The 72,089-nt window shown below is 44.0% G+C and overlaps 1 protein-coding gene across 3 annotated transcripts; it reads right to left on the minus strand.

The window, feature by feature from the left end:
• On the minus strand, nucleotides 13,887–32,224 carry GDNF (glial cell derived neurotrophic factor). Of its 3 annotated transcripts, XM_021381221.1 has the most exons (3): nucleotides 32,137–32,224; nucleotides 30,701–30,898; nucleotides 13,887–15,393 (listed from the first exon to the last, which is right to left on the minus strand). In XM_021381221.1, exons 2-3 carry the CDS (start codon nucleotides 30,870–30,872, stop codon nucleotides 14,909–14,911), a joined length of 657 nt encoding a protein of 218 aa, XP_021236896.1. In that variant the 5' UTR covers nucleotides 30,873–30,898; nucleotides 32,137–32,224; the 3' UTR covers nucleotides 13,887–14,908. The 3 variants fall into 3 exon arrangements, with proteins under 3 accessions (XP_021236896.1, XP_021236895.1, XP_021236894.1); XM_021381220.1 differs by lacking the exon at nucleotides 32,137–32,224 and having other exon boundaries at nucleotides 30,800–31,348; XM_021381219.1 differs by lacking the exon at nucleotides 32,137–32,224 and having other exon boundaries at nucleotides 30,701–31,348.

The raw sequence follows: 72,089 nt of genomic DNA on the forward strand, positions 1-72,089 counted from the left end.
AGAACATTGATGGTAACCCTCTGCGGGATGGAGCAAGGCACTGGAATTCCCTAGAGAGTGACAACATGAAAACAAAGGAAAAAAAAGAAGAGGAGAAAGCCTGACTGACATACTGATACAGTGCTGAAAATTACCTCCTTGGTGAAAATGGTGAATTGGGTGCCTGAAGCACCCATTTTTAGTTATCCTCAGCTCTGAAGTTCAGACTTGCAGTGCCCTGTTGCAATGGCAGTTTTGGGGAAATCTTCCCTTGTGCAGTGGGACTGGCAGATGGGCTCCCTGCACTCTTGATGGATGAAGCTGAGTGTCCAGTTGAGATGCCTGTGTGTCACAGTCTGTAGTCATGAAGGAATTAATGAATAAACTTTCAAAGTTTCCATAATGCTTTCTAAACATCCATAATGCTTCTAAGCATAAAATCATGCTGTAATACAAGAAAGATTACAGAAGAAGGTTTTCAGTGAAGACGATAGCTGTTGCATTCCCAAATGCAGGGAGAGATTCTGCTCTTCACAAGGTGACAGCCTTTTTGTTTGAGACCCCATAAAATGTCCATTTGTAGGATTCTTTTCTTAATTTTTTACTAGCTTTTAACTTCATGTTTACACTTAGGAAAAGAAAAAGGAAAGCTTTATGTCTGGAAGTGAGATAAGTATCAAAGGGGAACATATTCTGCTTGTTTCTTCTGTTCTGCAGTCCTGCATACTGCCCTCCTCTAGTATACAACTGAGCTTTAAATGGTTTTGTAAGTTGTTAAATGCTTTTCCTTTGGAGGAAATAAAAGTAATACAATCAAATCCTACCAAGTATCCCTTCATTGCTTCCTGCCTTTCCTTTTTGCTGTTCTGCAAGAATCCTTGTCCATGTCTGGAATGTTTAGGTTCTTTTATAATTCTCTCTAGGATCTTCTCAGAACAGAGATGGTATCTGCTCTAAGCATCTAAATGGGAAAAACATCTATTGCTATGGGATTGAAGAAACAGAAATACAAGATGGAGAGAGTTAATCAAAGTCAGCTTAGTGGCAGATCATGAATACAGTTCAGCTATTTCAGCATCCCTTTGGTGTCCTTACTGAGCTGTGCAGCTGGGAAATCTGTTAACACAAATTTCTGAATGAAGGAAATACTCCTATCTCATGGTTGTAAACCAACTTCTGTGGTTTTGTGTTAGAGCTGCGGAGCTGCGTAACTGCATCTTCAGCTGTTTGCTTGTCACAGTAATCTGCACACCGCAGAGGGTGGGCATGTCGCGCTGCAGCTCCGGGTGAAATTGCTCCCTGGAGGTGCGTCCTGAGCTGCATGCTGTCTAATGCATCATGTACTTGTCCAGTGGCATCACAGCTCTGCTCTGTCCTGGTGCTCAGATCTGCATGCAGGAGAACTGCCTTCAGGACCTGGCTCCCTGCCACCCCGGCTCACTGTTGGTACTGTTCATTACTGAGCAGATAGTCCTTTTAAATTAAAAACTTGGAATATAAAATGGAGGGCCCTCTGCCTTCAAGAATGAATGTGGAGGTGGCAATCCCACAGGGTCCCTGTTGCTATTGCTTTGCTGCAGCAATGCCTTGCTGTTTCCCTTGTGCCATTCAGTACATGCCTGGGAGGGCAGCAGCTCTGCTGGGCTGCCTCCCGTCCCCAGGCATGATCAGCATTCTCGCTGTGTCACTCAGCATTCCTGGGCAGCTGGGCTTCGATTTCATTTTTAATCTATAGGTTAAGTGAAATTTTTCACAGGGAGTTTTACAGTCAGTTTTTACCACGTGAAGAGATTTCATTGTTTATTGCCACAATACCATTAGGAATAGGGTAGATGCTTCTGGGGGGAAGCTGCACCCTGCAAGATGCACACACTCAGCTCCAGTGCCACGTGGTCTGTATAACTCCTGCCAACAACATGATCAAAAGTGCCAGCGGCACAGGGCGAAACGGAGCTCAGGAGCCAGCACCTCTGCTAACGGGAATGAGCACTAAGGAGCTGCATTGACTTTGGCCAGTGGTGGATGTTGCCTCAGGTTTTAGCTTGTTTGTTTTTCCAGAAATTGTCACAAAGACACTAGTTTTATTTCAATCAGGAAGAAATCTGGGCCAGGGTTCTGTCTGCAGGTTGTAGCACTGCAAAGTGGAAGAAGTGAATCTGTGCCAGCACGATGTGAGCATATCTCCGAGGTGAGCTTGTTGACTACACAAGGGACCGGGACTGATTGCCAGCTCTCCTTGCTGCACAGTGATGAAGAAGAGTGTGCAGGGAGAGTAAGCCAAATGTCCAGCATGAGGGCGGGAATTATCAAGGCTGGGGAGAGTAAAAGTGGAGCTGGGTTTTCAGCTCCTCCTGCATCCTCCTTAATAAAGTGCCTAGGTTCAAGCCTTGCAGATAGTCTCGAATCTTTTCTGTAATTGCAAATAAATCCACCAAACTCTTTTCAATATATTCCTGCAGGCACAGGGACTTTTGAGTAATACATGGAGATTCAGTTCCTTAAGTGGTTTAGATGAAAGACACCATCAGGCATTTAAAGATAGGCTTCTCACTGCCAGAGCACACTTATGTGAAGATACCAGACACGAGGCTTGAGAAAGGCTAAGGCAGACCGAGTGGGATCATGAGGCTGGCTTTGTGTGGAACGGCAGTGCTGGGTGCATGGGGTGCATGGGGCGCCTGCCCTGCGCCTGCCTGCATGTCGCGCTCATCTTAGGGATGCCCTAAACAGGAGCATTGCTCATTTCCTTCTTTCTCAAAAGTGGAGGATCCATTTGAGGGACACTGCAATGCTACAGCTAGCACTTTTAAGCCACACATTTATCTTTAATCTGGAATTCGCATCTACAAATGTCATCAAACATGCCTGTGTTTGTGTGGCCGGGAATGGGCTACGATGCTTTTGCTGAAGCACATATCAAAGCAAGTTCTTGCCCCTAAATTTTTCTGCTTAAACAGTGTACTTGTCAGTATTTTCTCAAACTATAAGAATCAGAGACTTTTAACAAACCAGGTGCCTTTACTTGAGCACAAGCGTGTCTGGAGCTTGAATTGTGCCTTTTATCACTTACTGCTTTCTTAGGACTTACTTGCAGCTATTAAAAAATCCCAAGGCCCTGTGTGGTACATGAGAGCTGTGAGCACTGTTACAGCTCTGATGGCCAGCTAATGATGAATCAAGATGATCAGGAGCGGCAGAAGCCTTTGACATATTTTGAAAAGAGGGTTTGCTGGAGGAAAAATCACACCTTGAGATTTGTGTAAGGAAATAATTTTAAACCAGGAAAACAGAATAACCTTGAAAAAAGCATCTGGATATTTGACAGTTATTCAGAGCTCATAATACATTGTGGTACTGTATGTTGTTCACTCAGCAGCTAAAATTAGGTGGTTATGTAAGGAGACCACGGTGTGTATCTGAATAGTTACTGTATTGGGTTAATGATGTCACTCATCTTTATTGAGTCATTAACTATTCTATGGGCTGGCCGGGGGCAGTGTGAATTCAGTAGCCATGAAATCATAGCCAAGTTAAACTTTAGTGAAGTAAACACAACAGAGCTTTTACAAGGGAAAGCAAAACAGCTGCCAGCCAAAGGTCTGCCACCCAGGCTAGGCCCAGATGACACTGCACCAACTGTTACTCCACGCAAAGTTTCAGGAAAGCACCTTATAGCTCTTTGACCATAGGCAATGGAGATGTTATAATGGATCTGTTGGTTTGGAGATCAGATTAGCTATTGATTTTAGCCTTTTGAAATGTGTTACATTTGCACTGAGGTTCTGTCGTCAAGACAAGTCATGAACTTTCTTGAACTGTGTAAATAAATACATGTACGCCAAAGCTAAAATGGGAATTAAATTATTATCCACACATAATAGTGTCCCTTAGCTTTCAAACCAGACATAATCCATATTGAAGATCCTATCATACTTTTCATAAGTTTTTATTTGCTCACTTACATGATGTGCTCTATCTTCTTCACTCTTAGCAGTGGTATAAATGCCATACATTTCTCCACCTGGTTTGCTGAGCCTTTTCCTTGAGCAGCTGCCAATTTTGTGTTGGAAGGACAGAGGAGGACGTAAGGGGGAGGCCTGGGTGTACAGACACAGGTTGAGTTCCTCAGGCAGAGTGCAGCCATGCAGCTTGAAGCCACTGGCTGCTGCCTGTGCTCAGGATTCCGGTGTCCAGAACTGAAACATCACTGCTCAGGTGAATCCTGGGCCCTGCCAGCACATCCACCGCAGGTACTGCTTCAGTCTGAACACTACCACTTTGTACCAATGGCCTTGAGGGCTGGTATTGTGGGCCCTAATGGACAAAGCTTGCAAAAGGAGGAAGCCTGGAGCAGAAGCAAATGAAAGCCTGGCTGATTCTCAGAAGGCTCCCGGCCCTGCAGTATCACCAGGCCTTTAAATGCCAGAAACGAACACTTTGAGTAACTTGGCCCCCATGCTGGCCCTTGCTGCATCCCTATGAGGTCTGTGCTGATCATGGGCACAGCTTTGCTCCTCTCAACAAAAAGCAAAAGCTGTGCTTGGGAACTTGCTCTTTTCCGGAGCATCTCTCTCCTCTTTGAAGTAACAGTTCCCATGCGTTTCCTGTCAAGGCCTCCAGGCCCCCTCACTCCCTTTTCACTCATTTTTCACCCTTTTTTTTTTTTTAATCCAGAAGGTTGCTTCCTTCAGGAAAGCTTGCCTGGGATTGCACTGTACCCATTTGTTTGCAATGAATGAGAGGCATTTTTCATTTTCTCTGTATTATTATTGCCAGATATTATGTGTACACTTTACAGCCATCTTGCAGAGGGAGCTGGCAAGTCCACAGAGCTGATGTGCATGGTGTCAGCAGCTGAAATGGGCTGCTCACTGCCAGGCCCCTGCTGGGGTCAGGAAATGTGCAGTTATTGCTCTCTGTAAGTTCTTAAAAAGATGGTTTTCTTTAGTTGGATGGAAGTAGTGATACTGCAGCCCAGCCTCCCAGACCCAAGCACCTTTCTGTCTGTGAAGTGATTTTGGCAGCTTTGGACAGTGCAGGGAGCCTGGAGCAAGCAAGGCTTTTGGGAAACCATCACGCATTTATCTTACATCTACAAAGTGGATAACAGTGAGATCAAAACTGTACAACAACACAGTATTAGGATTTTGTTTTCAAGTTATATTCATAGAATCATAGAATCATTAAGGTTGGAAAAACCTCTAAGATCATCTAGTCCAACCACCAACCCATCCACACCATGCCCACTAACCACGTCCCTCAGTGCCACACCTACTCGGTGCTTGAACACCTCCAGGGACAGTGACTCCACCACCTCCTTGTGCAGCCCGTGCCAATGTATCACCACTCTTCCTGAGAATAAATTTTTCCTAATATCTAACCTGAACCTCCTTCAGTGCAACTTGAGTCCATTTCCTCTTGTCCTATCCAACCTGAACCTCCCTTAGCGCAACTCCAGGCCATTCCCTCTTGTCCTATCACCTGGATCACTACAACTTTCCTTCAGGTAGTTTTAGAGAGCAATAAGGATTCCTCTGGAGTTCCTCTTCTCTAGACTGAACAATGCCAGTTCCCTCAGATGCTCATGATAAGACTTGTGCTTCAGACTCTTCACAACTTTGCTGCCCTTCTCTGGATGCACAGTGACGATGTGGAGGTTACTTTCCTTCATCCTCAGCAGGACTGTTCTGTCATGGTGTGCTTTGAGAAAGCAGTAGCTTTCTTCCACTTTATTTCATCTTGTTACAGAAAATGTGAATACACATGCACCAGATAGCATCCACTGTTGAACAGAACCTACTTGTGGACCAACATAGGACTAAAAGATGGCATTTTTTACTAGTAGAAGTGACTCCAAACCCTTTACATCTTTCAGCATTATATCAGAAGATATCACAGTGTGGCCACTGCAAGGCCAGGCATCTTGCTATCCTCTCCTCCTATGGCACTGCATCAGCCATACGAGTCACTAGCCTGGAGAAATATGAATTTGGTGGACAGAGCTTGCTCTGGAGGTGTCTGTAAGCAGAAGTGAGGGTACACTGCCTGTACAATACACAGAAACTGATCTGCATCCTCTGGCAGTATTCCTCTAGTGCTGCCAGAAGGATGTGGGCCAGCTGCTGGCAGCCCAGGAGCGACTGTGGCCCACAGTGTTCTGGACATGGTGTGTGGGCAGAAGGTATGGCTGAGGCTCTCTTCCTAAACCTGCAGGGACATTTCATCTCTGCAGAGCAGTAGCGCTCTGCCTCTGCTTTGCCACTAATACTGATGTGCTGCACGGCTCTAGGAGAATGGGGCTGCAGTTCCCAACCACCATAGCAGTTGGAAGTCAGGTTTTCCTGATGGAGAAGCAAGCTGCCGAGCCTGAAAGCACATCAGCTGGGCCATTTCCAGTGTGTGAGACATTATAGAGCCAAAGCACTAAAAAGTGAAAAAGAGGCTCTGTTTAAAAAAAACAACACACTATTTCTTGGGAAAAAAACAGCCATAAATGTCATCAACAGCCTAGAAAAAGAAAGGCAATAGTACCAAATGATGAGTGGGACTTGGGGGGATGTGTGTTACAGAAAGCAGGTCTCTCTTTCATAAGGAACAACGTTTGACAGTTTGAGAAGAGCTGACAATAAAACACATGATTAAATGAGCACCAGAGAGCGGACTTAGCCATAAAACTATACATTTAGTGGCTGTCCCAGCTAAGCCATAGCGGTATTTATTGAGTTATAACACTGGAAGAGATGAATAAACATGACGGAGACCATGCGGGCTCACAGGGATTACCTTTGTTTTTAAGAGAGGCTTTACCATATTTGCTCAAAAATCTTCACATGGTGTAATTTTAACATACACTTCTGAACCCATAGTTAGACAGTGTCAAAGAAGATAAAGGAGATTTATGATTTATCACAAGATGGGTAAACCAAACCAATACACAAGACTTTCAAAGAACTTTCTTGTCCTAGATGCAGTAGAATTGCTGTGGACTGTGTTCTGGGTGCTCCTGCTGTCTTCTGGTTATCCTTCAGGTGACGAGGAAAAAAATTTAGGCTTTTCATTACTTTACCTTATGCAAAAACAAACAAACAAACAAACATCACTGATGTCACATAGGGGAAATCTATGAGGGAATTGTTTGTAATGAGCATAGTCACTATCACATCTCTTTCAAAGAATAAATTTAATGGGATTGGCTGGGATAAAGTCATTTCCCCAGTGCAGCTAGCCAAAGAGATATCAGGACACAGAGATGCTTCACTGGTTCATAAGAGCACATAATGTACAGGCTCACAGTCAAATATAAAGTGTAGAACTCCTACTGAAACGTATGCTCATTGTCCTATAATAACCACATATTACCAACACTAAGAAATCAGCCTAACGTATTATCAATAATTTCTCAATAGACTAATGGAACAGATTCCAATTTTTTGGAGTTATTTTTTAAGTATTCCAAATTTTGTTCCACCAGTTGTCAGAATGAGAAAGGGAGGTTTTCATACTCCTTGCAAAAATACCTTCTTATCGCTGACTTGCTGTGGGTTTTTAAATGAGATTCCCACTTGCAGCCAAAATGAAACCAGATATCTCTGATAGGAAGAGGTTTGCTGTTAACAGAATTTGAGCTCTAGTATAAACACCAAAAAATACTGCTGGGGCACATTCTTCAGATCTTCCCAGACACCTGCCCCTTAGGTAGTCTCTATTACTTTACAGTGGTAGGCACCCAGTCCATGTGGGATCCTCAAGAACTTTCTTTCCTGGGTACATTTCTGCAGTTACCCTCTTGATACCTGGCCTGGCAGAAACACTTTCACAGGTCATCACAGACAGGAGAGATGGCCGCATTTGTGGGGTCCCTGAACCAGTATTTGGATACTGTTGCCTGGCCTTGGCTACTGCCCTGTCCTTTCCTCCAGTCACTGCTGTTTTCAGGAAGAGCCATTTCTTTGCCAATGATCCTTTTTGTTTTAAGGCAGCCCTCCTGGTAGCTCTCAGAAGAGAAAATCCCTTTAATTAACTTTCTGTGAGCAACGAGACGCAAGATATTTCCTTAAGTCATATAGTTGCTTCAAACCTGGAGACTTGAAGTCTTCATACATGTGCAGCTCTGGGCAGTGGGTGTCGTGTAGCAGCACAGCCCTGGGGCAATGCCTTCTGCTTCTCCACAGCTACTGCGCACAATGATTTCACAGAAGTAGGATGAGATCTTGTTTCAGCTGCTGGAGGGTATCATATATCAACTGACACAACTGGAGTTAGGTTCAGACTTGACAAAATGTTAGGTGTTAAATGAAGGAGATTCCCAAAAGTATGCAAAAAGCTCTCTCTGAAGTCATGTACCCGATGACTTCCCCATCCGGCACCCGAACGGAATTATCAGAAAAAGAATGGAAAACAGAAAAGAAAATACCAGGGTGCCTTTGTGGATATCCAGGGTTTGCTACCATGCAGAATACTGATGGGATCATCCCCTCGCTCCCCCCAGGAGGCACATGGACTAATTGCAAGAGGGAAGGTAGAAGTGCTCCTTGGACTGAAGACCATGAAGGTGGAGGAAGATTGGTGACTCATCAGGACACAGGAACAAGTGGGAAAACAGTGAAAGAGAGCTTTGACATCAGCAGGGAAGAGCTTGCTCACATTGCACAGAATTAAATTGCCCCGAAGAGTAAATTCACCAAAGAAAATATTGCGTGTCTTTCCAGTAAAAGATGGACCTGCTGAGGACTGTTAGGCATTGATAAAACATCTGGCTCAGGATGTTTCTGACCTGCAAATTTTTTGAAGCAGGGTGGGTTTTCCACGGAAAAAAGGGCTCTGAATCCACATTTTTGTTCTGTTCTTTCCTTTCCCAGCTGAGCGACACAGCAAGAGACTGGGTACTAGGAGATTTCAGCATTGCCCTGGCTGCACAGCCACTCACCAAAGGACCACTCTGGTCCTGCAGGAAAGGAACCTCTGAATCTTTTGATATTCGGAGTTATCCAAAGTTAGTTAAACTCTAAGTTGTGGTGGGTTCTTTTTTTGTTTGTTTTTTAAGGAAAAAGTTCAGCTCCACAGTAAAACTACTATTAAAAATAATACCAAATTCTAGCAAGGAGTGCCTGTTTACCCTTGCTCTATCTCAGACGAGAATGATTTTAACCTGAAATAAGGGAATATTTGGACATGTTTACAGCACCTGTGGGGCCAGAGATTAATGTGGGAGAGAGGAGACAGCAAAGCAAGAGAAAGCTGTAGGAGAACAGCAACGAAGAGGGAATTTGCAGCACAGTAAGAGCACAGTGAGAGGTCTTGAAGCTATGGAAATCCCAGTGTGCACGAAACAAGTTGAGTACGCAATTAGTAAACAAAACAGGGTGGAACGGAAACAAAAAGATTACGGGTATTATATACAGATACAATCTTGTATCATTATGTGAATGCTGACAGCAAATGCAGCAGCTTTGATGCATTTATTTACATTCCTGTGAAACACAAGTAATTCTGTGGCAGCCAGTGAAGCAGCTCTGAGGCAGTTGTCAGTGGCTTTAGCCCTCCCAGAGCACTCAGGGATGAGGTGTGCAGGACAGCTGCAAAGCAGAAGAGCTTCCATGCTGGTGAGGGAGAAGGGAATGAAATGCTGCATATTTCAGTGAAAAATCAAGTGATGACACCTTGAGAGCTGGATGTGGTGCAGGGTCAGGGTTGTTCCTTGGCCTGGCTTTGCTGAGCTCTGGGTTTCTTGATCTGGCTGCTGCTGTCTCTCTTCTACAAGCTGGTGGTATTAATACTGCTGAAATATACAGTTTGTTTAGCTATCTTTGTTGACTTGTGCATATACCTACTGTATAATTTATGGTACCATTAGTAGTTCAGTCCTGCAACATTTGCTATAGAAAATCTCCACTGAAGCCAGTGGGAGATTTTGCTAGGGTGAGGAGTGCAGGCCTGGCCTCTGTTTAGCCTTTTTTCTTTCCATTGCAACACAATTAACCTTTTCATTAGAAGAGAACTGTTCCAAATAAGCAAACCTCTCAATGTGTATTACTGAGCCATCTGAAGCTGTCTCTTGCCCTGGAACAAAACATCTTTGTTCCAGCCACACATGACATTTGAAGACCTATTTATACAATGTGTCAGCTTCATTTGTTTTCTTCATCCTGATATTTTCCTCTGTGTTTTTGCCTAGCCATCCAGATCGCAAGGATTGAGGTTGCTGCTAGTTCCCTCCTGCCCTGCCTTTGGCCTGTCTCCCCTTTTGTGGACAGAGGTGAAACAATCCCAACTGAAACAGAGCTTTGCCTACCTCATCCTGTCTGCACTGAGATCCGAGCTACTAGGCATCTTGGGTGGAGAGCACTGAGAGCATTCAGCAGGACCTGATGTGATTACAGTTTCTCTCATACCATCCTGCCCATGGGTGGCTTATGGAGACACTGCTCCTGCTGCTGGAGGGACCAGCATCTATCTATCGTTCATACATGCCATCCTCCAAAGTACCTGCATTTCCCATTCGGTTCATGTATGTCCAAAACCTCTAGTAAGTCCTTCATGTGTGACAGCTCAATGTTAACTGATGCAGAAAAAAAAACCCAAAAACCAAACCAAATCAAAACAAAACAAAAACAACAACAACAAAAAAAAAAACACCCAGTCAAATCAAAACTGAAATAAAATCCTTATCAGGACACTGAGAAATAAAATTTGTGGCCTTAAGTTACGGAGTTTTGGCCTGGATGCAGTAAATGGAGCACTGGTGCTTCCTCTCCCCTGAAGTAAACAATTTCTAACTCAAGACCTCTCTCCTCTTTGCAGAACAGAACAGAGGTAGTGCCTTCCCCACTTTAAAAGCAGCAAAATAACATCTATTCTTGTGCTGGCACTACCTAGTGACAAATGATAGCTTAAGTCCTTTTTGCAATCCTTTACACAACCTGATGGCTGACGGTTTCAGGCTGCTTCAGTGCACGCAGGGTGCCAGGGAAATACAGCAATCCCTTACATAAACCAGAAAAAGAAGCTGGTGGTGCCAGCGCTGGCAAGCTTGGGGCTGCAATGGCAAAACGTCATCTGCACTCACTGGTATTATCCTCACTGGAAAGTTTGGGGAAGGAGAATGAAACAGCTCCATGCAAGCAAGCCTGCTCCTGCCAGCTATTGCACAGCCTGTTAAAGCCTTTGATGAGGCCGAGCAGGACTTTATGGTTCATCTCATGCTTTCCTATCCTCATGAGAAGAGATGGGAATTTTGGGCTACAAGGTCAGAGATTCATCATCAGAGCATCTCACCATTGTGTTTTCCATGGACACTCCCTCCGGATCTTGGGAACACACAATCTCCACAAAACATGAAGCTGCAGGTCATTTCCATGTCAAACGCATCGTGTGAGCCACATTCAGCCAGACTGCAGTCAGCAGCCTTTGTGCACGGTGCACAGGGTTTTGCTGCAAGGCATAGAGGCATGTAAGGAGCAGTGCTCTTAGTTCTGTGTGTTTCAAGTGCCCGTGCAATGCTTGTGAGCTTGGCTTTGCATTCCAGCGGCTGGGCTGGAGCTGCGTGCACAGCTCCACTCAGCACAAATAAAACCAAGGCATCCATATGCTGTGCATTAAGCGAGCGTTTGATCTGCAGTGAGCCCTGGAAGCCTCCTGCTCACTGGCTCACTGCTTGGATACTCCCTCTTCCTCTCCTCAGCAGTTTCGAGGAGTGCATAGAGCCTGGTGTCAAAACCTGTAACTGCATGTGTTTATTGACTCTGTGATGAGAACTACAGCACTTAAAACAGCTGAGAAAGTGTTGCTGGCCACAGCCACAAAACCTTTCCTCATCTTTTCCATGATGGTGGCGGAAAAGTAAAAATCAAGTGGTATTTTCCTATTTAAAGAAGGAAAAATGACTGCCAAAGTGGATGGAACTTAATCCAACTGATGCACTGCCTAGGTTAGAAAAGCAAAATGCGTATTTCCCTAGTGCAGGAACTGCAGCTGCACATTGCCAAGGACATTGTGAAGATACCACAGCCTGGCATGGGCAAGGGACAGCATGGGTAATACCAGGCTTCAAGCCTGCTAGCCTGTATTATTATGCCATATGTTTTGGAGTCACTGCAGTCGCATCATCCATTAGTGCTATGTTTTACAATGAATCATAGAATCATTTGAATTGGAAGGGACCCTTAAAGGCCATCTAATCCAACTGCCCTGCAATGAACAGGGACATCCACAGCCAGACCAGGTGCTCAGAGCCTGGTCCAGTCTGACCTTGAACGTCTCCAGGGATGAGGCATCCAGCACATCTCAGGGTAACCTGTTCCAGAAGCTACAGCCAGCCAGCTCTGACCCACACTAAAAGTGGAAGCTCCCCTGCAGGAAGAACTTGATGTTTCTCCAGTGCTGCCCTACACAGGCTGGCGACTTGCAGTACTGTAACCTGGAAGTGGTACAATGGGGAAGAAGTGCAAGCAACAACTAAATAACAATAGAAATGAGTTTATTTTGTAAAAAGTTATAAAATGAATATTGTACAAAAATAAAGTCTGTAGAGAACTTTGGTTGATTAACACAAATGACTGAGACATAAATCGCAGGTGAAGTAAAAAACTCCAGAGAAGCACACTCCTGTTTTCAATAAGGTCTAAAAAAAAAACAAAAACAAAAAAAAAAATCACAAACTTTACCCTTTTCTATTTTGAACATAGTGATTTGCTGCTCAGAAAATGCGCTGGGAGCAAGTGCTGAGCAACGGAGCTGTGCATGCCCCGAGCACTGCGTCCAGCTCTCCGCCAGCAGCGAGCGCCCCTTGGCTCGCAGATGCTTCTGGCGGCATCTCAGCTGTGCCCTGCCCTGCACAGGGTGAGGTGTCCCCAAGGCCTTGCAAAAAGAGCCCGCAGGTGGGCTCCGCGCAGCCAACCTCAGCCCGAGGAAGCAGTGGCAGTCGGTGCTGAGTTTCATTTTGTACACGTGGTACAAATTTCTAGGTGTGTTCTAGACTTTTCTGACCGCTAGACCCTTCTTTTGGGTGCTCCGAGGTGTCCCCGTGGCCTTGCAAAAGCCCGCAGGTGGGCTCTGCATGGCCGACCTCAGCCCAGGGAAGCAGCAGCGGTCGGTGCCGAGTTTTGCTCCATACACGTGGTACAACTTTCTACGTGTGTTCTGGACTTTTTTGACCGCTAGACCCTTCTTTTGTGGTGCTCTGAGGGGCCCAGGGCAAAACAAGTGAGGAGAGTCATTGCATGTGTGAGATAAAAGGTTGGACCATCACTTCTGTTTTTCAATAGGGATTTTTTTCTTCCTGTTGTTTTTTCTTTTTTTTTGCGGGAGTTGATGCTTCACCGATTGTCGGGTATGTCTAGAGACCTGCACTGCGGCTCCTTCAGGAAAACAGTCTCCAGAACGGGAGGGCGGCAGGTAAGAACGCCCTTGCTGTACAGCCTCCCTCGCTATAAGGAAACTCAGACTGCTCTGCTGCGTGGGTATGATCCTGTAACATTTCAGCAAATTATACAAAACTCTTTGGTTATTTAACACAATCGTTTACCTGAAGGCTATATTAAATCCAGGGCTAACTAGTAAGAGGGATTTAACCTTTTCTACATGGAAGTATGGAAGGAAAAGCTTAAATAACTACAAGAAATTATAAGGCTAAATGTGATTAATTTCCATTTGTCAATAGTTATATGAGGTCAGTTGGCAAAAAGTGTGAGAAAAAAATTGTGGCTACATTTTAAATATGACTAGAATTAGTTTGTCTAACAAATGTCTAATGCTGAGCCAAGTGCTGTGACCCTCACTCATGTCGAGCTGTGTTTGCTCCTACACAGGTATGACCACAGTAATTTCCAGAAGTATTACCAAACATGAGGAAAGGCTGCAGACTTTGGCACTACATTTTGTGAACATAATCGGGTTTTTGTTTAAAAGCAAAAAAGGTAAAGTAAGTGATTTTTTGCATTCAAGTTAACACCTTCAACAGCATGGACCGTTGTTCCCAACTTATTTGTCTCTCCGTATCTTCCAAGCACCTTCTACTTTGGCACCTTTGAAAAGAAACTTTAATAAATAAGGAAAGGAGACTCATTACTGAACTGTAATAAATAACAATAACTTAATCTTAATAAATATCTTCTGTATATTTATGTCTCTGAACGGATGCATTGCATCAAGTAGTCTCTGCTCACTCACAATGACCAAATATAAACGTAGCTACGCAAGTGACATTAGTCCTTTGTAAACCAAAAGAAACACATTTTGTGTATGCCAGGCTTATTTCACTTACTATACTAGGAAGAAGTGCTTAAAAACTCCATTTGTTTTCATAGGTAGCAGAATAATGAAATCCTACACTTATTTTGAAGAAACGTGAGATGGAAATAACCAAACTTAGCCAGTAAGTAGAACTGATTTGCTTTGTACTGACACTGGTCCTACAGAACTTGAGCCTGGGAATTTTGACTTTTGCCTGATACCATCTTACATTGGATATTAACCTCATTACAGTTTAGAAGTTGTCTTAAGCGCTGAAGAACCAACCTTCAATGACCAACAGCACAACATGTCTTTGGGTAGAGCTGAGGGCACAGGCTCAGCTTCCTGGTGCAAGTGGGGATGACCCCATAGCAACGCAGTACTGCAGGGCTGTGTTTTTAAGCACGTTCCTCATGGATGCAAGTCTCACTGGTGGTGGACCGTGTCAAGTGGAAAAGGGAGCACATATGCCATCCAGCTGTTGGCATGTCCACCTAAGCTTTTATTTACTTTCCTGTAGGACATCAAAAATCTCCATCTCTTAAGCCATTTCACACACCCCAGGCTCCCCGCCCCTCGTTCCGCATTCTTGGTCCTTTTTTTTTTTCTGTTCTGAGCAGACACATCCCCGGGAACCTTGGTCCCTCTCTTTTCATCATCGCAGGAATGCAAAACTGGAGCCACCTCCAGTGCACAAGAGTCAGACACATCCACACCTTTTTGCGGAATGTTTTTTCAGTATGTGGTAAACCAGGTTATCATCCAAAAAGGACAGGTCATCATCAAAGGCTGTGGGTCTGCAGCAGGCTTGCCTCACTTTGTCATTGACTAGTTTTTTCTTTCTGGTTAAGTTTTTCAGAATTTTGTCATACGTGGTCTCAACTGCATCACAAGATCCACTGCAATACCGGAAGATGAGTTCTTCTTTGGTTTCATATCCCAAATCCAAGTCAGTTACGTTTAAATGTATTTCTGTTAAGACACATCCCCGATTTTTGCCCTTTTGATTCCTCCTTCCCTTTCTGCTGGAATTCTCTACATTTGTGGCTGCACTTTGCCGGTTCCTCTCCCGCCTAGAAAAAATTGGAGTCTGTTTATCTGGCGATCTCCTCAGTCTCTTAATAGTGGCTTGAATAAAGTCCACTACCTCATCGAACTGATCTGGGTAATCCTCTGGCATATTAGCTGTTTAAGGAAGAGAGAAAATGCTTTGTAACATCTCAGTTGTCATGAAGTTTGTAGCTCAAAAACACGAGACACATGCAAGCTGCCCTGCCCATGACTTCAGACACACTGAAACCAGGAAAATTAGGAATCATAACTGAAACTCATCTGGGGGAAAATAAATGAGATTTGTATGTATCTCTGTAGGTGTCTGCTTATGCTTGGTAGCACTCCAGCAGATCTTTCAGTACTGAATGAACCCAGTCAAAATTGAGGGAAAGAAAAGCACATAATGATAAAAGTATTAGTTAATGGGTGGATGAAGCTACATTAGGGAGGTTACACAGCCTCTTCCCAGCACAGCAGAACAGGGATGAGGTTTCTTTGATGTGGTTTTGTGACAGCAATCATTAAGTGTTGTCTTTTCACATCAGCAATGGTTTGTATTGTCACAGCCACCTATCAATAAGGTTTTCGAGCAGGACAGAAGGAGGAATTTCCTGGGGTGCCAAGCTGAGCTGTTATTCTTGGCTGAATGCCTGCTTTTTAATGCTTTTAGGCGATAATTATTGTCAGAGCTTTTGAAAATCATCTCCTAGAACTATTTTGCATCACAAAATACTTATTAGACTGGGTAAAAATAGGTCAGAATACAAGTATTATATTAATTTTCAAGGTAAATTTTATTAATGCATTTTCTTCTTATAAAGTTAAAATAGCTATTGCATTTTTCACTTGATATGTACTTTATTAGAGCTAAGTTATTCAACTAAATTAAATGTTAAAGTCAATGAAATATTTTGACACTGATAGAATGAACCTCTTCAAGGGAGGTGAAATTCAATGTGTTATTCTGAAATGTTCTGAGAATTCAGTTTTTCATCACAATTTGAAATAACATCACATTTTGAAATCATTATGCTTCCCATGTACTAAAACCCTCAGTGCAATTTACGTTAGTGAAAGCAGTGATTTAATGACAGGTCAAGCTGACAGAAGTCCTTGTCTAGATGCCTTTATCTTATATTACTAACAACTGTATATTAAATACATAAATAAAGTTGCAGTATTTAGATTGTTTTTCTCATTCATTGTGCCAAAAATTGAGTCTTTGAGGATTCTCTTCCTTTGCAGGGAGACGTAAGAGGATGCTTCCTTCTGTAAGTAACTTCTAAGTGTTCACCTGCACAGCAGACTGGTGTCACGTATCCAGCCCTGTATTGAAAGGGGCTTCATCTCCAAAGGACACCTAAAAATCTCCCAGGAATTTTCAAATACTTGGAAAAGTGATGCAGTGTGCCTGGCCAGGTTTTGATGCCTGCATTAAGCCACCACACGGCTCTCACCCAGATAGGTACTGAGACAGGAACGGATAAGTGGCCACAAGTCAGGGCCACGTTTCCCTACTGAGCACTACAACAGATAGGAGTTCTGATGGGAGACTGTGCAGCAGAAGTCCCCAGACCATATGTGATGGCATCAATTCTTTTAAAAGGAGAGGCAAAAGTCTCCCAGACCAGTGGGAGTTTCCCAGTGACTATGAAAAAAACAGGAGGGGGTACAATTGTTTACATGGGTGGATAGTGATAGGACAAGAAGGAATGGTTTTAAGCTAAGACAGAGGAGGTTTAGGTTAGATGTTAGGAGGAAGTTTTTCACGCAGAGGGTGGTGATGCACTGGAACAGGGTGTCCAAGGAGGTTGTGGATGCCCCATTTCTGGAGGCATTCAGGGCCAGGCTGGATGTGGCTCTGGGCAGCCTGGTCTAGTGGTTGGCGACCCTGCATGCAGCAGGGGGGTTGAAGCTAGATGATCACTATGGTCCTTTTCAACCCAAGCCATTCTATGATTCTATGACTCTATACAGCTATACAGGACCTGAACAAGGCAGGATCCTGCACCAAGCCCCATATTCTTGTAGACCGATGGTAAGCACACATTTCTGGCTCTCCTCTGGCTTTACCTCTCTATAGCAAACCAAAACAACCACTATAAGAAGTCATACCTACTAGGTGGGCAGGTAGCACTGGATGCCCCACTTGGTTCTGTTGCAGCATGGGATGGTCTGTCTACACCAAAGAATTCTGCCCTTCTAAGCAAGGTCTGGGTCAAGGTGGTAAATGGGATATGTTCCATAAAAGCAGGAAGAGATATACTCCATGCTCAGTCAAGTAAGATGACCCACTTGGCACTGTCCCAGCATCCACTGCTGAAGTACAGGCTTGGCGCTGGCATAGATATGGATGGAAAGGGGCAGGAGGCACTCGCTCTTGTTTATGTGGGACAGTGGACAGCCACGAAGAAGAGGATGGGAGATTGCTACCGGGAAACTCAACCTATGCCTGGAGACTCATGTCTGATACTTCCAGCTTTAAACTTATCTACTAGCACAGCATGGGAAGTAAGTTTTCCGCTACCCAAGGAGGTAGAAGGAAAACTTTGGATTTCCTGAAGAAATAACAACCCAACTAGACATACTTTTTTAAAACAGCTTGCAGTTCAGCTACAAAAATGTCACCCACCCATGTGATAGTGGGTGACAATACAGGAGTATACTTGAATTACTAATATTAATCTGACAGCTATAGTGTCCCACTGTCCTGCTCAAACCAGTGAAGTACGGCCTAGAGAGCAGACAAAGGGGAAAAGGCCCAAGCAGTGGTCTTTATCCCCGTTTGGAGCCCATGCTGATATCCATTCTGGCTCATGTGTGAGATCACTATCCCAATTGCACCAAGGGAGCTAATGTCACTGAGAACTTTCTGTGCTGCAAAGAAGCCTGTGATACTAAGATGGAGTAAACACACTGTGGAACAGACATGAACAGACACCACTAATGCAGGCATGGAATGCCAGCATAGGAGAAGGTGGAAGCAGAGGGGCAAAACTAGATCAACTATCAAGACAACAGGATATCAACTAGAGGAGCCTATGGACTTGTTGCAACTAGAACCTGGGGTAATTAGCAGCATGACTGACTCACTAATCTCACTAGGGCTCTAACACAAATCACACAGGAAGGACTCCAAGCTGTAATCTGGGATGAAGCATGCATGGCCAATACAGCTAAAGAAGGTGGAGATCCTTGCTCAGCTCATCCCCTCTTGCAACATCAGGCCACTTAGGAGACTCACTGGGAGAGCTGCCAGCACTATGAGTGTGATGAATGCCAATTTTCTGTCTCCAGGGTGGATTTCCTCTTCAGCACAGGGAATTGGAAAATATCCCAAGCAGATATCCAAATCATTACAGAGGAGTGCAGTGACCCTCAGTAATTTGGGGATTACATCACTGGAAGAAACACAAGGCACAGAGGTGATATTTGGGGATATTTGGGAATTTGTGAGAATGGTGGTCACAAAGTCCCACTTGAGGAAATGTCCTGGACCTATCAGCCCTGGACAGCGAGTGCCTACTCACCTACAACTGCTTGTGTTGTATGAGACCATGTCTGTACATAATTTTAAACACAATGGTAGCTGTGTTACTGGGCTACTCAGTGAATCCTTGTAAGTTTTCATAAGCAATAATACTCCTCTACCCAAACTAGTCACTATCAACACAGCAATACACTTTTTGACACCTTCCAACTGGACTGCAGATATGCCCCAGGTTTCCTCATGTAGTTTAGTACTATTTGAGGAACAAATCCAACACCTGCAGTCAGCCAGACTCTGGTTGGCACAGCTGGATACAGTCCTACAAGGCTGAGCTTTATCATGCTCAGCAGCAAGGACCCGAGTTGTTAGTACAGCATCAAGTGCAGCTGGACCCAGCATTCGCTAAATCATTGATCCAAGCTATGGGATGTACCCAGAGTGGCTTGGTGCTAATTATCCACTATGAACAGCTTGCAGGGTTTTGAAGGAAAACTTGAGAATCAGGACAGCCATATTATGACTTAATAGGTGTATTCTGTTATCCAATGAGCAAGGGTGAAAAACAGAGGGCCTGGAATTAAATGCTGTATAAAACAGCTGAAGTGGAACCCTGGGCAACCAAGCAGAAGTACCAACCTTAACACAAGGTGTGATGGGTTGAAACAAGGCACTAAAGATAAGTACAAAGGAAGTTACCACCAGATATCACACACAAATAAGCAATAACCACTGACTAAGGACTAAAGACCATAAAAGGCTAACAGGCAGCAGGGAAGGTGGAGAAGATGGACAGTAGGACCACCCTAGCCTCACCTCCCTGCATTGCAGCCACCACGTGATGGGCACTTGTTTAGTCTCTGCACTGTGATAAGTGATACTGGGGAGTTAGCGGATGCTAAGCTGTGTGGTCAGGGAACACCAGCACAAGGGCAAGGGCTGCTCTGGCATCCAGTGCTGGACTATGATCTGAATAAAGACACTTGATTCAGCCATGATATGTTTTAGTTAGTTATCTCTCTGTTGCAAACACTGCTTGAAAGCCATTTATAGTCTCAGAATGAAGATAAACAGCCTGGCAGCTTTGCTCTCTAACAAACAGCGCTGTATGGATCATGCTGGCTTGACTCCACAGTAGAAAGGGCTTTCTGTCAGGTTTTCACATCCCTGGGAAAAGGGAATTATCATCCCTTCCTAAAAAACACACAGTTGGCATGTGTAAATGTGTGTGTTATATTTACACGTACACACATACAAATATATGTAATTACACACACACATATTTTTTCAAAACAAACTGATTTACTGACAACACTTCCCTTCTGGTGGAAAAGCTGAGAGAACAAACATGACAGATGCTTGTGAAGCTGTACAAAGTACCAGCAGAAAATGCTCAGATACTACAGCAACAAAAGCGGCCAAATTCCTTCTGAGCAGTAGTCCCTGGTCCCTGGCCCCAGGGCATGAAGGAATCAGAATTTAAAAATACGAAGCCATCTAAGATGGGATCTGATAGCCCACAACAGCATGTGGTCAACATAGGTTATTGAAGGAAAGACCATAAATCCTGAAAGGTAACATCCAGCCTTGGGAGACACAAGGCCTCTGTGTATCTTGCTCACAATGTGGGTAAGGGCTGAGCTCAGTACGACAGAGCTGAGCCCCTGCCACTGACAAATGCTGCCATGAACACTCACAGGACTGATGCAAAGTCATCAGGTTTTGTTCGGGGTTTACATTACAATTTTGAAGGCTGTTTCCTGACTGTTGAACTCGCAGAGTATCATTTAGCTGAGCTTCTGCTTCCCATGGTATTAAACCTCTCATTCCATTCTCTCCCCTCTTAACTCTCTCACATTCCAGGCATACAGATGTTTTAGGATCTGCCTAGCCTCTGCTTAGCACCTGCCAGTGGAAGCAAGGGGCAAACAGTGCTGCTCCAGTGGGAGCTGTGGCAACCACACGTCCTCTGCTCCTGTTCATAAAGTCACAGAACTGTTTGAGTTGGAAGGGACTTTTATGTTCATTGGGTTCCAACCCCTCTGCCACAAGCATGGAAATGACCCATTAGATTAGGCTGCCCAGGGCACCACCCAACCTGGCCTTGAACACTTCCAGGGATGTGGCACCCGTATTTCACTCTCCTGTAGCTCCCTTCCCCTCCCACTCTTTCAGCGCTGTGCAAAGAAGTGAACACTCAAGTAGGAACAGGCCTCTGGTGGCAATCGCATCCTGAGTGAGTTTTCTAGTGCCAGAGTGTCAAGAGCAGGGGCTACGAATGGCAGCCCACAAGCCACTCTGCTTCTGGACAACCCCATCTTTCATGTCCAGCTCAACCAGGGCTACTGATCTGCCAGAAGTTTCTCAAAGGATCATAGAATAAATAAAAAATGTAAAGGAGGAAAGAAGAAACATCACAGGACTGGTGAATACACACATCCAGAAAAGTGACCAGGCTGCAAGTAGAATTGGTCAACACCAGATGTCCCAAATTTCAGGATTCAAACAAGAATAAAGAAATCAGATCCATTTTATAAAGATATTTAGAAATCAAGAATATCTGCGTCTTCTGATTGCCATCTGCAAACCCTCTGCTTGCCTTCTGAACCTGTCAGGCACAGTCAGATCAATATTTTAACTCATTTTTAGGTTAAGAACTTCCCTATTTGAATGCAAACCAAAATTCTTGCCCCACTGCTACTCTCGAGAACCTAAGGCTTTGACCTGCCTGTCCCCTGCACAATTCCCATCCCCTGGACACTGCAAGAGCTGGCAACAGGGAGAGGCTCCTGCAACAAACATCTCCAGGGCTCCCCACCAGCCCCTGCAGAAAGCCACCCCAGAGCTGTGCTTTGAGTATGCAGGGAAACATGCCTTCCTGTGGGCATCTTCTCTGCTGCAGCTCCCCAGAGCCTGCTGTTGCATTTTCAATTAATTAGAGACACCATGTGCCAGCAGGACAGGGATCTGGTGCCTGCACTTTTGGGAACACTGAACAGTGGTCAGACAGGCTTCTACCTAAAATAGCTCTAAATGAATACCCAAAGCATGCTCACTGCATTCTCGAGAAAACTGTTTCCATTAAGGAAAAATGGGCGTTTTAGTTTCGTCTGTTCAAATGGGATCAAAATTACATTTTGTAAAACTATTCCTTTTATTTCACTAGCAACAATTTTATTTTAAAGCCAAATATTCCCCCGCAGTGGTAGTAACCCAGCATGGTAGAGCAAGAAACCCTCTGTTTGTACCTGACCACAAATTGGTTTCAGTGGGAACAGATGGACCTTCAGCTTTTGAGAAAAAATTCCAGTTACTCATTTTGGTGCCTGGGTATGGATTTAAAAGGCTAACTACAGCCTCTACTAACCATGCTGTCTATTTTCTTTTACAAGAGAGGCTTAAATTCTATTAATTGCAAGATAATAATTAATATCAGCAGGTTTTCCTTTTTATTTTTAAACTCCTAAAACTTAAAAGTTTGAGGTTATGGGAGACTCTACTTCATGGAACAGATTTCTCTAGAGATCTCAGGAAAATATAAGTGCGTCACAGGAATCTCAGCTGATATTCTGCATATCCTGAGTTGAAGTGATGTAATAAAAATCACATAGGTATACTAAAAATGATAAAATCAGACTTTTGTTTTATACTGTAGCTTCTATGCATGCATTTGTGGAATATTGTGGGTACTACATCAAAACATCATGTTAAACATTTAATAAAATTACCAGGATAATATTTCACTTAAACATTGCTGTCTTTCAATTACAGAGGCTCAAACAACAGCATTCAGCATCTAGTTTAAAGTAAGATTTCAAATTTCAGTGGATTTAATCCTGCTCATTATAATGATAAGTGTTATTTAGAAAACTCGGATGCAGATCTCTGTTAGGATCAAATGGCCCCTTTTCAAAAATGGTTCTCGTACTTTCATCTGGGCCCTTAAGTTAAGTATTTTAATTTCCTTTCCTTCCTGATTAAGTTTCCTCCAAAGTTATAATCACAGAGATGTTTCTTCCAAGATCACTTGCTGGTGGGAAATATATATATATGTAATATAGCCTTAATTGTAACCGCAATGAATCACACTCATTTTTTTCACTGCTTGTGAAAACTTTTCAAACTTTAAGAGGGGAGATTTAGGTTGGATATAAGGAAAAAGGCTTTTATAGTGAGAGTGGTGAGGCACTGGCACAGGCTGCCCGGAGAGGTGGTGGATGCCCCAGCCATGGAGACTTTCAAGGCCAGGCTGGACCAGGCTCTGAGCACCTGACTGACCTGTAGGTGTCCCTGTTCATTGCAGGGGAGTTGGACTAGAGATGACCGTTAAAGGTCCCTTCCAACTCTAATGATTCTATGATTCTATGAAGATGACTCTGGTATAGCATTTATTCTTTTTTTTTTTTAATGCTTATCTTGCTTCGTAGTATTGTTTTCAGGTACTTCTTATAGTGGGTGGACAAGCTCTACAGCAACACAGAATCTCTTCATCTCACACCACAAAGTTCTATTTTAGGAGAACCTTGGAGCAACCTGTTTGTGGAAGTGTGACCTTAGATACATTAAAATTATTCATGTTATTATCATTTTGCTTCGTAAAGGAAGTGTGAACTGTTATGGGGACAAAACATCTCTTTTATTGAAAATGAAGTACTTTTTATGACAACAAAGCTTATTGTGCAGGCTTCAAATCAAAGGCAGCTGATAAAACTGGCTATACTGAAAGGTGTTCACGATTTAAACAATTAAAACATACCTTTCTAGGAATGTCTTTGCTTTCATGCCTTGCATGAAAATCTGTGAGGCTAAGAATGAAATTGAAACCAGTCAGCTGTATCCATTAGGAAAAAGAGCATCACAGACACCAAGGGCAGCTCTTCTCTAAATGTTTAATACAGTTCTGGTTCGCTACATCGCTGCCTGCCTTGCCAGCTTTCAGGAAACAAGCATCCCTGCTCTTACGCAGAAAGCTCTCAGAAATGGGCCTCTCACTGGTGTCACTTGTCTCTAATTAAGGCAAAGTGCTAAGTAACCAGGCTAAGTCACCTGGAGGATGGTGCTGGGGACACACAAACCAGTCAGATACAATAACGCAATACTGGAAACAGGCACAGGTTTCAACTACCTGGTGTGCCTGTCACTAGCAGGCTGGCCAAGCTTTGTATTTGTAGCTTTCCAGCTAACCCTGCCACTTCCCATAGGTTGGTCATGATGGAAATCTGCAGAGTACTTCATATTTCCACACTGTCAGGCTTAATGCCTCCCCTTGCATCCTTTGCCTGCTTTCTCACAGGTATGAGATGCTGAGTCTCCCCAGGGAACCTCACTCTGTGGTTCCCACCAGAAGACAAGGCAGCAGCAAGATAATTGTAATTGCTGTCAGTAGGGCAATGGCTTGATCATAACAAGAGGAAAAATCAAGGCCAGATGAACTGGATGAAGGAAAGGAAGCAGTCTTGTGAGCTGACTGGTCTGCAACAGTTTCTTGTTCATCTGGTCAAAGTGTAAGTTGTTCCCAAAGTTCTGCCTGACTCAGGCTGGGCACCCACCGTCACCTATCTTGGATGGTCAAAGGGGTGTTGCATCTTGAAACCAGGCAGGATGTGGCTTCACCTCTGACTGAAAACTCTGAACACCCAGCTCTAAAGTAGTGAGGAGCAGACAGTTTTTCGAAAGTTGCTCCCAAGGTTTTGTTACAGACCATGGTCCAGCCTTAACATACAGGGGTTGTGTGGACACTGAAGCACTCGAGACTCTCTCTGCATGGGTACAGCATGAACAGTGTAGAAGGGAAAAAGAGAAGCAAAGTGGACAGCCTCTTCCTGAAGACAGTGATGGAGCTGGAGCCAAGTCTAAGTGCAGCACACAAAGCTTACAAAGGCCTTGTATGCCTCCACATCTGTATCAAAATGAAGAAATCTATGGATTACCAGTACAAGCTTGATGTACTGGTAATCCTTTGTTCTCTTCTGTCCTTGAGAGAGCCTTAAGCAAGTACGTATTACTGGTTTCAGGAAACCTGTGACCTGCATCAACAACAGGGTATGCAGCCACCTAATGGACACAGCACAGAGACTTTAATGGAGGAAATATTATTGGTAACAAGAATAAACTCTCTTTAGCATTTCTGGTGCAGAAGTGATCCAGATCAGCCGTCACACAGCACCTCACGTTGGTCATACATTTCCACTTTGGAGCCAGCTCTCTGAACATGAACAGCACAACTGAAATTACAGCAGAGCACCACCACAATGACAGTTCAACACAACTCCCATCAAGCAGCTGCTCCTGAGCTACTCTTATGCTGGATCTCTCGGCTTCAGGGGTGTGCCAAGGAACAAACAAAGGCAGCAATGCAGCAGAAAGGGGCCCCATTCCAGCCTCTATCCTGGAGCAGTAAAGCAGAGTCCTGTGTGCAAAGCCATGACTGATGACGCTGCTGGGACAATCTCTACTGCTATTTGATTTTGATCTGACCTATAAACATATGTTTACTTTCTGCATGTCAACATTTTTTGCAGTAGGCATGATATGGAAAGTTTTAACATCACAGTTTTGAAAATGTTCTTATTATAGTAACCAGCTCATGGCACTCGGGCAAAAACTCTGCCACAGAACAATCATGCTGGGATGTGTGGAACACGCCTTGTCAGATGGTGTCAGTGGCTGTTCAGAGGCAGATGGGCTCTGAAAACCTCTGCCCTCTTCCTAGCCACTGCACTGGATACATGCTTCCCTGTTAGAATTTTTGCAATTGCTGGTTTTGTCAAGGAAATGTATGTTTGGGATGGGAGCAGAGGTGGTCCAGACATTTTCATACACCCTTTTACTTGAAGGGGATGTGACCATCTTGCCTCTATAACACTGCCTTCCCCAGATGCAGGAAAACAAGTATTTTGAAATCAGTGTTTGATTCTTTTTGGGCCTCCTCCTGTTCAATAATCACTAACGCATTTACACGAGTCCCACTGAATTTGAAGAAATGCACACAATTGAGTAATTTTCAGTCCTGTATCAGTAGATACAGACTAAAGCTACTAAAAGCTACTAAGTCATCCAATGTGACTTTATTCCTTAAAAAGAAATGCTGAAGTTTGAAATGTCTTAACACAATTCGTTTTCTGTCCTTGATCTTAAAAACAGACATTTTTGTGTCTTAACACTTTATATGTACCTATCTCAAGTATATCTTTTAATTTTCTTTCTTCTCTTTGTAAGCAGGACTGGATCACCAAGAATCATTGAAGTCTTTCCTTTGGTTCCACTTACCAAATAGTACTTGTTCTGAAACTACAGCTGTTTTTGTCAAAAGAGATCACCCTGTGGTGTTAACCATTTTACCAACACTAATACGTCAGTGACTTATTTAGATGTCTGATGATCCTGAACATTGTTATGTTACAATATTTAATATTCCCCATTTATTACCTGTCATTAGCTTATTTCCATGGAAATATGAGAATCTTTAACAAGTGTTGGTTCTGTGGGGTTTGGCCTGTGTACTGAAAGTTTTAATGCATGGTGGTATGTGCGTGGGATGAAGACTGGATATTTGCAGTAGGTATTTGCTCTATTTGCTGTTACGGAGGATGGGACTCCATGACCCCAAAGACTTTTCTTAGTTTCTGTAATTTTAAACCTGCTTTGTGCAGGAACACTGTAATTTACAAAGACAGTGCAACCCATCATTTTCAGGATCCTGTTCTGGTTGGTAAATAATTCCTCTCCTAGCAATCCATTAACAGCCATTACTGAGCTGGGATTTCTAAAACATATTCATGAGGCCTATGAAAGGTGACCACGAAATGCTTGTAAGGTGTGTTATCCAGCAGCCCACATCTGCAAAACATCTAAAAGGATCCACACTCCCACCAGAAAAGATTTTGAGGCCCCTAAAATGAAAAGGACCGAAGACATAAAACTTTAAACAAAGGATAACTGTTAAAATGAGAATAAAACCAGATTCTCTTGCATTTCAATCATTTTCTCCTTAGATCTCAGAACACCCTTCTTAGGAATATATTCTGCAGATATACCTGACACTGCATAGACAACAGATTCTAAGGCTATACACATCTGGATTTAACCAGATGTGCCTTGCTCTTTCTTTTCTAGAACTTTGCCTATGAAAAGAAGATGACTTTGAATGCTTGAGATTTCTAAATGACTAGAAAACCTGGGTGTGCCCATGCAAACAAAGTTTACTATATATATGCTGGCCCAGTGACATATGCACACTCGATCTGAGAGTGGATGGATGCACCGGCTGTACTGCACACACACAGATCAAATGACGAGTGTGGCACCTACTCATTTGCTCTGATGCACTGCATTTACTGTGCATGGGCAGGTTACCTCTGTGGCTTGTGACTGTCTTACTCTAAAGCACATCTGCTGCACTTCAAAGTGTTTTGGGCAGGAAAGCCTGCACAGAAATGTGGGAGTTCTGGTTTATAACACAAAATATGTCTAATAAATACTGTAGGGAAGGTCATGTCTTCATATGGAAGTATAATTTAATACTGTTTTTGCCCTAAAGAGCCCTATAATATCTCTGTTCATCCTAGATACCTTCCATACTAGTTGACAAAGTTCCAGCTAAGTGCAGAACCTTAATATTAAATACCTCAGTAAGGATACAAAGAATGCTTAACAGAGGTGAAACACAAGTATAATGTGGTGTATATGCTATAACATGACAAAGGAGATCCAACAACAGTTCACCATCCTGTAGCCAATGAGCAACTCAGACATTGTAACTAAGAGAAACATTTTTCCCTTCTATTAGAAAGTGAGGTCTTTCATTTAGTTTTGTATGTGGTACTGTTAGCTCTTACTAAGGATGCCCATCTGATCAAAGGACTTCTTGACATGTTCTAGATGTTGGGATACTTCTGTCCTCACACGTGCTGATTTTGGCTATAGGGGGCAAGCAGTTAGAAAATGTATTTTCTGGAACCACATGTAAATCAAACCAAGTATTTTTACAGTAATTTTGTTTATATTTGTTCTGTTCACAGTTACAATTTAATCTAATTACGCCCTTCTACCTGCAGACCATAGCATGAAGAAAAGAAAGAAAGGGAGGATTTTCTAACTCTACAAACTCCACAATTACTCTTCTTCATGTGAAATAAGCTGTCCCGTGAACACTGATGCGTAAAACACCTACAAATGCTGGAATCATCTCAGATGCGCTACAGATACAGAGGCTACTCTCACCCCAGTGTCCAGTCCAATAAAAAATGCAGAACACTACAGTGCCAGCACTCTGCCATATCTAATTACTGTCCTGAACAACGAAGGTCAGTACATTACACCTGATCAGCCTGGGAGGTTAGGACCTTGCCTGTAGGCTGAAATGAAGAAGGGTTTCAGGCCAACCTGAAAGAGATGGGGTAGCATGAGGTGATCTCAGAGCACTTTGCAGAGAAAGCAGACCCATCAAATGAGAACACATAAACGTGCTGAAAGTCTACAAACAAAGATCTCCACACCAGCAAGGCAGATGGCTAGCCCCTAGGAGTGGGGCTTGATCTCACAACCCTACTGACCACGTCTGAAGGTGGCAATCAGAGACCTGAGCCTCTCTCTACCTAGCCTGCACCGGGGTCATTTTAGGAGAGAGCAGTGCACTCCAACTTGAGAGCATGTGGCACCCCAGGCAGACGAGCCAACACGGGTGATGATGGAGCTCCTGGCACTCCATGAGCTGCCTGCAGGGGCACTGGGCCATCAGCCCACAGAGACACAAGGCACTGCAGGACAACCTGTAGGCCTTCCAGCAGGCACACACATACCTGCTGCTTGTAAGAGAAACCGCAAGATCCATGTGGTACAGGCACAGCCCCTCTCATGTATGTTGTACCTCTCCCTTGTATAGGAGGGTATGTGCCACTAAACGGTGAGCAGAGAGAAACCAGTGTACCAAAGGCCCCTGCTGTGGCTATCCAACATGGCAGCTGTGGCGGAAAGGCTGCGGCGTGTCTGGGTGGGATCGGCCTCATGGGCTCTGTGCTTGCAGCCTGCTCCCAGACACCACAGCCTTTTAAATCAACTAAAGCAGTGTGAAAGTGATTCAAAGTATTTCACCACATTCTTACAGGCACCTCTCTCCCCTGACTCACCCAACTTGGCAGCACGGCTGAGAGAAAAGTCTCCAGCGCTTGGCCGTGGGTGCTGTGCTGCTGCTGTGCCAAGATCACAGAAACTCCCTTTTTTTCTTCCTGACTTCTGCCATGAAGAGCAGTGTCGGTATTTTCCCTTTGCAGCCAGGCTACTGATTTGTGACCCTCGTGGCTGAGAGTCAGAGGCCAAGCTAACAGCCCTTTCTGAAAGGCAGTAACCCAGGATCCCTCTCTGCTCAGCAGAGCCCACTCTGTGCCCTGCAGGAGGGGTTGTAGGAAGGGGCTGCCACAGCTCAGGTGAACGCAGCTTGCCTTTTTTCCACTTGTTTAACCATCCACAGAAAAAAAAATAGGAAACAATGACAAGTTTTGGACTGCTACCCATCCCCTTGAGCTGCTGGCGAGAAACCAGCTCACAAGGAACCACATTCCCAGAAGTAACTTTTAAGATAAAAGCGGCATTGTATAAATACTTCCTCCTTGGAAAGACAGAGCACTAATGCTCTTCAGCCTGTGCTACCTCTCCCCCAGTGCTCTCCTCAGCAGAGCGCCAGCACTGCAGCAAGCCTATACTGATGTGTCCCTGCCTGCGGTGGGATGCCTCAGTGCCCTGGTGTCTTCTCCACCATGGCCCAGTGGCAGGGGACACGGCTGGGCAAGAAGAGGCGGAAGCCTCAGGGGGGAGAAAACAGGATCATGGAGAAGAAACAGAGACCAAGAGGCTAAGGATGCAGATGTACGCATGGGGAGACACGGACAAGGAGCTGGATGTCGGAGGGCGGGTGCAAAGCGGAGTTGTGGCATGCAATTCTCTCCTTGGCGCCTGCATGCTGCCTGAGCCTGGCTGCTCCCAGGGAAAGCAGTGCAAGGCTGTGGCCAGGGCTGCCACGGCTGTATGGAAGGACGTGCCTCCTGATAAGGAGATAAAAATGAATCCTGATTACGGGATTCTCTCTGCATCCTGCAATGAGCTAAACGAAGAGGGCTGAGCAAGGGCAAAGGGAGCAACCTCTGAGATGTATCTCAGCCTTTACTAAGCGAACATCTTTACGATCCATGTGAGTATTTTGTTGCTTCTTATTGAGCCATATTAACTCCCACTTTAAAAAGCTGGCGGTGTTAGCCTAACACTCACATACCACTGCGAAAATCCTCTATCTGCTATTGTAGTAGACCTATTATTAGTGAGCCATTATTATTATCTGTCATTTGGACTGTAAGCTGTCTTACTGTGAGCTGGTTCATGTGGATTGCTCTGCACGGAGCTCCCAACCCCCCCCACCACTACTCTTCTGTAAATTTCCGTGTGGACATACTAATTTGGGGATAAGGATCCAAGGAGGATTTAATGAAACTCAGCAGCATTCCAAGATGTGTACAGTGCCTCACACTGTGGCGCCCCGTCTCCACCAGGATCGGTGCCCGCTGCAGACAGTGAATAATTGCATTGGCAGGGCTGAGCACCATGAGCAGGCTGAGGCTGTGGGGAGGGAGCTTCACTGCCTGCGTCGCACAGCGTATGTACCCGGCTCTCCCGCCAGCTCCTCTGTACACTACTAACCTCCTCATCTCTCTACGCTTTCCAACCAAAGGGATCTTAGCACTGCCAAGAAAGCAGGGACAGAGCGGGGGACAATGCAATTGCCAACCTCAGGCTTTTGAGGATGATTTGTTTTGGAGCTACTGGAGCCAGACCAGAGCTGGCTGGGGCAGACGTGGGGGCAGAAATCTGGGGGACTGTCCTTTCCTCACTCTGATGCCTGGGCAAAGGGGAGCGGGTTTAGCAAGACAGACAGTGGTGGCTACAAAGGGGAATGTTTCTTACAGTCACTGTGCACAGCATAGGGAGGCGGCAGGCTGATGGGGGAGAGATCGTCTTCAGGCCCCTCTACCACTGAAGGGGGCCCCTCGGGAGGCATCTTACCGGCGGGCAGGGGTGAGGTGGAGACCGTGTTGAGCAGCACCACGCAGACAGCCACAACATCCCATAACTTCATCTTAGATCTCCTTCCAACACGGGCCCCTGACAGGGAGGAGAAGGCAGGGTTAGCTCCCAGGTGCTGTGCTTCCCCAGCCCTGACCCTTCCTTGCAGCCCTGGGGGCAGCAGGGGAAAATAACCTGTGCCCAGCTGTGCTCTCCCCCTGACTCCTCCTGATCCTCTCGTCCCCAGCATCTCCCAGAGCTGCCATCTCACCATGAGGGAGAGGGGGTGCGGGTTGGCCACCAGCTTCTCTTTGCCCAAGGGATGGGAAGGTGTGAGTGCGTCCCTGTGCTGGCAGCCAGGTCACCTTGCGCTCACTCTCCCTCAACACCCAGGCAGCGCCAGGGCACCTGTCCTCTGGCTGGAATGAGTTGATCTGGGCTTCAAGGCTGTGCAGCTTTGCTGTGTTGCAGGCAAACCACCTTTCCCTTTCCCCTTTTCTCTCATTTCTTTATACCTTTCCTTTTCCTCTTCCCTTTTTCTCTCTCCCCCTTTCTTCTTCCCTTCCACCTTTTCTTTTCCTCCAGTCCTCTTTTATGTCTCTTTTCATTTTCCTTTTTTCCTTTCTTCTTTCTTTTCCTTCCCTTTTTTTCCCTCTCCTTTTCCTTCCCTTTCCTTTTTTTCCCCACTTTTCTTTCCTTTTTCCCCCCTCTCCTTACCCTTTCCTCTATCCTTTTTCCTTTCCCTCCTTTTTTCCCTTTCCTTGTTTCCTTTTCCTTTCACTATCTTTTTTCCTTTTCATTTCTATTTCCTCTTCCATGTTTTTCTTTTCTCTTTCTCTCCGTTTCCCCTTCCCTTTATTCATATTTCCTTTTTCCTTTCCTCTTTCCCTACCTTTCCTTTCCTCATTCCCCTTTCATTTTCGTCTCCCCTCCTTTTCATCCTTCTTATTGTTTTCCTCTCTTTCTCCTTATCTTCCTTTGCTTTTCCCTCTTTCCTTCTCCTTCTCCTTTCCATCTCTCTTCTCCCCTTCCTTCTTCCTTTTCCTCCTTCCTTCATACCTGCCCTCACACACCCCGACACCCACCGGTCGAGATTACTGCTGCCGCCAGCCCGCGCGGTGCCCGCAGCCCGGCCCGGGAGGGTGCAGCCCCGCAGAAGGGACGCGCGCCTCCCGCAGACCAGAGCTCGGAGCCCGCTATGCCTGCCGGTCGCGGCGCAGATCACGTCCAGGCACCGGTGCTGCCCTCGCACCTCGCCGGGTCCGGGGCCTTGTGCTCCCGGGGAAGGTGCCCGCCCCGACCAGCCCGAGATGCCGCAGCACCCTCCTCGCTCTCACCTCCGAGCTGGTCTCGTCGGACCCGAGACGGACATCAACGCCGGGGCGCCGAGCGGCCGGATGGGCGATGCATGTGGGCCAGTTCGGGGTCCAACCGCCGGGACCGTCTTTGCGCGGAGGAGGCGTGGAGAAGGGGGACAAGGTCGCAAGTCTGGGTGGAGGCAGAAGGCAGCCGCCAGCAGAAGCCCCGGCAGCGTTCCCCGCCGCTGCCGCAGGTGCTGTGGCCGGGGCTCTGCACCCGCTCCGGCCCCGGAGCCGCGCTCAGCAGCGGCGGGAGCGGCCCGAGCCGCGGGGAGCGCCGCCTGGCAGCGAGAGCTGGCTCTGGGTGCTGCTCTTGGGACCCTGCCTGGAAATCTGAGAAAGACACTCCATCAACAACTGCGGGGAGTCAGATGAAGACATCAGGGCTCCTGTAACGCCAGCTGGTCCAGCACCGCGGGGAGCCGCGCACCGCTCGGACACGCGCGCAGCGGCAGGAAGGAAAGAAAAAAAACGGGGGAAAAAAAAAAGGCAGCTGAGGAGGGGAGGGAAAAATAAAATAAAATCACACCACCCCCCTCAGCCTGCTGGGAGAATCAGAGGCCGGCGCTGGGATCTGCAGGGCCGGTAGCAGCGGCGGCGGCAAGGCTTCGTCCTCCAGATCGGGGGTCCCGTCGCGGCGAAAGCTTAGATCCAAGCGGGGAGCGGCGGGAGGCCGAGCCGGTGCCGGCGAGCGCCCGCCGCGGCTGTGCCTGGGCGCGCCCGGCTCCCGGGGTGCCGCGGGGCTCTACGGGCGGGGACGCGGGGCTCGGCGAGGCGCTGGGGGCTCCGCACCCGCGGGCGGAGGGATCGCGGAGCCGGACGCGCGGACGCCGGGGCTTTGCCAGGGCGACTCTGCGCCGCAGATGGATTTATAGGGCCCTTTGGCAGTGACGCGCCCTCCGCTGATTCGCTTTCAGACCCAAACATACACGCTGGCCCCCCGCACCGGACCCCGCGGAGCCTCCAAATATCTCCCGGCTGAAGTCACCGGCCCGACATACCGTGCACTGCGCGGCCGCCGGAGCAGCGCCCCGGCACCCGCTGGCTCCGCGGCGGCGGTGCCGGGCCGGGGTAACCCAACACCGGCAGGGCCCCCCTGGCGCCGCCGCCCCCGCGGAGCTCCGCGCCGTCCGCAGGTGCCGGCGGTGCGGGGTTCCCGGCGCCCCCCGCGCTCCTGCGCGGCGCTGCGCGGCCCTTGCGCGCCCTGCGCGGGGGGCGGCAGTCGGACTCTCTGGAGGCCGCTGCAAAGTGGCTGTAAACAGTCTCGGCTTACATCCCTACGCCGTGTATTTATGACTCACCCAGTTGTCCGGAGGTATGAGGTCCTCATGTCGCCGGTGCTATGAAATTAACGCGGCGGGCGGCTGGAGAGAGCACAGGGCTTGTGAGCCGGCCAATAAACCGCTCCGTATGCATTGGGCTTCTTCCTTTTTTTTTTTTTTTTTTTTTTTTTTTTTTTTTTTTTTTAATGTGTGTGTTGTGAAGTGTTGTGCTTTTAGGGTGGGGATACCGGAGGGGCAGAGATGCGGGTTGTGCAACGGGACGCCGGGAGAAGCTCGCAGCCGGCGGCGGTGCAGCGCGGAGCAACGGACCCGACGGGCAGTGAGGGGCTGGGAGCGGCCCGGCGCTGGGCACGGCCGTGCGGGAGACAGAGCTGTCACCGCAGCCCGGCTGCGGATGTCTTTCCGGCCTCCCTCCGCGGGATGTACGAGTGGTCATGGTTGTACATTCACACGTGTGCGCGCCGGCTCGCCCCTCTCTCCCGAGAAAGGCGAGCAGCCCCCGGCAGCCCCGCCGGTGACCGTGTCCGCCCTCCCTGCGCGAGGGCGGCTGCTGCGGCGGGGGCAGTCACGACGGCTGCCGGGGGTCCGGCAGGGAGGGAGAGTGGCACGTCCGGGCACCGTCGCTGCATTCCATCCCATGTGCTGCTCCTGGGCCACTTCTTTGCTTTCCCTTCCTTTCAGTTCCTTCCCTTTCCCTTTCCCTTTCCCTTACTCTTTCCTTTTCCCTTTCCCTTTCTCTTTCCTTCCCCTTTCCCTCCCTTCCCTCTGCCTGTCCCAGCAGGAAGATGGGGACTGTGTCCCACCTGCCCGGGACTTTCTGCTCCCTGGGAAATAGAATGAGGTCCCCAGGTGTGAAGGGTGTACAAGCGCTGCCAGGGCTTGCTTGATTTTCTCATGGCCATGAAGGCGCAGATGCCCCAGGTATGGTGGGAATCTCAGGCCAGGGCTTGGTTGAAATGGAAGCAAGGCTTGTTCTCTGTAAGTAGTGACAAATTTTGAATCATATTTGTTGGAAATGTGGAGAGATTTGCTAATGTCACCTGGATGGGCTGTCAGGACAAATATTTCTGCAGGTGGCATCTTCTAAATTTCAACTGGATGACAAGACAGAGTTTGAATGCAGACCTTCCTGAAGTTCATTGGACAACATGGCTTTTCCATCGCTGCAGTAGTCAGCATGTTAAGGTGGAATTTCAAAACTATCTTCTGCTGTGTTTGTGATGGAGGAAGTAGCATTCCTTGGGAACGTGCCCCCTCCCTACAGGAAAAACAGATTTGCTGCACAAACAATATCTCAATGGGTTATGTTATTATATAGTTTTTAAAAAAATTCAGGCTATTTATTTTTATAACCATGCAATTTTGGGAAAGGCCGGTTTGCACAATAGATTTCTTTTTAAGCAACAGAGTAAAGTACTGCTGGAGTACGTTATCTCCCATGTTAGTATCGCACATCAGCAATCACTTAGAATTCATCCTGACTTTTTTCTCAGTACAGGCAATCCAGCAATAGGCACCTGGAGAAGAAGTTTCTGCTCGTGGTCAGCAGTAAATTGGTGGAAAATGACAGAGCAACGTATTAAAAGAAATGGTATATTCGGAATCCATACAATAAAGACACAGGCATCTGATAAATGCATCTGTTTATACATAGGTGCGTGCCAGAAGGGGCCAGCAGAAGGCACTGCAAGAAGCAGTGGTGGGTCTGGCTCAGCGGCGCCGCTCAGGGTGCTCTCACTGCTACAAGTTGGTGTGCAGCTGTGGGGCGGCAGATACTGCGTACACCTATACCCATACCTGCATGCACAAAGTGCCCCATGCACTCAGTGCCCCGTGCACAAAGTGCCCTGTGTGCACAGCTCCCCATGCATAAAATGCCCCGTATGCAAAGAGCCTCTCGCAGCTCCCAGCCTGAACAGGAAGGTTTGGGGAATGGATGCAGCGCTCCTGTTAGGGGTTGGGCAGGGAAACACTGAAGTGAGTGTCTTGCACTGAGACTGGATTCCCAGGGTTTTAACAAAGAGACGTAAACTGAACGGTTCCTACACGCACTAAATGGAGTGAGCTCAATGTGGTATTTCTTTGTGTGGGTTTTGTCAGTGCAAAGCCACTAATTTCCTAAAGACAGCATCAGGTGATGAAGCCAAGACACTGTGTATCTGCAATACCACAGGAGTTTATTTTCCTTACTATTAAAAGCTGCTGAAAGCCCGGTTATAACATGTGCATTATTTAGCTCATGTGAGCCACGGTGAAAGGAAATGTTATGCAGATGTCCTCGCTGCACTGGTAGGGTGGTTGGAATAAATGGGGAGTGATCCTGCTGGCTGTTAATCACAGCAGCAATGTACCTGCTGCCCCGCACCACAGCGCCTGTCCCGGGGCTGGGAGAATGTTACTGAGAGCTTGGTGTGCTCTCCCCTGGTGCGAGCTAACGCAGCTTCCAGAAAGTGTCCACAGTTCTGTTAAGAGCTGATACATAAAAGCTACCAAAACCTTGAGAACTGGTTATATTTTTTGCACAGAGATCATGAATTTTTAAGCAGAACTGTTGAGGAGCTGCTTGAGATAGATGGTTTTTCTGTTTTTCTGTTTTTTTTTTTTTTTTGAAGAAAAAAGAATGGCTGCTGCCAGAATAAAAAAAGAAAAGAAAAGAAAAATGACCCATTCAGACCTAAATAAAGTGTGTCTTTACATTGTAAAGGTTGCCTCTTTTAAAACAAGCTTAAAAAGCTGCTTGACATTATGCAGTATGGTCTCATTTTTTGTTTATATGTGTCAACATGATGTATAGATCTCTTAAGATGTCAAGCGCTCCAAATTGTAATTTCCAAGTTACCTTTGAAATATGACACATGATTTCCTAGTCATGGTGTGACTGCTTAGGCAATAAGCAGTCATTCCTTTGGCTCTGGGAGAAGAGAAGCCTACATTGCTGTTAACCCACCCAAGGAGAAGGGTATCATAGAATCATAGAATCACAGAATCACAGAAAGGGCACGGTTGGCAGGGACCTTACAGCCCACCCAGCCCCAACCCTCTGCCATGGGCTGGTTGCCCCCCACCAGCTCAGGCTGCCCAGGGCCCCATCCAACCTGGCCTTGAGCACCTCCGGAGATGGGGAACCCACAGCTCTCTGGGCAGTACTGCCAGGGCCTCACCACCCTCTGAGTAATGAATTTCCTCCTAGCATCTAAGCTAAACCACCTTTCTTTAAGTTGGAAGCAGAGAGGTGCCTCAGGGTTGCAGCAGCCTGGTCCTGCATTGTGCCAAAGCCCTTGGCCACCTGCAGGAGCTCCTGTGGGACTGGGCCGCTGCCATGAAAGGCAGCTTTAGGTGTTTATTCCCTTTCTGAAGGGTGATTAAGGTTTGTAGAGATGAGGGTATTTTGGGCACCAGGGTGATCATTCTGCTGTACACTTGCATCCAATTTGGACCTGCTCCCAGGGAGTGTTTGTTATGGTGATCCAGTGGCCAGCAAATGAATTACCTTTATTTAGGTAAGAACCAGAGGGAAGATGTGGTGGCACAGACATCTCCTGGGCAGCACCAGCCTGTCAGTGTCCCCGACGATACATTTGGGTGCCCAGACTGTGCAGAATACCTCCATTTCTCAAATGACCTAGTTAATGCTGGCCTAATTGCTGTGTTTATGGGAGGTACTGAGAGCCGGTGCCAAGGTATGTTCTTTAGCCTGCGGCTGAGTGCAGCCGTTTGACCACATTTGTCCCACTGTCTTCCAGTCCCTGCACCCCGAGGGGTGCCCTGGCATGTCCTCCCTGCCCAATGGTATCGATGGCTGCAGCTGGGAGCATCCCTGGGCAGTATTTGTGTTCCCAGGAGAGGAGCAGCTGGTATTTCTCCACATACTTCTCATGATGGAAAGGAGTCCTGAGCAGGGGCTCAGCTCAAGAAGAAGAGATGTCCGGTGTCTGAAACTGGTCCAAGACTTGGCAAATAGGGGTTAAGAGCAGCCTTAAAATTTCTTGTATTCCAGCTAGATATTGTTGTAGATGCCTGCTTGTAGAGTTTAGCTTCTGTGTTTGTAGGTGAGGTCCAACATTTATTACTGGGGATTGGGAACACTGTAGGCAAATTGTGTTCAATGATTCCTCTGGGCAGAGTCCTGTGCCCACATTCCTCCCATACTTCAGGTTCCTTTATCCTTTAGGAGGTATTTTTTAGGGAGACACCAGCAGATTGGACAAACCTTTTCTGCTAACACCCTTCATGCTGTGGTTGTGGAGTGGAAGGCTGTTTGGTGGAGTATTCCAGACTAAGGGCCCACTAGCTGCACAATTCAAAGAGGAGCCTGATAACAAGGTGTTTAAAACTTGCTAATTAAATGTAATTGTAAACAGCTGTCACATACTGCTACTGTTTTAATTGGCATTCATCACAGCTGCATTTGTATGGTGCTTCCACTGGGATCCTGGTGTGTCTGATTTAATCTCAGAATGTGTCACCTTCTAAGAGATTAGGAGATCACAAAAGCATGAGGGCAACATATTTGTCAGGGTTGAAGGTCGCTAATCTGTGCCAAAAGCAGCCAAGAAGAGCAAGCTGTGCAGAGGAGTAACTGGAACGAGCGGCAAGGTTTTGTGGAACCAGTGAGATTTTCCATCCGGGTTCTCCTTGCCTCTGTCTCTCTCTTTCTCCCCCTCTCCCCCAGTGATTCTTTCCATATTTATGAATTTGTATTCCAGTGCCAGATGTCAGTGCAAGACACAAGGAAGGTCATTCAGAAGTATTCATTAGCTTGTTAAACTTCACTTCTGCCAGGCTACGTTTGTCAGAAAAATAATCAAAATTTACAAGATACGTAGCAGAAGCCTGGCTCTTCCAACTGAACATCTCTTCCATCCCGTTACTAAGGATGGGAAGAAGCATCTCTGCAGCTTGAATGACTGCAGATGCGTTCGGCAGAATGCTTGGCTGTTTGCTTATGCCAGACTTGAAGCTGTAATTGCATTGTCTTTGTAAACCACTGGAATGTCAGATAGCAGTGGTTATCCTGATCCTGGGCGGCGAGGCAGATGTTTCTGTTAGGGTGAGCAGAGGAACATAGTAATTGGGATTAGTAACAACAACAACCAGGCTGTAAATCTGCTCGTTGCTTATGCGTGCTTCATCATGTCACAGATAGTTAAATGGTGTTCTTACTCCTTCTCTCCCACTTGTGAGTGAGGAATTCTGGTAATGTTTGCTTTAAGAAAACTTCGTAAAACAGTTATAACCTGTGCTGTTGTCTTGCATTACTGAAACATACTGGCTTACATTGGAAAAGCTCTGGTATCAGTAGAAACGGAAACATTGATTTGGTTGCTGTGCTAAGAAAGAGGCATTAATGAGTATACTTTCACAGAGCAGAAGACTTATGATGACTTGGTTTCAATTCAGGGGAAGCAGCCCCCATGCAAAATGGGTGTATCAATGATTAATAGGGCCGTGAACTTCCTCATCTGAGAGTCATCTTCAGCTGTTACAAAAGAAAAGTCAGAGCTGCAATCTGGGACAAAAATGCAAACTGACTTATTTTATTTACACCAGGTTCCTTTTAAAGTCTCTCAGTAGGAGCCAGTGATTTTTGCTTTGATTTCTGTGAAGTCTTCATGTGAATCATGGCTAGACCTCTGTCTCCTTCAGCGAGGAGCGTGGGGTATGCACTGTGCTCTTGCCCACGGCTCTGAGCTCTGTGCAGTCAGTAAGGCTCTGAAGTGAGGTGATGTCTGTGATCTTCAAGGAAGTGCCTCTGAAGACTATGTTCAGCATCTCAATTCAGCAAGGTGGTGAATGCTGACTGTGAGCCAGGGATGATTAGCATACTTAGACACATGTGAGTTTCGTGCTGAATTGGTTCCTGGATCTCTAAATGTCTCAGCATGGAGTTATGTCCAAATAGTGCAGTCTAGTGGAATTTACCTCACTTCTGTGCAGGCAAAGTGAAAAAAAACCAGCAGTGTTGATCAGCAAACTAAATCAAGTGCAGCCATTTAAGGATGTAGAGGTGAGCAAACAAGTGAATCCGTGAAAGAATCCCACAACCCAGGAGAGGCTGACTGGTTGCTTTTAGGCTGGAAAGAAGTGTCAGAAATTTTACAGTTTGTAGTGAACCTTCTAAGAAAAAGACAAATAAATTAAAGTTCAGCTTGTACGTCTTGGGTGGGTATGAAGCAATAAAGCAGAAAACAGCTAACTGGGGATAGCAGATTTACAGATAACTGGGGGTAGATTCTCTACAAAGTTTTCCAGGTATCTCCCATCTTAGGTCCATGAGAATCAATACAAAGTCAATATTGGGAACTCTCTCTGCTGTTTCTACTTTGGCAATGTTTCCGTTGGCTTCAGTGTGATGATTTCCCGACAAACTGATTGCTTCCAGAGTTGGTGTGGTGCCGTGGGATGTGGGACAGCTCCAGCAGGATTGAGCATAAGCCATTTCCTATGTAGATTTACTGTTGTCTTGGACCGTGTCACACTATAACTGCTGCTGCCTTTCCCTTCAGATCCTTTCCCAGCATCACTCTTTCAATAAAATATCCCACCTGACTTCTCAGAACCACTGTGCCAGAATTTGGGGAACTTCTGTTTTACCTGAGGGATTGGAAATGAGAAATAGAAACATGAAAGCATTCTTTATTTTTTTTTTCCTCCCTGCAGAATTTTTAATGTTGTATCATTATTATAATCCCAGATAATTCAGTTTTCTGGAAATGGGTAAAAGGAGAAGTTCCCTTCCTTCACAGCTTTCCTTTATTATGTTCCTTTTGCACTTTTTGTCTGGGACACTCAGAAAGGAGTCAGGGTGAAACTGGCAGGTCTCCTCAGGAGGAGCATGTGATACCATGGAGGGAGCTGTCAGAGACTGTTGGTTCAAGGAATCCTTTACTTTATCTTGGTTTGTTTACAGCCAGACTTGCATTTTTAGAGGGGAGATGAATCCATGTTGCAAAATGTTGCTTTCGTCTATTCAGAAAAGAAACCACTGCCTTTTGCTGTAGGGATTCAGATGTCAGCCCCACACAACATGTGGGGAAAAATTCAGGGAAGCTTTTGCCAAGGTAGCTTTTATCATGAAGTTAGTTCCTCCAAAGCATCTACAGATTCCTTAATTCAGAGACATTCCCAAGATACCAAAATTCTTGTTCTTGAAATCAAGGAGTTTTTGGCTCTCGGATAATGCAGGATACAGAAACAAACCCAGGCTCACTTAAAATCACAGCAGCATTTGGCCCCTTTGATGCTCCCTCCCACCCGTCTGCCTGTTTGTGCAGCCCCAGGACAGCCACAGCACCTCCTTCCTCTACATATGGCCACAACCAGCATCTGCTGCTCTGAGTGACCACCACACTGATTTTCACCCACCCCTTTGTAGCCTCCTCTTGTGAGGTGCTCAAAACTTTTTGGATGCTCTGTCACCCAGTCTTTAGTCTTTGGTGATGCACTATTTGGACAAGGCGCTGAGCAACCTGCCCTGAGTGTCCCTGCTTGAGCATGGGCCCAGAGATCCTGCCCACCTCAGCCCTTCTGTGATGCTGTCAGCTCCCACTAGGGCTGCAAGGGTTGTCCCTGGGAGCTGGCAGCTACCAGGATCTGACAGTGGGCATGCAGCACCAGTCCTCTCTGCTCACAGCTCTGCTGAAAATGTGAGAGGAAGCAGTCACTTAAAATAATAATAAGGAAAGCGCTGAATCCTCGGAATGCTTCAGTTCATCTCTTTTCTCTTCATGGAAATTACAGCAGCCCTTATCACACTTCCCAGTATATACCCAAGTGGCTACAATCAAAGTGAGGTTTTCTGTGGTGTTTTGGTGGGGGTGGGGGTGGCTTTTTTTAGTTCTTTTTCTTTCTTTCTTTCTTTCTTTCTTTCTTTCTTTCTTTCTTTCTTTCTTTCTGTCTGTCTGTCTGTCTGTCTGTCTGTCTGTCTGTCTTTTGAAAGCAGGGAGAAGCAGCAAGGGAGTGGAAGTAAAACAGAAACACAGACCTTAACACTGATGCTTCTGGACCTTCTGAGCCTTTGACTTTGCTTTGTTTGGGAAGATCCCACTGAAAGACGCAGTGATGCTGCCCCCCACCCAACTTGAGGCAGCCCAGGTGCCCGCACAATGTCTTCTTTGCCACAGGGTTTTCCAAGAGCTGATGGAGACAGGGGCCTTGTCAGAGGCAGCCTAAGCCTTGAGCAACAGCTCTGTGACTTCCACTAGTGTCAGAGGGAACCAGTGGTGACCTGGTTCACAGAAGAGGCATCTTGCTGTGTTTGTATGATACGCATGCATATGCATCATATAGATATCCCTAGCACCCTGGAGCACAACAGACAGTAGGGACTTTGAGCTGTGGCCTGCTCTCTTTGACAGAAGCTTGCAGGCCACCTCTCACTGAAGAAGAAAGGAGAAACTCACGTCTTGACCTGATGACTTGCTCCCCAGCAGTGAGAAAACAGAGCACAGGTGCATGGGAAAGTGCAGAAACATTGCACACAGCAGGAAATAGTTCAGAATCACCAGATATAATGAATTATTGTGAAGCTGAAGTCTCAAAAGGTAGCTGCTAAGATGGGTTCTGTGAGCTGCCACCTCTCAGGTGAGGTCCCCATGGGTTGCTCCTGGCTGACAGACCAAGGGCAGAGGAGTGCCCGCAGCCACATCCCAGTTGCTTGCTGTACAGATGCCAGAGCCAAAATGAGCTCTGCCTAACCTCCCTGCCTGCTCTCTGTGTGTCTGCAGTTTGTGCTGGGGGGGAAATGGGAAACACATGGGAGCATCCCGCTCCATCGCAGTGAGACCGGTTTACTGTGAGACCTGGAGTTACTTTGGCACAAGGGATTTTTGCAAACTTTAGTTCAAACCATGTGAGGGCTTTCTTGCCACTCTCAGTCTGTGGAGAGAGAATGACTGCAAAGATAATGGTGTGAAACTGCTCTTAGGTTTTTGTAGGTGATTTGAAAGGTTGGTTAATAGACGAATTTTCACTGTCATCTGTGGTCATTAATGATAATATTAAACCTTGCCATAAAACCTGGTGAGCAGCATCTGTGCTCCTGTTGCTATATTACTCAGGAAGAGACCTAAACTCAAACTTCTGCAGGGGGAATTTGCTCTATAATGAAACCTTTGAAAAGTGGAAAATCAGAGAGCATCTAAGGGCTAGTTCTGTGCTCTGAGCAGCCTGGGACAGAGCTGAGGGGGCGGGGGNACATTGGAACTAGATGATCTCTGAGGTCCCTTCCAGCCCAAGCCATTCTATGTGGGGAGGTGGTTGGTTTCCTGCCCTGCCTGTGTGCAAGGCCCTGGAGACTTGCAGTCCTTGTCCAATGGCTGCTGCTCTGCCCCAAGTGGACCTTGCCCTTGCCTTTTGTTGTATTCTTGACTTCTGCTCCTAGATCTGTTTGCGCTTCATCCAGGAGGACTTTGTGTGTGGATGTGTTTGGTTGTCATTCATAAGCCTTTGTGTCACTGTCAAGTTGCAGAACCCTTATTCTTTCTTGTCACTGTGTCTGAACTGGAGAACGTAGACCTCTGCCCTTGTTCCATCTCCAGCACCTACCTGGGATCTGCACTCTTTTTCTCCTGTCCTTTTTGATCTGGTTTCTTAAGCTTCTTTATCACAGAAGTATAGCTGTTGGACAAAAATAATATTCTAGTTATTTTCTTTTTCCCTGGGATTAATTTTGACTCCTTTAAAACCATTTTAGGAATATCAGCGCTCTGTCTCCTAGACCTGCTTTTTTTTCTGCCTGAACTTGTGTTGTCTGGATATTTTCTAGCAAAGCTGAGTGAACTTCCTTTCTTACAGAGGAACAGTATTTTCTTTGACCAGGATAAGAAGGTGGCTTTGAATTGTATTCATTAACTGGTAATTCTTACAAGTTAAACAGGAATTGCACTTCCTGGCTGCTGCATTAGGATACTTTAGTACTGGGTGCAAAAGCATGATGATATAACATAAATGTCACAGCAAGTAAAATAACTCCTCTATTTCAGTTACAGTTTTCTCACAGCTGATGACAAAAAGCTATTTTTAGACTTTTTAAAGGGAAGTTTTCCCAAGCTGGACACATTAGTGAAAAGCTGTTTATCTTGTCAGTGTCAAGATAACTGACAATAAACTCAATAAACTCAGTATTTATAACCACTTCTAACTGTGATGCCTCTCATGCTGGCTTCCTGCATGCAAAAACTGCCATTTTTTTTTGCACATTCTTCCAGGACTGCACCAGCTGCTATCAAATACTATCGTACTTCTCTGCTGATGCTCAGTTTAAGTGTTTTATTAGGGGAAATTTCCTACCTGCTGGCTCTGTGAAGCCCCGAGTTTTTTCTCCCCAGTCACACCTCCCATCCTTCAAAGGGACAATGCCTGCTTGTTGCACCAGTTCTTAAATTCATGCGGACTGGGCAGATGCTTCTTCATTTCTGCCCAAACATGCCAGAGATACTCTGTCCTTTAAATAAAAACTGAAAGCTTCTGCCCCATGGTGCTCTCATCTGGCTGCTACACTGTCCTCTGAGTCACTGGGACAGCATCCTGGCCCAGACCCTCGGAGGGCTGAGAGCCCCCCCCTCTGTGCCCTTTGGGGGGCTGAGCTGGCTTTGCAGGGCAGAGCCCCATGCATGCAGGGCTACACCGGTCCCTGGTGTTCAAAAACCAAAGGTTGTTTATGGCTGAGATGTTTTGAGAAACATCTCTATTAAAGAAAAAAAGTGTTTCATTGTGGGGCACAGGTGACAAAGAAAGCAGCCCAGCAGCTTGATTAAAATAGCTTTTCTATTTTTAAGGGCAATTCCTGGGAGCTTGTTGTCTTTTGTGGGGGTGGTAAATTCCTGAAAACTTCTCAGTGTAGCACTTGGATTCTGATTTTCTTGATAACTGGGCAGTAACTTTGGTGCTTGTAAGTTTTCAAAGCATCATTGCTCTGTTGTAAACCTAGTGGGTGAAGTACTTTCCTCTGGACAAGATGTGTTTTTAAGCACTTACTTAACTTTTATTCATTAAATACAAAACTTGATGCAAACTGACCTTTAATTCTTGACTGAGTTCAAACTATTAGAAATTCAACAGTTATCGTCACTTTTCCAGTGATAATACTAATTGCCAAATGTTCTATACAGTGGAAGCCTGGCTAACACAGGATGGATTTCGTTAAGAGGAGAGGTATAAGGCTGTTCCCAACCCAGTGAGTTTGTTTATTCCTTCTGTAATGAGATCAAAACAGTTTTAGTAACACTGTCAGCACGCTACTGCTGCTGTTGACAGCAGGAATAAACAGCCCCTGAGGGGTATGAGATGGGCTCTGTGCCCCACTGCCGTGGGATCACCCCGCTCCTCTGTGCTGATGTGCATGGGAGAGCCCACTGTGGGCCAGACACATGCTGTGTGAAGACAGGGGAGATGAACTAGCTGTTATCAGGGTGCTGTCTGCTCATATAAATTTAGCATAAAATTTTTTTGGGGTGTGTTAAGAAGAAACCCATGAGGCTTTGGAAGTTAACCATCAAACCTCAAGTGCTGGCCATGGGAACTGTGCTGGAGAAGCTGTGAACTGTAGCTCTTGATAACCATGGTGGTTAACCATGGGCTCGTAGTCTTTCTTTTTTCCTTCCTTTTTCTTTATTTTTTTTTCTGGAAAACTGTCCTTTAAAACTATGCTAGTTGAGTTTATTTTATATGAGCAGAAAGAGGAACTTCTGGTGGGTTTGAAATATGACACCACTAGCAATTGTAGTGTTGTAATCAATCTTTTTATGTTGTGATGAAAATGTGCAAAAAGTTTGGAGAAATGAAAAATAAAAATGAGCTCTGTTTAGATATGAGTGATATTCACATCTGCATTTTGATCAACTCCATGTACTTGAAAGAACCCGTCTGTGAACAACCAGTGACATGTATTAATGATAGTAGATGCTGAAAAGAGACATTTTCGGCATGCAGAGAAAAATTATTTCAGAGAAGTGACAAATGTTTTCCTCTTCCAGGCTTACCAGTGGTCCAGTCATCACTCAGTGTGTGCAGATGTTAAGTTACTGGAACCAAAATTTTTGCCGGACTTAAACAGGTGTGGCTTTTCTGGCATACAGTTAACTTGTGGATTTATTTTTTAGTAACTCTTACTTTCGTCTGTCACTGTCTTGAGGAGTAGTTCCTTATCTGCAGCCAAAACCTGGGGCGTAAAGATACACCACCACTTGTGCACACAGTGGCTGATGTGCTGCTTGGTTTGCTCCCCATATCGGAGGAAACTGGTACTTGAAAATATTTGTCTCTTAATTGAATGCAGGCACAACTTGCATCTTGTTTTTTCAAATGTTCCCATGGAGGGGAAAAGTTATTTTTTTCACTTTCACATTTTTTGGTGCTTTTAACTTACAGAATAACTGACTGCAGAGTTTTGGAACATAGCCCAGATGCTGCGGATGGGCACACAGGGGAAAGAGTTGGGGGATATGCAGGCAGAGGGAACAACACCAAGCCACAAATGCTGTGCTGGGACACAGCTGTGGTCAGTGACATGGCTGGAAGGGGAGAAGAGAGATGGTGAAGAGGGTGAAGGGATGCGTGAGCAGTGCAGCTGGACGGGGGTGTGTTGGGACTAGAGCACGGGGCAGAGGATGTCCAGTGTATGTGTGGGACATACTTCTGAGGTTCATGGATTCTTTCTGATGTAATTTCAGATATTTGTGGGTGTTTTTCCTCCTAAGGTAATGTATTTGGATGGAAAGATAAACTCTTGAGTGCTTCCTATGGGACCCTGGGAGATGTCCTCCCCTCCACTGTGAGCAGAGCAAGGGGACGCTGGTCAGCCACTCCAAACTGGGCTTCCTCTTCTGAAGCTTCCAGCCTTGGTGCTGCTGAGAGCCTGGAATAGTTCCTAAGAGAGGGAAGTGTCTGGGGCAGCCTGGTGATGGTCAGGTTTAAGCGTTCTGGCAAGCAGAAAGTCTGGTTTGCACCATGGGGTGGGCTGTGAAATGAAGCTCTGTGAAGTGAGTGATCTTGGCCAAGGTTGCAACATCTCCGTCTGTACCAGAGCACATTCATCTAAACTCTGCTTTGCCTTTGTGTAAACTATTCCCTCTCAAGCAGCCTGCACTGCTGCAGCTACACGTTTGCTTTCACAGACCCCAGACTGTCAAGCAACCTCACACAAGCATGCGTTGAGCTCATGTGATTGAGCTACATGTGTTTACTTTGTTATAGGTCAACCACTTCAGCCTACCCTCAAGATGAACTTAATGTTTGCGGAGGAAAGGCAGCAGCTATGTAATGCTGGAACAGGCAGAAAACAGAATCTATGCCTTTGAACAATAGGGAAAATGCTGGCTAGCTGAACTAGTTATATTATTGCATATCAGCGTGTGGACCTATAGGAAAATTTATTGCAGTCTCCTGCAGTGTTTGGTGAGTATTTGGAAATGTAGGAGATGAGGTGGGTATCCAATATAGTGATAATTTCCCCTAAAACTGGAAACACGATCTTTACAAAGAGGAATGAATCTGGTAAATACCATGGGAAGGGACCAAAGCACAGCCGTTTGTAACAAGTTATTTTTGGCCTGTTGAGCGTATTCAAGATGCACGCTCTGAACCACTTTACCTGCAGTTGCTGAGCATCACTGAACCAGGGCAGAACAGTGAATTGTGTGGTGGCACATCAGCCTGACTGGGGATACAAATAAAACTTGCAGTAAGTCTAAATTACAATTATGCTGAATTTAAGATTGTTTTTTGATGTGATGAGGGATTTGATATGAATTATAGAGTTGCACAGAGAAAACTTTAATACAAACTCTTGTCTCATTAACACAAACCTATTTGTTCTAAAATCTTGCCATTTTAACTGAAGGAGAGAGGCTTATTTAAGCAGAATTTATGCTCTCTTTCATCTCCCAACTCTTTAAATGGAAAAGCTGAAATGAGGTACTACATTGACTAGCTTTCTCATAACTAAAAATCACAACATTTACTACTGCAAACAGACGCTCAATCTCTTTCTATAAAAAAAACAAAGATAAACACTGCTCTCTCTGGTAGCTTTTCCTATTTCCATTCTAGATCTGTAAGGAAGAAAACGAGGGATTGAGAAACAAATACCGAAGTCTGAAGAGAGCCCATTGAAACAACCCTAATGGAAAAGTGCTGAGGAAAAGTCTCCCTTCTCCTAGGTCTTGGGGCAGGAAGATCTGCTGTACAAGGTTAGGAACAGACGTCTCGCTCTTCTTAAGGCAAGCTGCTTCACGGATTCCCCACCCTTTGCAAGTCCATAGCTCTTTGCAGTCATTTCCTAGCCCACCCTGCACCCCCATCCCCCTGCAGAGAATCACAGTGGGGGCATGTGCTGGGATCCCCAGTGCCCGTGGGAACGTGGCCTGGGAGCTCGAGGGAGCCCCTGCTGCAAGCGGCAGGGATAAGGCCCGCATTGTGCCCCGAAGCGCTGGATGGTGGAGCACAGCCGATGTGTGACTCTCAGCGGACGCAGGCACGCACAGATAATAGAGCATTTCAGCTGCCTCTGGGGAGCATCTGTTGTGATCTGCCAGAAGATTCTTTCTGTGGTTTAAACTTTGGCATATGAGGAACGCCAATACTTTATATACACAAAATGTCAGTTATGCGCCCTCAGGCAGCAAGCTAAAAATGATATTACCCTGATGATGGATACGGGTCAAGATAACTTCAGCTACAGTAAGTTACTTGATTTAAACTCTATTGATGGCTGTGCCAATCAGCTAAAGAAAAAACTGAAGGGTGTTGTTGGTTTTCCACTGGTTTAAAAGTGCTTTGAATAACTCAGTGGGGAGGAGAATGACTTTCTCGCAGGAACCATCATCCAGCGCACCAGCAGCGCATGGGTGTGGTGCCCCACATAATGCTGTGCGATGAATGAGCCGCTGCCCAGGCTCTGCTGACCCAGAGCCCTGCCACGGTCCTGCTGGCTTTAGTGCCATTTGATTGTGCAGTGTTACTGCACACGCTGCCAACAGTGACCCTAAGAGGAAAGTGCCTTGTGCCTGCAGCAGGATTGCTGCTGCCCTGGCGGGAAGTCGTGTGAAACAACGAACTGTCAGGCAAGGGTTGTGGTGCAAACGGTGCCACTGCCAGTGTAGCTTGCTCTGGGGCAGACGGAGCCAACGGAGGACAAAAGTCTCTGTAGCAGAAGCCAATTAAAAGCCATGTGCATCTTATCCGCAAGATGAAATCACTGTGCTGCAGAGAATTGCTGACAATAAACAGCAAAGGAAATGCTAAACATAAAGTGCCCAGTTCTTACAGTAAAGCCACTTTCTATGCATGGGGGGGGAGAGGATATTGCAATAATTTTTGGCCAGTGTATGGCTGTGTTAGTTTATAAATGGGATTTGGTGACCAAATAAGTAGCAGTTTGCTGCTTTTGAAGTTTCTTATGAAATGAGAACTTGTTAAAAAAATCTGATGGCACTTCAGTAAAATCCTCGAGTTATTAATTGAGATTTATACTTGAAGTTTAAATTTCTTCTGTAAACAGAAGCTTTGTGAGACAGGGAGCTGAAGTTCTATAGCTGGGGAAGATCATGGAACATCAGCCTTGTGGAAAGGTTCATCTCTGGTTTTAGTCAAATTATTAGCAGCTGGGTGGTGAAGTCCAAAGCGAGTGAAGAAATAGAAACTCTGGGCCAGATTTGTATCTTACTCATACCAATGTAAATCCAGGCAAATTCTCCTCACATCAGTGGAGTTATTTCAGTCTTATATAGGCTTAGCCAACAGCAGAATCTGATCCTTACATTTTGGGTTGCTGGAATTCACTAAGAAAATAATGTGGAAAGTTGGTAGATTCTCATCATAGAATGAAAAAAATTTCTAGTAATAACCACATCAGTTATACCTGGAAGAAAAAGGAGGAGACAGATGGTAGGTAGAGTACAAAGCTAGTGCAAGAATTTGTAAAACTGAGTTGGAGACAAAAGACAGCTCCATGCTATCTCAGTGACATAAACAGATTCCTTAAAAGTGCAGCCAAGTGTAGCTTGGGAAGCAAAGACACAGTTAAGACCTGTGTGATCCTATTAAGTCTTTTCTCATGCTGTCCCCACTCTGAGCACTGTATATTTGGAAGCATGGCATTGCTGAAGATTTTATTACCTCATGCTCTCTAGCTGCTGACTGTTGTGTTGTTTCTTAGGGCTGGATGCCTGCAAAGATTCTCCATAGAGCAGGGCCTGTATCTACTTCTGCTTGGTAGCTAGCCATAAAGAAATGCAAGATCTCATGCTGAAATAGGCAGTGCAGTCAACATGGGTTACTGGGAAGCCAGTGCCAGCTGCAGTTCTGCTCCATAACTCTTAAATGTGGACATACGGCAAATGCAGTTCTTTGATAATTCTTGAAAAAGATCTCAAAGTGTGGTTTTCTTCTACAGATTTGTAAGAAATTGTCTGCCTGCTTCTTTTCACTAAAAATAACATTTCTCCCATTTGTCACTCATCTGTGAATCAAGAAAATGATATAAATATACAGAACTGTATGTTCTAAGATATACTGAGTGCAAGGTCTAAAATTATATCCTCCAATAGTAAGTTATATTTTGGCTATGTATGTAGTAGTGTAGGAAGTATTTGCGTAAGATTTTATTTAATTTGTGCAGAAGGACGTAAGTAAGATGGTATTACCAAGAAAGTATGTGCTCCTTGGTTTCATGAAAGAGTCCTTCCTGTGTGGGTAGGCAGGAACTCTCTGGCTCACAGACAGGTGAGCTGGGTGCATTTTCCCCTCTCCTCTAAATAACAAAGAACATAAAATTTAATTTGGCCAGAGTAGATGGCTTCACACTGTGGGATCAATACTGCAGCCTTCCTGTGAGGTCCCATGCTCTGAAATCCTCCAGAGCAGAGTGTTTGCCTCTGCCTGCATATGCTTTGAGGAGTATGTGAGTGAGGAGCAGGACGCAGAAGAATTAGTGCTGATTGATGTGGTGGTAGTTTTACTGATGTTTTTCCAGCACCGATTACCACAGAAAATGAATATTTTCTGAATCACTTCCCTCTGTATGCAAAACTCAACTGAATGAAGCAAGAACTGGACAAGAGGGACGCTGCAGGCAGCACAGCCTTTGAAGACTGATTTCACTTTTCTGAAATAATCTGCATATAGTAATGAAACTTGAAGCTTACTCAAAACCCTCATAACAATCATAGTGCCCCATCGAAACCTGTGTGTGGAGGGGAGTTCATTTTAAATGAGGAAAGCATTCAAAGCTTCAGTTTGGAAAACTCAGCAAGCTCAGAGACAGGTTTCATTCACCAAAGGATTAGCAGTTTGACTAATTTGGGATACTGTCTATTTTGCCTTTAGGATGAGAGATTTGCTTTCAGATTTAAAAAGTGACAGAAAACCCTGGTGTAGTTTGCCCATGTGGGACTGACATAGGTGTGCACCTTTCAGTGGATCTGTAGATGGTTGAGGAATTGACCAACTAGTTTTAGCATCTGTTTTCCACTTGGGGCTCACTCTTGCCAAACTATTTTTCCTATGAAACAGACCTAATGAGGTGAATGACATTCAGCCTTAAAAATTCTTCCATAATCGCTATTGCTTCTGAAAGTCAGGCAGTGATACCACTTACAAACACACAGGGTAGCAGAACTTATTTCCTGGTCTGAAGATGAAAAGGGTCCCTATGGCAAGCATAGCCAAGAATCTTTGGAGGAGATCCTGGGAAAGGATATGAATCACAGCTTGGATGGGAATGGCACACAAATGGGGCAGGACAAATGAAGTCATATCTACGCAGGAGATGGGATGCAACAAAGAGGGGAATAATCATTTCCTCAAGGTAATCTAATGGCTGGATAGGCAAACATGAAACTGGAGTGGCTCTTTAGCCAGTGTGGAGCTCCTTTAAGGTATCACTGAAAAATCTCCTCTTCCTTTCTCATCTTGCTTTCTGAACATTAAGATTTTGCTGGGACATGTTTTTCAGTTGTGTTAGGAAATGATCATGAGTACAAAATGTGAAATAGGAAACGAAGACGATTTGTACACCTTCGCACTTAATTACTGTTGTTTATACACTTGGTTTTCTAGATCTATTTCATCTATTTCATGGAAGAAAAACAGTGAGCACACCAATGATGAGAATTTGTTTTTAAACCCTCTTGGCAAGCCTGGGAGCAGGGAATGGAAGCAGTTGTCCATTTTCTGGTGCCTAATGTTAGAGAAGTGAAGGGCCTGGTTGGACAATTGCAAGGACCCAGCCTGTTCAAATCCATTCTTGCTGCTGTATCCCTGTGACCTGTTCCCTTTCAGAGGTCTTTTTGGCTCTTTGCAACTTTTTAGAAATTCAACCAGATGTTTAATAGTATCAAAGGTATGCTCTGATCACCTACTGCAGAGAGGAGAGCTTAGAGATGGCTTCACATGTTACTCTTCTCTGCCTTTGTTTTTTGTCGTAATCATAGGTACACTTCACACTTCTGGTTCAGCAGCATAGGCTGAACTGCTTGAATTTATATTCATCTGAATCCAGGAATGCATGCTTGAATTCTGACAACCCCAGCAGAGGTGCTGTGGGGAGAACAGCTGATGACCCAAACGTAGGATGAAGGCCGGAACTTTTGTGGTGGTAAGTCATCTTGGGAAGTCTGGGAAAGCTAAGAATTCACGTGGAAACTCCACCAAAGGGTAAGGATCAAACTCTAGAATTTCCAGAGCCTAAATGTCAGATTGAAGTCTTTGTGTTTCATTTTGTGAAAGACTCAAGAGAAATTAAGCTGTCAAGTGTGTGTGTGTGTGTATGTGTGTATACACTCACAACTGACAGTGCCAGCATCTACATGTTTCCCTCAAAGATTACCTTGTTGAAGGCAATAACTTCTGCTGGGAGGAATAAGGAAACAGGTTAGCCTCCATACCGTACAAGCCTAGGGATAAAGCCTTCACTGATCTTGAGATTATAATCTAGACATACACAGTAATTTGGTTCCAGCCCTAAAACATACACCAAAATGAAATTTGGTTTTATTGCTGCAGGCAAGATTTGTTCATATGATTTCTAACTACCTAATTTACTACCTCTTTAAATTTCTGTTTACAAATTTACAAAGATTTATTCCCTGTCACCTCCGTTTGACAGTCCAACCAAGATGGCCATTTAACTTCAGTGTTCCTGCTAATTTATCTATTTGCTGTGTTTTTAACCTCAGTTTCAATAGTTTTTAAGTCTCATTTAGATTAATAATTTTAATAGCCTTTTAGTCTTAATAGCACTGTAACTGAAAGCTCACTGAGAATTACCTCTACTTCACAGCTAATGAGTAGGATAATGAGCCCAATTAAAATAATTAATACCCAGGGGGAATAGCACTGCTAAAGAATATGGCTGAAAAGAAAAATAGAAGAAATAGAAGATTCACCCCCTCCCTTCATGGCTCTTTAACTGTTCAAGCCATATATGAAATTGGGAATCACATGCATTTTGTACTATTAAGAACAGAGCTCTGCCTCCTTGGAAGTATATTGTATGGATCTCCTTTGTAAGGACGTATGCCTTTCTTGCTAGGTAAGGCTAGGTATATGTGAGGAGCTACTGTATACAATCTAGGATGGAAATTACAAGTGTAATTCCTTACTAGCTCCTACATGATCACTGGTGCTTGTCAAATTATTTTAACATAGTTCAGAGCAGTCTGCACCAGTGGGGTGCCTCCTCTGTATTTTCCTTAAAATCACTGCAGCCTTAATCTTCACCAACTACTGTCAACCCAACTGTGTCCTCACCATCTCCTTGCATTCCTCCTCCTGCTGGATCCCTAGGTGAGTTTATTACAAACTGACATCTATTCCACGTTATGGTACTCAGTAACTTTCAAAATATATTTGAGATCATAGGTTCCATTATTTTTTCTATACTTGAAGAGAAATGAGATCTATGAAGTATCGTATTTTGGTAGGGCTTTATTTATTTATTTGTTTTTGAACTTGGTATTTTGGAATGTTTGTTAGGAGAGGATAAGATCAGAGAAAGAACCAGGGTTACAGTCCTGGTCTTTCAGATCATATCCCCCATCCACCTTCAGTACATAGCTATTATATATCCTGGACCTGCACAGAAAATACGTGTTGAAGATGATGATCAATACCTTGGACTTGAGTCATTTTATAGCATGGGCTTTATATTCCTCTAACAGCCTGTGCTACTTTGGTGTTCGGATTTCTTGACACTTCTTAAGAGCTGAAGATCCCATTTGAAAGTACTGGAAAGTTCTGGTATCTAGCCAGGGATACAGCTATGATTGCTACTGTCAGAGGACACAGCAAATAAAGTGCAGAGTAGTCAGCTACTGGGAACTCTTCAGGCAAAGACAATACTTCTATGTCTGCAAATGATTCAAGATGGATAAAACTACTCTCCAACACTGTTACTAGATTCAGAGAAACAGAATGTTTTGGGTTGGAAGAAGCCTTAAAGACCATCTAGGTCCAAACGCTCTACCATGGGCAGGGACACCCTTTACTAGACTGGGCTGCCCAAATCCTCATCTAACTTGTCCTTGAACATCTCCAAGAATGGGCCATCCACAGTTTATCTTGGGAACCTGTTCCAGTGCTTCACTGCCGTCATATTGAAGATTTTTTTTTTTGTTTTATCTGATCTAAATCTTCCTTAATTTAGTTTCAAGCCACTAACCCATATTCTATCACAATATATCTTTGTAAAAAGTCCCTCTCCTGCTTTCTTCCAGTTGCCCTTTAAGTACTGGAAGATCACTAAAATGTTTACTTGGAGACTTCTCTTTTCCAGTCTGAGCAGTTCTAACTCTCTCACCTCTTTCTCACAGGAGAGGTGTTCTAGCCACTCTGATCATCTTCATTGAGGTAGGGTCTCATGAGAATAGAGTAGAACAGGACAATCACTTTCCTTGACTTGCTATTAATACTTCTTTTGATGCAGACCAGAACACATTTGTCTTTCTGGGCTGCAAATGCATATTGCCAGCCCACATTGAGCTTCTTATCCACCAACAGCGTTGCTCTCTATCCACTCATAGCCCAGCCTGTATTTGTGCTTAGGATTGCTCTGATACATATGCAGAACATTGTACTCGGCGCTGCTGAACTTCATGAAGTTTGTACTGGCCCACCTCTTAAGCCTGTCAAGGTCCTTTTGTATGGCTGCCCTTCTCTCCAGTGTATCAACCACACCACTTGTTTTGGTGTCATCATCAAACTTGCTGAGGGTGCACTCAATCCCACTGTCTGTGTTGGCAACAAAGATGTTAAATAGTGTTGGTCTCAGTCCAAACTCCTGAGGAACACCACTCATTGCTGGTCTCCACCTGGACGTAGAGGCATTGACCACAACACTTGCGCAATCATCCAGTCAATTCCTTACCTACTCAGTGGTCCATCTGTCACCCGCATGCCTCTCTGATTCAGAGACAAACATGTCATGTAGGACAGTATCAAATACTTTGCACAAGTCCAGGTAGATGTCATTTGCTCTTCTATGATTTGATGTTAACCTTATCCACCAATATCGTAGCACCATCACAGAAGGTCATTAAATTTGCCACGTACTTATTGAAGCCATGTTAGCTGTCACCAGTTACTTCTTTGTTTGCCATGTGCCTTAGAACAGTTTCTGGAAGAATCTACTCCATGATCATGCTAGGCACAGAGGTGAGAGTGACTGGCCTGTAGTTCCCCACATCTTCCTATTTTCCCCCTTTTTGGAAAACAGGAGTTATATTTCCTCTTTTCCAGTCACTGGAAACTTCACTGGACTGCCACAGTTTTCCACTTATGGCTTAGAAACTTAACCCACCAGTTTTCTGAGAACTCACAGAGGTACTTATCATGTCCCAAGAACTTGTGTACCCTCAAGATTCAGTAGATGCTCTCAAACCTAATCTTTTCCTACAGAGGGTGGTTCTTCGTTCTCCCAGTCTCTGACTTTGCCTTCTGCAACTTTGGTGGTGTGGCTAGAACTTGAACATGTTATAACCATTCTTCTCTTTTAAGTTAGTTTTTATTCGTGAACCAGAAGTTCTTCTCTTTTTAAGCCAGTTTTGGTCCAAGAACCAGACAGTTGTGATGATAGCAGGTGGTAATATTGGGTACTGACACTGGATGCTGACTGTTATCCAATGTTAGAGTTCAGCCTGTATACTGAATTTATTAATCAGTATAATACAACTAGGTTTGGAGAAAACAGAGAAATTTCCCGATCCAAGGGAAATGTCATGAGGACATGCTGTTTTCCATTATTATTAGCTGAATTATTTGTATCTTTCCTCTTGGGAAAGACCGAAACTTACTTAGCATACTTCTCAGCATTTTCACCACTTGTAGAAATCAAACCACAATACCACATCAGCAGCTGCAGGGAGGTTATGAAGAAGAATCAGCAGAGTGAGGAAGATGAATATATTTCCACCTTTACCACACCTGCTAAACTGACATGATCTTCGTGTCCTGACTTGAGCAAAGATTGAGGCAACTTACAATGTAGATGCTGCTTTTCTCTCTAGGTTTTCTCCAGAATGATCAATTTCATACTGGGAATACAGGTGGGTAGGTGGGATGGGTGCCTGGTCTTTAAAGGAAGAAGAACTGGGTCTTTCGAATGATGCCTTGGCTATTTTGGTCTGAAATTTCACCAGTTGCTCATGACTCTTCTCACAAGCCAGGAAGGGCATGGGTTGTATTCACAAGTCTTGGTGTAAGATTCGTGGATACGCAGTAGATCTGATATAAGCTGCTCTGCCATGCCTCAGATTTCATAATCAGAGGATGGCTGGATTCCTGACAGGCTACTCTACGTAGGAATTTCAGGTTTCAGTTTATACCGGACGTGTCGGAGACGCGTTGGCACTTTTAACTGTTGTTTTTATGACTGTCTCACATTAGGATTTCTGGTCCAGTTATTGTGTTTTGTAAGTGATCTATACAGCACAGGATTAACTTTAATACCTGCTAGAGTAATTATCAAAGCATGTGGTATCCTGATGACACACTTACAGCTTCACATGAACTAGTAGATATTCTGCTAACTGGAGGCCAAAAAGTTAAAATCCTCAGATAGTCAGCTGGAAAGAAACTCCATCTCTTCAAGCATTTGCATAATTTTGAAGTTTGGATAATGACTTGCTGAGGAAAGCTTGGAGGCATTGATATTGGAGGTTACCGCAGTGCAGCAATCAACATGAGCTCTCTCTTGAAATTCTTGAGCAGGTGGCAGCATTTGGTGCTACTTTCACAGAACTCAAATGTGAAGTGGGACTGGGAGCCATTAGCATCTGAGGCGCATTGAATCAAGTGAATTAAATTCTTCAAGTCCTCAGAGCTGGTGTCACTGCCACGCATGGGGGAAGAAAAGGCCTATGAAGGAGAGGGCACAGGAGCAGCCTCAGAGAACTACGCAGCCCTGTGCTGAAATGGGGTCAATGCTTTGTCATGGTGGCAGGATCTACATGAGACATCAGTACCAGCAGAAGCTTCCAGATGAGGAACACAAGTACATGCGTGGTATGAGTCCACCTGCATGCACATAGGTTGGTGTGAGGAAGGTGCATAAACATGTCCCCTTCGTGCTCTCTGGTATACTCTTTCTGCCACACGCTTTCCTATATATATTGTGCTGTGCTCTGCAAAGAGAAGAGGTATTTTGTCATCAGTCTTTCAGCAGGCAAAGAAAAATAGAGTCACTGAGCTTGTCTGAACACATATCTGCCACATAACCCCATCCTTCACCTGAGAATAGGAAGACAGAAAATTTCTTTATCCCAGATCTCCCTTATATATGGTGGTGAGTGACTTGGTTCTGGCTGCATTGTGGCTTGTGCATCTAAACCTGTTTCTTAGCTGGAGAACGTCCCAAATGGTGGCCTGTGAGGGTATGGCATATAGCTGGCACATGCAACCATGCTTTCCTACGAGTTTGGCTAAATGTTTGACAGTAATGGTGATTGATGGTGTGTAAGTAATGCTAAGAGTTGACAGTGGGGCAAGGTCCAAAACAGTTTGGAAACCATTGCCTTGGAATGTGTACTGAAAAATGAAGACTGTGATTTATCATTTCCTTCAGTGAAAAACATTTTAGGCAATTCTGACATGAAACAGTTAGCTCTATCAGATACTGGTGCAGATAAACTGGTGTTTGCTATCATCTCTCTTCAGCAGATGGTAAAGGCCAGGCACTAATTAAGAAGAAAAGGCAGGGGGAAGTTTTACATTGACACAGTGCAGCATCATGTAATAAATAGCATTTTATTATTTCTGGTAATGATTATGGACTGAAATGAGATCTCTCATAAGAAATGGATCCCTCCTCCATCTGTCTACTGCTGGGTTATTCCTTTCAAGTTTGCAGTGACTAGTTCTGCCTCTTTCATGAGCAGATCATGGAGCAGTTGGATGATTAAGACTGAACTTGAAGAGCAGTTTCCCTCCTATGCTGTTAATTGTGAGAATAATGGCTGACAGTTATCCATTTGCAGCTTTTCTTACAGGTCTTCTTTAGGAAAAAGTGTTTTGTTCCAAGCCAGTTTTGAAATAGGAACACAAAAATGAACTTTATGAAACAACAGATCAGAATTATCAAGTCTTTGCCAGAGAATATCTAAAAAATGAGCACATGAAGGAAGAATGTAAGCTGGTAATGAATAATCAGAAGTATTTTTCAGTTGAGGGTTTGATTAAAAGTCTTCTGAAATTTCTTAATGTTTTTTACGTCTCAAAGATGTAAAAGCAGCTTTGGCCTTTCACTGCCCTCTTTTTTTTAAGGGGTAGACTAGAAGGAGGGTATGGGTGCTCTAAGGCATGGAGGTACTGTGCTTCTGAGGTACTGTGAAGCTCTTGGGTGGCTCTTCGAGTCCAACTCCCAGAACTGCAGCAGAGCAAACTAGGTTTTAATACTCTCATCTGCTTTATCATGTTGCACCAATTAAGATCATACAGCTGAACTGTGAAGAACATTGCTAAGTCACAAGCAGAAACTGCAAGTTTGCATGATCTTGAAAAATGGAGAGAGTCTAAAATCAATGAAGGAAGGAAAAGACTGGACAATTCTACACAAAGCTACGAGTATCATATGAAGCAGTTTAAGTGAGGAAAATTCTCTGGGTTTGTATAATAGCTAGCACTGAATAGCACTGAAATCAATCAGTTAGGGTAAAAGCTATAAAATTTTATCTGATAAAGACTGAACAGAGCAAATTCAATCCTGGTGTATACTGACTGGTGTTACCCTTTTCAGCTTAAAAATAAACAACAAACAACAACAAAATAACCTAACAGCAGAAAAACCAACATCACCACCAACAAAAAAAGCCAACATGGCTCTGAAGAGAAACAGAAATGAAATAATCTTCTTGAAGTTTCTCAGCATCCATTTTTTTTTCTTTTTTCCATGGAAACAATTAAGAAGTGCTCTAAAAATAGAGTTTAAATACTTTTCAGTGTTTCTTGTGATTTACCTAGCAGACGTTCTTGTTTTGGAAGTTGTAGAGGCAAATTCTGTTTATCTCAATAAATTGCAAGCAGATTTACTAGGTCGTTAAATATATTTTCATTTTGTTGTATGCTAATCTGTATTTTAAACATGTTACTCTTTAGAAAGGACTTTTTCTTCCTTTTCTTCTTGGCTTTCAGAAACAAATGTGATTTATTATTATTTTTTTTGTATTTATGTGCATTATTGACATTGCATACAAATGTTTGACTCATTTGGGAAAAACTTGGTGTACCAAGAAACACTTATCAGATGTGATGCAGATCTTGATCAAATAAATATTTTTTCCTTGTATAGTAAATTGGTTTTGTTAATATAAAATACACAGTTTTATTGCACACAGCTGGCTCTCCTCTAGCTGCCTGTATCTATGGGCAGACTTGGTAGCCACTTCCTTGGATTTCCAGTAATTCCAGGACGGAACATTTTAATTTTGTGAAATATCACAATTATTGGATTACTTTGTGTGGCTTAACTAAATCATTAAAAAAAATTAAAAGAACCATGAACTGTGTACTTATTAAGAAAACACAGGATCCTGTAACTTCCAGTAAATCTTATTTTGTCTCAAAATATTGGCAAAACATGTGAACTGTAATTGCAATTTCCACTGAGTAGTAGTTAGTTTAGGCACAGAAGTTTACATTCAGAGTAGCTAGGAATATTAGCTCTGCAAGGAATTTCTAGCTGGCTATGGTCCTCATGCCCCGCCAATCTCCTCATAGGTTTTATAGGTATAAATAGAGATACCCTGGCATATCTCTCTTCCTGCCTGTCCAAGCTTCCAGAGGGAATGATTCCTACTGTGCTTTGTTGCTATAGAAAGGTCTGGCTCATGGTTTGGCAGCTCAAAAGACTGTAAAGGAAACATGCCTTTGGTGGGATTAAAACGACTATCAGTCTCCCTTTCTAAATAATAAGCGAGAGACCCAATGGCATTGATGGACAAGATCTCAGGATTGCAAGTGACTTTGGCAGGAGGTTCTATATGAGCTCCAAACTCTGGATAATTTGAGAAAATATGTGCTCTTTTTTTCAGTGCTGCTACTGGTAGTCTCTTTCCTGCCCTGTTACTGAATATGGGCAAAGTGGTCAAGTTTCTGAAATGTTAGTAAAGCCGACGGATGATAAAAATTTAAACCTATTAGTCTGGAAATTCAGAGCAAAACCACTTCTATTTAGACTGCTTCTTGAACTTCTGCACATTACTCTTCAGAGAAATTTTTCTGTTTTATAATTCCCTGCCACCTTTCCATGTAGTGCTGAAACGTTAGTGTCTAGTCACTAAGGAGTTTAATAAAAATAACATAAAAATGTCTGCAGAAAATAAATCTCCTGTTCTGCAGCATGTAGGGTTTCTTTCAGACTCTCTCTTTACCATTCTTTTTGCATTATTTTTAGCCTTTTCTCTTGCTGATCTTTCCAATTTCTCCTTTTCCTCCTGACAAAGATTATCTTCTTCAGCTTTTATGAGTGAGCAACTTCTGGTGAACCACTGACAATGTATATTTTGGCAAGAAGGAATAGTACTCTTAGTAATGAACCCAATGACACTTATGAGATATGAAGTTCTGGGAGATATACTGTGTCCATTTCTTGTACCCTGTTTAGCACATATAAAAACAGTGGGTTTTCACTCTTATTCCCCTCATCCCAACACAAAAAATTTACCTCCCTAACATGGATTTTGACAGGGCTCTTTGGACCAGGGAGGTTCCTGCCCTCTTAGAAGCCATTAACAGGGTATGTTGTGTCTTAATTAAACCTTCCAATAGTGTGTTAAGAAGAATGGATACAGTGAAAGGAAGAGCTCTTCTCATTTCTCAGTCCAACGGATCATTGAGGATGAGTCCTTAACTTTTAAGAGGTTTAGGATAAAAAATGAGAGAGAAAATGAGGCTGCAGCTAGACAGGGAGGAGGGAGATAAGCCGCAGTTGCAACATTTTCTGATTTTCAGCTCTTGGTGGACATCACTGAAGAAGTAAATTTTAAGGAGAAATTTGAAGGAGGGACTGTGAGGCAGCTTTGTGAATACTTGCAGGAAGATCCACCCGAGCATGAGGACAAAAAGAGGAGAGGGGGGAAAAAGTACTTGCTTGAAATTTTAGCAGCAGATTATGACACTCTGAAAGAGGCCAGAAGAAAGGACTGATCTCCTGTGTTTCACTTGATCTCTCAGTATGGGGTGGGAGCTGCAAAGCAAGCTGGGGTAGGCCATGACTGGTCTTAGAAGTGTAGATATGAAGTTGATGGTGATCACACAGAGAGCGATGTGCAGGTGATGTAATCTATAAAGATTACAGGAAAGACGCAGCAGAAGCTTTGCCAACAATCACGGCTTTCTCCCATTTACTTATTTCTGCTTCTATTTTTTCTTCTTTTCTGTGTGTCTGAGAGTAATAAATGGGATGCTAGGAAATGATGGGGATGGTGGAGTTTTTTCTTTAAAACCAGGAACGCACTCACTATAATTTCAGTAGTATTTTTGATAGGTACAGTTTTTGAGGGCTTAGTGCTTCCTTGTTTTGGCAGCTTGTTTAGCACATATGTTATCTCATTGATGTCATTTTCCATGTTGCAGTTTCCTTATGTGGGAAAGGTAGGATAACGGTGGTTTCTTGAGGTTTTGTTTCTCCCTCCAATACTACAGTTGCAGTTCAAATCGTCAGCATCCGGACTATAACAGCCTTTTTTCTACCACTCTAACATGGACAATATGAAAAAAGTCTGTAACTGATAACTGATAAAAGTTACTGTGCAATCTGACTTGGTTCTTAATCATTCAGCATGAACTAAATAATGCCCATATGAATTAATAGAGAAAGCTGGAAACACCACCTCAAGTGAAACTGAAAATGGAAGGGGATGTCTCCTTTATAACATATTTACAACACTATTTAATAAGCAGTTCAACTTAATTATTCTGTTTAATTCTACATATCTAAGTGCTTCTGGGAGTGTATAGGTATCCAGACTAAGCTCCTTACTGGGTCATTGAAGGGATTCCAGATAACTACAACTAACTCATTGCTGATTGTCAGCAGCTTGGTGACCCCTGCGAGGGAGTTCTTTGTGTTGCCCACAGTAAAGCTGCTAACTGGATACTTGCCAGCTAACTACTGTGCATGGGAATGTCTTTTTTATGTTTAATGTTGTTTGATAAATATATATTCCGTTGTTGCCATAATAAAATGCTGCAGAAATACCAGTTGTAGGATCTGCTTAATACAGTCTGTCCTGCGTCACCTGCTGTGCTTGCCTGATGGATGCCATGCTTCCATTCAGGACTTCTCCCTCGTAACTACAAATGTGTGAACAGAAAAGCTTTTCCAAGTGCTCTTATTTACAGTCCCGGAAAATGGACTGAGATCATCACACAAGGTCATGAAGTGTCTAGGGAAAACTGTAGTGCTTATTTCCAGAGACATCACAGTGGCATAGTTTCTTACTCACTCACAATCTGCATGTGACATTGTCATTTAAAATGCACTCTCTGATATATCCCGAGCTGGTTAGCAGTTAAAGGTATGTGCCTTTCATGGGTGTGGGTTGTTCATGTGCTTTGCAGAGCACTGATTTTAACTGGCTTGAAACAACTGAGCATTTGGTAGTTTTTACATTTCATAAATATACATATGCCTGAAAGAGTTGGCTAATTGTGTGGTTGAGCATAATGAGAGGAGTAAACGTTCTCCAGCGTGGGCTATTCCACTGAAGCAAATATAGCAGAAAGCTAACGGTTTGGGTTTTGTAGCTTTACAGGGAGAAATCTTAACCAGAAAAATAATCATACTGATTTCAATGAAAGCTGCAGGACACACGACAGGATTACTCTTAAAGGAGTAGCAGAATAAGACCTGAAGTGTATACATGCTGTTTTTCACCAAAGGAGATATTATCTAAAGCAGCCACAAAAAAAGCGAACAAGCAAACATAATGCTTACTGGAAAAAAGATGAAAATAAATTGGATTTATTCCTAAGTTTAAATCCAGGTACATCAGCCAATGGTCTCAGAGATAAGAGGCTGTCTTCTTGCAGGACTCACTGTGTTCAAAGGAGCTATGCTGACCACTGGCCATGGTTATGTCTCCCCATGGCAGGTGCTACATGAAAACCTGCATTTGGTCATACACAGAATGCATCAATTTTTGAGTACATGTAAGTGATGCACAGATTATACACAATAGATGTTTTCATAATTCCTGAAGTAGGAAGAATTCCTTAATGGAATCTTAATGGAATCACTATTCCATCAAACATGGTTTTAACAGTTATTGTGTATTAAGCCAAACAGTCATGTGATATGGATCCATTGTCATTCTGCTGCCCCTGGTAGATGTCTGCTCTGCCTTCACCTGGGGCTCATCCTTCTCACTGCCTCTAGAGGTGTGAGAAATGGTTGGTTAGTCACACTATAGCCCATTCTTTAACCAGCATAATCCCCTTCTACTGGAGGAATGCTGCAGCCCTGGCTCCGAGGCAGGTTTGTTTATCTGGATCTCGTTTGCTAGTTGGACAAACTGTCTGTCTGCACGAAAGACATTGTGAAGAAAACAACCTGCTACCATTCTCTCATACTCCAATATTTCAATGAGTAATGCTTCCTTGTCTTGTCTCGTGTTCAATGACACTTTCCTCTATGCTATGTGCATTCCTGTTGCTTAGTATCATTTGTTTTTATTTTGGTCTTTCTAGGAGAGGCTGTGGAGAGATCAGACCCAATCTGGCTTCCTCTTAAGTCTGAGAAAATATTGGCCTTAAACCAGCAAAGCACTTACAGTCCGATAATGCTCCTATAAAATTCAATGGCAAGACTCCCACTCATTTCAGCAGTGCAGTCCAAAGCGCTGGGATTACTCAGTTGCTTAAAGTTATGCATATGCCTGAGTGTTTTGCTGTTTGGAGTGCTAACCAATAAAAGCAGGTCAAAAAACCTGGATTTCCATGGAAAGGCCCCTAAATATTGATAATCAAATATTTGCTTTTCCAATACTAAAAATGAGAATGGCAGTGAGCTTTTGTGTCCATTCAACATTGCTACTAGGCACAAAAACTCAGTCTTTTGATCCATCTTGGGAAAAGTTCCAAGCTGCAGTAGTGTTACTGAATAGTTTTGACATCCACCAGAATTGAATTGTGAGATATTTCAGGAGATGAATATAAAAGGAAACTGCAAAACTCTTTCTTGAACCTGAAATTCAAAATGGAGATGAGTTCCTTGAAGAGAAACCACTGGAGATGTGTGCAAGGCTCCAGATCTACAGAAAAGCGATGAAGTCCCATCTGCTTTACCTGACTATATTCAGCTCCTTTGGCTCTGGTGGCATCAAAGTCTGTAAAGAAAAGTAAATTTAACACTATCTCCTATTATTTTGGTGTTCTCTCCCTTCCTATTATTCCACAGAGCCGATGCTTTCTCAGTCTGTTTGAAGTGTCTGCCTAGCCTTGTGCTCCACCACAGCTCCCTGGGAAGGCTGTGCAGAAATGCTGACTTCACCACTGAAGGGCCTGGTTCAAGAGCTACTAAGATCTATGGAAACATCCAGGATCTTGGACAAACTCAGATCAGTATCATTTAGGCAAAAATGTAGTATATCACAAGTAGAAGTTGATTGTTTCAGTACGTTCTCATTGAAATCCTGTTTGATAATATATTCATAGTCAGAAATGTTATGCTTACTGGTGTTTGTGGAAGCTTTGCCACTGAATTCACGTCATCCATGTTTTTATCCACAGTTTGTAAGCCTTCTTGGTAATGTGACTTCTAGATATTCTCATTTCCAAATACCTTACACCACAGCAAAACCAGACTTTTTAAAAAACTCTGTATTAAATGCCCTTTTTAAAATAGGCTAATGAATAAAAACACATGCATACATAATTGTCTAGTTTCCATATGCATTTACAATAGCAAATTGAAATTTTGAACAGTGTTGCAATTATTGCATATTACTGTAGTACCTCCTGCTCCATATCTGATGAATGGCTGCAGCTACCAGCCAAAGTGACACCTTTGACTCCTGAGTGGCAGAAAACCATGCCTGTAAAATCTGAGGTTGTCAAAAAGTAATGCTTTAAGGAAAGTGCAAGACGTTCTGATGGTCATCAGATCTCTCTCAGCAACTGTTCCACTTCGCATTCTGCCCACAGAAAAAGCGCATTTATAAAATGGAAGTGAAAATGATCAGCATAAAGAAATACTCCTAATCCCTAATAAGCAGGCTGCCAAAAATAAAAGAAATATACCAATAAAATTGAAGAAAATGTGTTGCAGGATTCTACTAAATACTAGTTTCACAGAGGCTAGCACTGCACTAATTTCTTGATGCACAGGTAGCAGTTTCTTAAAGCATCTTCTCAGACTGAGAGGTGCTGGAGTACATGATACTGTGCTGTTTGACTGTGTTCACTCAGATCAGTTTTTGAACTGGGTGTAGCCTGTTAATTTGAAATTCAGTTGACTCTTGATGCAGTTGTTCCATTCTGTTTGCAATTACAATAGGCAAACCATGTGTTACTAATACAGTAAGGCAAGCACCATACAGAATTATTATTACCATGTTTATTATTTGCAGTATAAATTGATAAAATAACACCTCAGCCTAGAGCAATGGTTTTAAACCTCTGCTTCCTAGAGCTCTGGGGAACACATGCTGTTGCTGAGAGCTCTGCAACTGCAGGCTTTTTGCTGGAGACTCTAAATTAGTGCTCAGGAAATAGCGCTGATTAATAGTCTTACTTTCACAAGAGATAACTTTGTGCTGCATGTAGAAGTGCTACCCTTTCCAGAAGCCTCTCTATCAAAACTACAGACTTTGCAGCAATAAACCTACACTGAGAAATGTTTTGGACATTGTATTTGTGAGTACCTTCTAAAACCAAATCAATTCTACTAAAACAAATGCATATTAATGAAATGTTCAGGGAATCTAAGTCAAAAGCAGAAAGCTTGTACAGAGGACAGGCCATGGGTTTTAAGGCACCAGGTCCTCTGCATTGCCCTCCTTTATATCTCCTTGTCTGTTGAGGGATAACGTGTCTCACAGGATCCCAAGGGACTTCCCCATCACAGAGGCTCCATTCTTTAAGGCAAAGAAAGCTCTGTACATAAATTATCTGTGCTAATATACTGTTCATCCCACACTCCCCATGACACCCATAATCACCCAGCAGGACTCAAGTGAACATGAGCCACCCTTGTTAAAATCAGCATGTTCGGTCACTTTGCACTGTCTCAGTATTGACACTCACCCCACCGTGCTGCATGACAGTGAACAGCTGACAGAATAAATCAGGGATCCTGGACATGACAAGAACTCACTTGACCTTACTTGACTTGACCTATAATATCTTGTTGGCGCGGGAGGAGGGCAGCCTTTCTCTAGTAAAGTAATCGTATCCTCACTAATTTTTCTTCATCCTATTCAGAGCACGCTGCTGTGTGTGCATGGAGTGAGGGGATTTGTGAGGGAGGAAATACCTTTTCCTTCTTGAAGATTATTCTAGGAAACCGCAATATAAATCTTTATTCAGTGGAGAAGTATTTGTCCTGTGAAAAATGCTAATAGAAAAAAATGGTGTACAAACTCAGTCAGAGGGAGAGTGAGAAAGGTTCAGATATTATTCCTTGAATCTGATAATTGTTTTGCATGGGAGAAGCTGGGGAAGTATTAATTTAAATGACAACATTTCTACAAATTATCACGAGGGTATTAACCTTGTGTGCTCATCAGAAAATAATATCAATAGCCTGCTGCAACAAGAGTGGAAAACAAGAGGAATTTCTCAAACTCATAGTCTGGCTCTTGCATGAATTGTAAACCTGATTTGATCTACTCTGTATGGAGGTGGAAGTGTTTAAAACCTAAAGGCATATGAGGTCTTTGCTTCCCTGTGCCAGAATGGAGGTTATTGGGAGACCTCTTGGTGATCTTGGTATCTATTTCTGCATCTTCAACAGCCAGATATCAAATAGATGAAAGGGATGCTAATGAACTTTGCTCAGAAAGTATTATGGTAGATGAAAATAAACTAGTAAAAGTGCATTAAAAATTCATTTGCATTTTCCACCAGTGTTTTGCTTACTTTTAAGTAAAGTAAATTGCAAGTGCAGTAATTACATCAACTTATAGTAAGTAATAATTTACATGAGAAGGCATCTTCACTGTGCTAGGCCCTGACAGTGCTAGGCCCTGTGAAAACCAAGACCTTACAATAATATAACATATATTTCAGTTTAGGTACTGCAATCTTTAAAGAGTCATTCAGACAGAGATATTGTTTTTTCATTTCTTGTGCTATATACATTGCCTGTCAAAAAACCCCTTTCATTTTAATGGAAGCTCCTGCAATTTCTGCATGAATTTAGTAATAATATAACCTAAAAAATCATTTCCCCATCCCATCACCCAGTCAATTATTAAATAAAGCATATAGTTAATTCTTGGTTAGGAATCTCTTACTGAGGTTCACAGCCATCTGGACTGAGCTCCCACATGTTTAAGAGCTGCTGGGACTCATATGTTTTATACATAAAAATTTGGCATGGATTCCTACCTTTGTTTCTAAGCTTTGTATGCTCATGGTCTTATATAATGCTGAAGAAATAAATTATTTCTTTATATTATGGTGTGTTTATATTTACCATTTTACCAGTTATCTTGCCAACATATATGAATGTCTGACATATAATATTTGAGTCACATAGATGCCTACATTTTCTGAAAATATGATGCAGTGTCAAAGTACTATGACACAAGATTAGTTTTCACTTATCTGAAGTGAGTCACAACTATGCAAGAGTGATTTGAGTTTATTAGAGATAAATTAGTCAAGAAATCCTGAGAAATTCATGCCTACTTGTGAAGGATTGACTCTTTAGCCTCATTTAGGGTGAGAGAAATACTGTGGTTTTGAAAAGAGTTATTTTCTCACAGAACACTATCTGTTACCTTTGCTAAAACTTCCAGGGGTTTCAATATTCATTAAATAGATTGTATCAAGGTAACAGAGAGGACTTATCGTTTCAGGGTTCTCTTTGTCTTTCAAGTACTAATTCATCCCAAACCAATACTTTTTATTAATTTCTCTTGTCATTGTCCTAAGGAATTAAAATTTTATCCCAGTGTACCACGTTGGTACTGCAGTGAGGAGAAGGATAGGCTCTTACTGAGTTTTTCACAGATCTACTGAAGTTATATTTGTTTACACGCACTGAAAACTTGGCTCAGTGCCTGGATGTGCGATAAAAGTGATCTACCTGCACCTGCTTTGTCAGATAGAGACATCCTGTGCATATCTTGGCTTTCTTCTTTCATTCCATTTAAGTCAGAGGAGGTCTCCAGATAAGGAAAGCCTGGCAGGTATGAATAGTGCTGAGCATTTAACTGATGCAACTTTAGCAGGAGGCTGCAATGAAAAGGAGGTACTTGGAAATTTTTTGTAATGGCAGAGGGATTAAATGACGTCAAAAAGTTGCTCTCTTACTCAAGACTAGATGCAAATGTCTTTATCTGTAATCATTTCATTTGCTCCACTTTTTGCAACCATGTTTTATGAAGCCATACTTACAGGTTTATGCCACTTTATGGAAAATTGCAAGACGGTTGTCTCCTGGAAAGAGCATCTCTTTTCCCAAGCGTACTGCCACATGTCAGTGGCATGCAGCACTCTCTAGATGGCAGTTCTGCCTAAAAGCTTCTTGTGTCTGCGTGCCAGCTGTCCAACAGCCTGTTTTTCTAGTGTGCTCTAAAATTTCCAGGGATTTGTTATCATTTTCTGTTTAGGTTTGTATTATAAATTGAACCGGAATATATTCCTTCTTCATGTTTGGCTTTAACTTCATTTTCTCCTCCTCTTCCTCTTCCTCTTCATCTTCTTCTTCTTTTTTTTTTTTTAATAATAGCCAGACTATGCAGCGTCTCCCTGGGAAGTAAGGATCCTTACTTGTGATTGGTGCAGTATTGGGAGGTATGTGCTCCTTCACATACTGCTCCCTTCTGCTACATGTCAGGAAACATATTTTGCTAAATTCCATTTCCATGCAACTTACTTTGGAATGATGTGTTTGAGTTTTCTGTTGAGCTTCTTGAATTACTTGTTTATAGCAATGCTGCAGGGTGTAAATCATAATTCATTTTCCAGACTTTTTTTCCAGTGGACAAAGCTTAGATGCAAAAAAGTTCTCTCAGTACTGCAATTCCATGTCTTAAGTCTTAAAAAGATTACTTTTATTTTGAATGATTCACTTCTAATGGGAATTCTTATTTTCTTCCATGTAATTTGAGTCGCAGTATTTTCCTTCTGAGTCTAAATATAATTACCTGTTATATTATACCAACTTTAACTGATTTTACCACAAGGAATTTGGATGCAGGTGCTCAAAGCAAAGGGAAAAAACAGAAATATGATGTCACCATAGATGCACGTTAGAGTTACACTTCAGAGCAGTATTTTACCATTAATATCTGTGGACTTTAATTCTGATAGACACGAAATTAATATTTTTTTATATGATCACCATGTTCTTTTATTATTTATTCTGAGTTCAGGGACAATATTGACCCAAACTAATTTCATTGCTAAAATAAATATTTTTCACAGGAAGTAATATGTTTTAAGGACGTGTTTAACATCAGACCTTACTGTTAAAAGTGTGTTTCTTTTTAACTCAGAGGTTATAACAGGTTAGCTTTCTTTTAACCCTGTTTTGTGTCATAATATATATTCCTGTGTAAAAAGCAATGGCAGTTATTTTACAGGGGTGTTTGTTGTGGGTGTATGATAAAACTGCAAAATTAGCAAGAGACAATGGACAAAGGCCATGGGGTGCTTAGGTCCCAGACCATCAATAAGCACCATCCTTTCGTACAGCAGGACACAATCCAGAGAGAGTGCACTTGGGTTCTTGTTGTCAAAAGATACATCATTGCAAGAATGATGTATCTGCTGTTTGCAAGAGGCAAAAGAAAGCTTGTAGTGATCTTGGGTAATAGCAGGGGTTGGATAGCCTTAGGAGGTCCACCTGTTTTCATTGAACTCACTCGAAGTATTTATACCTCCTGCTAGAATTATCACTCACGTTAGAGCTTCCAAGAGAAGCTATGTAAATCCAATTAACATCCTCCATGCCCTTTGCTGGGACCTGGGAGATGTCTCACCAGAGACAGAGCTGCACATCCAAGCACCTTGCAGCAGGCGAGTGCTACTGGCTGTGGGGCATGATACAGCCTAAATGCCGACACAACTTGAGCATCCTGGCTGGGTTTTAGAAAGAAAACAGAAGCCTCATGAGGGCTGCCCGCAGACAGAAGGAGGATCAGACTCTATTTGGAGCTGTGACATGGGCGGATGCCACAGCCCTGGAGAGGGGACAAGAATTCGGCCACGTTTCTGCAATTAGCATTTCCAGCTCCAAGTGGCTCCCGCTCTACGTGAGCTTTCTTGGATGGCCCTTCTGAGAGGTCTAACTTTGCATGCCCTCAGTGGGGAGGCTTAACGCCTAACTCAGGGTTTTGAATTTCACAGAAGGAGCCAGATACTTAGAAGCCAGGTATTCACTGCCTAATCTGCAGGAGTTAACTCTTTTATTGGATCTACCTGCAGGAATTTGACCTCGAAGATCACAGCTCCAATTAGATATTGTAGGAAATGGAAACCCAACTTCCCCTCCCCCCAAGGCATGCATTTTTAAATGGTTATATATAGGTCTGTGGCAATTCTTTGTGTAGGCACACGTGGGGATTCAAATGATAAGCCCAGGCAGGCGGTGTGCACTGAGGGAGATGTTCTGCTTTGGAAGGACACAGGTAAATGTAACTAAATGCCACAAACTTCTCTTCCCCTGCTGGAAATATTTATTTCATTTTCTCTTAATTTTGAATAGACTAAGGACCAGGTTGTAGGGAGGAGTGTTAAATGTTGCTTAAATTAATTCCTTTCTTTCCTTTCCTTTCTTTTTTCTTTTTTCTTTCTTTCTTTCTTTTTTTTTTTACTTTGCTAATGATTTTCACATTGTGATTATCTACTTCTTTACATTCTTAAAATGAAATTAATGATACTTTCTCCAGAGAGCTGGGTGACTGGGCTGATGGAATGCAGATTTAGTGGTGGGGTGGGGGGGAAGAACAACAAAGACTTCACGGCCTGGCTTTATGCTTGTCCACCTACACATGGAGATGACTGTGGAAAAGAGAATCAATCAAATTATTTCTAATTCCTACACTTGACACAGTGTCGTTATCAACCTGCCACCTGGGCTTTTAATGCTGTATTTTCTGTAAGTCTCATCCTGAAATGACTGAAGAGAAAAGAGAAAGGAGAGGATTACCTGGGACCTCAGAATCTTTCCAAGCTTGTGAATCAACAGGAAAAAAATTCTCTTCCCACTGCTTGAGGAGAAGGCACAGAAAACCCTATGTGCCTGTGGAGGATGGTGATGACCTTCCATTTCCATTAGAAAGGCAAGCACATGTGGTCCTTTCATGATGTTATAAAACATCCACCGCCCTTGCATCATGCAGGAATCACCCAGTTCATTGAAAGTTCTTGTTACAAGCTGTGGTGCCACTGTTTAGAGTCCCATCCTGATCCCACCACTGAGGTCTCCTCTTGATGCCTCTCTCTGGGACCTACAGCTTCCCTCTTGCCAAGTGCAGACTTGGCCTCTGCTGGGATTTGGCAGAGCTTGCTTAAATGGTGGCTGTGTACTATGCCTGCTGCCTGCTCACCCAGCTGCTGAAGGTCTGCCCATGCAGAGCCAGCTGCAGAGAGGTACACAACAGCCACAGATGAACATGGTGAGCACAAAAGGTGGCCTGTGGTATGCTGACCCTCCTCCAGTGAACTTGGTTGAAAATTGTGCTATTAGCACAGGACCAAAGGTCTGTGCATGGGGCTCCACATGAGGCTTAGCTGCCTCTCTCTTGGGTCAAGCACAGTTTAATCTGGTCCATAGCACACTGCATGTGTTAGGGGCTGGGTTGTTCAGTGTATGCGCATCTCAAGACAGTGGTAGGCCTCTTTGCCCCTTTTCCAGTTCATACCCTACTCCCTTAACTAACCCTTGTCGTGCTGACACAGAGACAAGCAGAATTTCTGTCCAGGTAGGATGAGGCAGTTCTGTCGGCACTTTGGGGCTAGATCTCTTTTTGAGGTCCAGAGGTG

Source organism: Numida meleagris, chromosome Z, assembly GCF_002078875.1.
Source record: "Numida meleagris isolate 19003 breed g44 Domestic line chromosome Z, NumMel1.0, whole genome shotgun sequence".
In the NCBI taxonomy this organism is placed as follows: domain Eukaryota; kingdom Metazoa; phylum Chordata; class Aves; order Galliformes; family Numididae; genus Numida; species Numida meleagris.

Coding starts and splice junctions, on each gene's coding strand:
- GDNF (XM_021381219.1), bottom strand. CDS start 31,073: ATGGTGAGATGGCAGCTCTGGGAGATGCTGGGGACGAGAGGATCAGGA. Junction 15,394..30,700: donor CTATGCTGTGCACAGTGACT/GTAAGAAACATT, acceptor TTCCTTAAACAG/CTAATATGCCAGAGGATTAC.